Source organism: Lotus japonicus, chromosome 6 (assembly GCF_012489685.1).
Source record: "Lotus japonicus ecotype B-129 chromosome 6, LjGifu_v1.2".
Taxonomy (NCBI): Eukaryota; Viridiplantae; Streptophyta; class Magnoliopsida; order Fabales; family Fabaceae; genus Lotus; species Lotus japonicus.
Window position 1 is genome coordinate 13,141,775 of NC_080046.1, and position 70,972 is coordinate 13,212,746.

The 70,972-nt window shown below is 37.0% G+C and overlaps 8 protein-coding genes across 8 annotated transcripts; 4 read left to right on the forward strand and 4 right to left on the reverse strand.

The window, feature by feature from the left end:
- Positions 1-830: 830 nt before the first annotated feature.
- On the forward strand, positions 831-2,904 carry LOC130724931 (uncharacterized). The gene is made up of 5 exons (XM_057576198.1): positions 831-1,025; positions 1,128-1,322; positions 1,425-2,116; positions 2,247-2,458; positions 2,573-2,904. Exons 1-5 carry the CDS (start codon positions 831-833, stop codon positions 2,902-2,904), a joined length of 1,626 nt encoding a protein of 541 aa, XP_057432181.1.
- Positions 2,905-3,939: 1,035 nt separating this feature from the next.
- Positions 3,940-5,752, forward strand: LOC130724932 (uncharacterized). Its single transcript, XM_057576200.1, has 2 exons — positions 3,940-5,259; positions 5,747-5,752. The coding sequence occupies exons 1-2, from the start codon at positions 3,940-3,942 to the stop codon at positions 5,750-5,752; spliced, it is 1,326 nt and encodes a 441-aa protein (XP_057432183.1).
- A 659-nt stretch (positions 5,753-6,411) lies between these two features.
- LOC130726879 (uncharacterized) lies at positions 6,412-9,536 on the forward strand. Its single transcript, XM_057578201.1, has 5 exons — positions 6,412-8,142; positions 8,613-8,701; positions 8,769-8,858; positions 8,938-9,298; positions 9,449-9,536. Exons 1-5 carry the CDS (start codon positions 6,546-6,548, stop codon positions 9,481-9,483), a joined length of 2,172 nt encoding a protein of 723 aa, XP_057434184.1. The 5' UTR covers positions 6,412-6,545; the 3' UTR covers positions 9,484-9,536.
- Positions 9,537-10,418: 882 nt separating this feature from the next.
- LOC130724933 (uncharacterized) lies at positions 10,419-13,133 on the reverse strand. The gene has a single exon (XM_057576201.1). It carries the CDS (start codon positions 13,131-13,133, stop codon positions 10,419-10,421), a length of 2,715 nt encoding a protein of 904 aa, XP_057432184.1.
- On the reverse strand, positions 13,026-13,784 carry LOC130724717 (uncharacterized). The gene is made up of 2 exons (XM_057576008.1): positions 13,408-13,784; positions 13,026-13,198 (listed from the first exon to the last, which is right to left on the reverse strand). The coding sequence occupies exons 1-2, from the start codon at positions 13,731-13,733 to the stop codon at positions 13,192-13,194; spliced, it is 333 nt and encodes a 110-aa protein (XP_057431991.1). The 5' UTR covers positions 13,734-13,784; the 3' UTR covers positions 13,026-13,191.
- A 20,870-nt stretch (positions 13,785-34,654) lies between these two features.
- Positions 34,655-38,845, reverse strand: LOC130724934 (B3 domain-containing transcription factor VRN1-like). The gene is made up of 7 exons (XM_057576202.1): positions 38,762-38,845; positions 37,852-38,202; positions 36,680-37,121; positions 36,538-36,614; positions 36,199-36,430; positions 35,854-35,981; positions 34,655-35,767 (listed from the first exon to the last, which is right to left on the reverse strand). The coding sequence occupies exons 1-7, from the start codon at positions 38,843-38,845 to the stop codon at positions 35,516-35,518; spliced, it is 1,566 nt and encodes a 521-aa protein (XP_057432185.1). The 3' UTR covers positions 34,655-35,515.
- Positions 38,846-46,820: 7,975 nt separating this feature from the next.
- Positions 46,821-49,782, forward strand: LOC130726988 (UDP-glycosyltransferase 76F1-like). Its single transcript, XM_057578306.1, has 2 exons — positions 46,821-47,498; positions 48,468-49,782. Exons 1-2 carry the CDS (start codon positions 47,015-47,017, stop codon positions 49,364-49,366), a joined length of 1,383 nt encoding a protein of 460 aa, XP_057434289.1. The 5' UTR covers positions 46,821-47,014; the 3' UTR covers positions 49,367-49,782.
- An 859-nt stretch (positions 49,783-50,641) lies between these two features.
- LOC130726989 (uncharacterized) lies at positions 50,642-54,285 on the reverse strand. The gene is made up of 3 exons (XM_057578307.1): positions 53,708-54,285; positions 53,093-53,467; positions 50,642-51,419 (listed from the first exon to the last, which is right to left on the reverse strand). Exons 1-3 carry the CDS (start codon positions 53,999-54,001, stop codon positions 50,781-50,783), a joined length of 1,308 nt encoding a protein of 435 aa, XP_057434290.1. The 5' UTR covers positions 54,002-54,285; the 3' UTR covers positions 50,642-50,780.
- Between the last annotated feature and the right edge of the window lie 16,687 nt (positions 54,286-70,972).

Consider the following 70,972-nt stretch of genomic DNA (forward strand, 5'->3'; position numbering starts at 1 on the left):
ATTGTCTCACTTATCCTTGTTGATAGAGATCAAATTAGGGTGAGGGTGTGTGTTCAATTTGCCAAGAGAGGCAACAAAAAAGTGAGATAGAAGATAAGAGAAATCATTCCCGCACCAACTCAGTGTAGTTATAGTGGAATTGTCACTGTTGTTTCGTTCGTTATTGGATCAAACTGAAAATTGAAGAGCACGTTCACATTATAAGGCTTTTCAATTGGAATATTTGTATGATCCATGAGAAAATATGTGAGGTGCGAGAAATGAAGCTCTATAAGAAGCAATGAATTTTGTTTTTATGATTGTCTTAATTCTTTATTTTAACTTGATGGAACATAACTTCCTAAGTCCAGGTTTCAAATCCTACTGGTAACAGATCTTTCAAAAAAAAAAAGCTTGAGCTTGTTGCTTTATTTTTTGCTAATTGTTGAGCAAGATTTGTGCTCTTTGTGAGATTATCTTGTACGAGGGTACTCTTATATTGATTATAGTGGAACTTGACTGAACGAGTTGTGTCTGTGATTTTAACTTCTTACACTGATTAGGTTTACTAGTCTGACATGGGCGCACCACTTTATTTGACAATTGGGCTGACCAAAACTATGTAACAAATGGGCCGGGCAACCCATGGTTCATCCGAACTAAAACCCAAGCTATAAATAACAGGCACCACCCAAGCGGTGGGGGATCTATCATTTCACGCATTTTTACTTGTTTGTTTACTTTCGCTTGCTCTCTAAATTGGTTAGCCCTAGTCTGTAGTTCCTTACCGGAACATTGGCGCCCACCGTGGGGCCGACATAAACTTTCCTAGGCTTCATTTTTTCACTGCAATGGTGACTCGATCCGGAGCGAACGGAGAGAGGAACCACATCCCTCAGGATAATGTTCCTCCTGATGTTCTTCAGCGGATTATGGATGATCTTAATGATCTTCGTCAACACAACCAAGAGTTACAAAATCAACTCAATGATCTCAATCAGACTCAGGGGCAACGTGAGGGAGATCAAGGAATGGCTGAGACGGTGGTGAATTTCCAACCTTTCATAGAGAAAATAGCAAACAAAACCGTCCCAGACAACTTGAAGACACTTGTTCTTGATTCTTATTATGGCGATACTGATCCAAAGGACCATTTGGTGTATTTTAACACGAAGATGGTTATTGTGGGGGCTTCAGATGCATTGAAGTGCAAGATGCTTCCATCAACTTTCAAGAAGTCAGCAATGATCTGGTTTACAACTTTGCCTTCAAGATCAATTGTGAATTTCACAAAATTGTCGGCGAAGTTCTTGTCTCAGTTTTCAACTAGCCGCGCTCAGAAGGTGACTCCAGCGACATTATTCAATGTTCGTCAGGGACCGAATGAAACTTTGCAGTCTTACATGGGACGTTTCAATCAATTATCAGTTCATTTGGAGGATAAGATGCCAAAAATTTGCATCGCTGCTTTTGAATTAGGTTTGAGGCCTGGAAGTTTAAACAACAACTTAAGCAGGAAGCCGGTGGAAACAATGGCGCAATTACGTGTTAGAGTTCAAGGATTCATCAGGGAGGAGCAAAGTGACCAAGTCAAGAAGAACCGTCCAAATGCAGCGGTTACAGGGCAGCAACAGCAGTTTGAGGCGAAGAGAGGAGCGGTTACTGATCAGCGTTCAAGGGGATTGACCGAACGTGGAGACGAAGGATACAATAATCGGAACCGTTATGATAATCGATATGATAACCGTTCCAACTTTAAGCATCGTGCTCAACCGTTCGGTACTCGTGGGTATGGACATTCAATGATGTGGACTTGGAATCAAAATGATCGTGCTACACCTTTGGCGATTAACTTAACCGAAGCTTTACACACGTGTTTAGAGGCGAATGTAATTCGTTTTCCTCGACAACCAAAACAGCCAACAGGCCACGTGGATAAAACAAAATGGTGTGAGTACCATAGAATTTCAGGACACAACATTGATGACTGTTTCACTTTGCGGAAGGAGATAGAAAAATTGATAAAGGCTGGATGCATGAAACAATTAGAGGGGCGAAACAATTCTGATGAGGCGGAGACTTCAACAAAACGTAACGATGAGGGAAAGGAGATTGAGAGCGAAGGGCAGAACAAGCAGTCAGAAGGGAAAGCGAAGGGGGCGAATCCATTCCATCTTCGGCGGATTTCGTGGCGGAGGAACGGCTAATTCAGCTCGAAAGAGGTATGTCCATTCTATTAATGCTGTTTATTCTAATGATTGGGGAAGTTGGGCAATCAACCAGCCCGATATTACTTTTACTGTGCGAGATTTTGAGAGAGTTCAGCCTCACGAAGACGACCCAATTGTGGTAATGCTGAGAATTGTTGAATATGAAATTGAGAGGGTGTTGTTGGATCAAGGAAGTTCGGCGGATTTTATTTATGGTGATGCTTTTGAAAAATTGGGGCTGACCGAATCTGATCTGTTACCTTATGATGGTTCTTTAGTGGGTTTTTCGGGAGAAAAGGTATTCGTTAGAGGCTATGTGGAGTTAAAAACTGTCTTTGGAGAAGGGAAGAATGCGGAGACATTTGCTATTAAGTTTTTGGTAGTCAAATGTACTTCGCTGTACAATGTGCTCATCGGGAGGCCTTCATTAAACAGACTTGGGGCGATCATTTCCACAAGGCATTTAACAACCAAGTATCCGTTAAGCAAGGGAGGAGTTGGAGTTTTAAAGGTTGATCAAGTTGTAGCTAAAAAGTGCTATTCTGAAAGCTTTAAACAGTATGGTCATTTGGGAAAGAAAGTTGTGAAGGAAGGACATCGAGTGTATGAGGTCAATATGAATCAAGATGAAGCAAGTTTGGATCCTCGTGATGGATTTTTGGATCACAAGATGACTTCAGAAGAGGAAACTAAAGTTGTGGCGATTGGTGAGTGAAATCTGAAAGTGGGCGTAAGCTTAACAGCAAGTCAACCGGACAGGCTAACTAAACTTTTAGCTGAAAGCATGGATTTGTTTGCATGGAGTGCGAAAGATCTTCCTGGAATTGATCCGGAATTTATTTGTCATAAGTTAGCTCTAAATCCTGGGGCGAAGCCAATTGTTCAGCTCAAAAGGAAGATGGGCGAAGAGAAAGCGGAGGCTGTGAAAGTGGAAACTAACAAGTTGCTAGAGGCTGGATTTATCAGAGAAGTGAAGTATCCAACTTGGCTAGCAAATGTTGTTATGGTGAAAAAGGCTAATGGAAAGTGGACGACGTGCACTGATTATATGGATCTGAACAAGCATTGTCCGAAGGGTTCTTATCCTTTGCCAAACATTGACAAACTTGTGGATAGGGCGTCTGGATTTGGTATGCTCAGCCTCATGGATACATACTCAGGATATCATCAAATCAGAATGTATGGACCGGATGAGGAGAAAACAGCTTTCATGACGAATCAGGCGAACTACTGTTATCAGACTATGCCGTTTGGGCTCAAAAATGCAGGTGAAACTTATCAAAGGTCGATGGATAAAGTTTTTGATAAACAAGTGGGGCGAAACATGGAAATTTATGTTGATGACATGGTGGTTAAATCGGATGAAATGTTAACACAATGTTCAGATTTGAAGGAAGCTTTTGAGGAACTCAGGAAACATAATATGCGGCTTAATCCAGAAAAGTGTTCGTTTGGGATTCAAAGTGGAAAAGTTTTGGGTTTTATGATCACAAGGAGGGGAATTGAAGCAAATCCTGATAAGTGTAAATCCATCCTTGAAATGCAAAGTCTCACTTCAGTGAAAGATGTGCAGAAATTGACTGGGAGAATTGCAGCTCTAGCAAGATTTTTGCCATGTTCTGGAAACAAATCAGCTCCATTTTTCTAGTGTCTGAGAAAGAATAAGGCGTTCCAATGGACAGAAGAGTGTGAAGAGGCGTTTCAAAATTTAAAGGATTATTTGTCAAAGCCACCAATTTTATCAAAACCAATGCCAGATATTTCGCTGTCAATGTTTATTTCAATATCTGATAATGCTGTTAGCTCAGTCTTATTGCAAGAAATTAAAGATGATTTGAGGATCATATATTTTGTGAGTCATGCCCTTCAAGGAGCAGAGGTGAGATACCAAAAAATAGAAAAGGCTGCTTTAGCCTTGATTATATTCGCCAGGAAATTAAGACCTTATTTTCAAGGCTTTCCAGTTGTGGTCAAAACTGACTTACCACTTCGCCAAGTGTTGCAAAAGCCTGATTTAGCAGGAAGAATGGTTTCATGGACTGTTGAATTATCAGAGTTTGGAATTTCGTTTGAGAAAAAAGGACAAGTTAAAGCACATGCTTTGATTGATTTTGTTAATGAAATGTCTCCAGAAGAGAAAAGTGACGAACCAGGTGAGTGGAGTTTATCAGTTGATGGTTTATCCAATGTCAAGGGCAGTGGTGCTGGAGTGATTTTAGAAGGGACAGGAGGCGTAACAATTGAACAGTCACTCAAGTTTGATTTTAAAGCGAGTAACAATCAGGCAGAGTATGAGGCCATAATTGCAGGGTTGAGATTGGCGATCGAAATGGGCGTACAAAGCATCAGGATCAAAACAGATTCACAGATAGTTTCAAGACAGTTTCAGGGAGAGTATCAAGCAAAGGATGCACAGTTGGCCAAGTACTTAGTGAAGGCTCAAAATTTGATGAAGCAGGTGGGCAAAGTGCAGATTAATCATGTTCTGCGAGAGGAGAATACAAGGGCTGACATATTGTCAAAGTTAGCAAGTACCAAAAAGCCAGGGAATAAAAAATCAGTGATCCAGGAAGTTTTGAATAGCCCAAGTGTTGAAAATGATGAGATTATGACAATTCCGATGGAAATAGATCAAGATTGGATGGGCCGAATCAAATTGTGTTTGGAGGCGGAAGGAACTGACTTGCTTTTGTTTACTAAGGATCATATTCGTGAAGCAAGTCATTATACTCTTTTGGGTGACCAATTGTACAGGAGAGGAGTAGGAATTCCATTGTTGAGGTGTGTTTCCAAGGAAGAGGCTGAAAGAATTATGTTCGAAGTACATGAAGGGGTGTGTGCAAGTCATGTGGGTGGAAGATCTTTGGCAGCGAAAGTGCTAAGAGCAGGATTTTATTGGCCAACGCTAAGGTCAGATTGTATGGAATATGCTAAAAAGTGTGAAAAATGCCAGATGTATGCAGATTTACATAGAGCACCGCCGGAAGCTTTAAGTTCAATGAGTTCATCATGGCCATTTGCAATTTGGGGCGTAGATATCTTGGGACCTTTTACTCCAGCAGGGACACAAGTTAGATTCGTCTTAGTTGCAGTAGATTATTTTACTAAATGGATTGAGGCAGAGTCAATGGCGAAGATAACAGCAGAAAAAGTCAAGAAGTTTTATTGGAGAAAGTTAATTTGCAGATTTGGTGTACCGGCTTGTTTACACCAAATTTTGGTAAAACAAATAGAGAATCCAAGGATCAATCTGGGACTGGATTCGAGTCCTCTTGGGTTCTTTGGTGAAAATAAATTAAATTTAGTCACTCAAAACTAAAGAAATTTAATAACAAATTAGAAACAAAACGAATACATTCGATTTAAATGATAAAAGCAATAAATGAATTTTCTAAATCTGAATGATAATAATGAACTATAAGATGCAAAGTGTTACACGAATCCCTACTTTTTCACTCTAACTTGGCTTGTAATCATTGTGATTGATTGTAAGCACTTGAGAATTTTCGAGTAAAGATTGTGAACCCCTATTCTTTCTACAAACCTGCTATTTATAGACTTAAAAATGTAACTGACTTCTAACGGTCAATTGATAAAACCATTACAAGTGTCTTCTGAATATGTCTTCGTCCTACACGTGTCCTTTTTTGCTCCTTACGTGTCTTTCGCGAACTGTCTTCAAAACAACCGGCCTCCCGTAATGGATTCTTCACATCTCGAAAAAATACTTTCCAGCCGAAGTCACTTAGCACTTGGTAAATTTTCTTGAGTCTCCTTACTTTCGACTTCATAGGTCGAAATTATGCAACATAGGTCGAAATTATATAAAATTGTGTAGTCAACAGATGCCCCCCAAAATATCATTTATTCGATCAGAAAAATGATATTTTCGTCTCACATGATTTCGACCCAACACTAAATGACAGTTTTTTCCTTTTCCATTCCTGACAAAACAAAAGTCTCTTTTAACCTTTAGCAACTTCCACACTCCACTATCATAAATGTCTAATCATGTCAGACACGTCCTTCAAGAGAAACCAAAAGGTAGAAACTGCCATACCCCACTCAGAATTCAAACGGATTGAACTAAATTTCATTGAACAAAGTTTTGGCATCCGGTCTAATCTCAACCGCTCATCTTACTCAGACTTAAGTCTTATAAATAGGTGGAAAAACCTTCCCACTTCTACTTCATCTTCAACCTCTAGCTTTTCTCTCTGAAAAAAAAAAACCCATTTCCAAAACCTTGCAACTCCTTGATATTCCAAAGCTCTACCGGAACCATTTCGGTTTGCGCGAGCTTTCACCATCTTCATCATTGCATCATCATCATCTTCCAGTTCGCCGGCCACCATCATGACTTCCACATCCTCTTCTCAGGTTCCGTCTGCGGTTTCTCTTTTAAAACCCATTGAAGTTGAAGGGAGGACCTTTGTTCCAGAACCTCCCAATGAAGAAGAAAAGATTAAGATCTGGAATTCCCAGGTACTTATTCCCTTCTCCATTGGTGATAAGTTGCATGCATATCTAGGACCTTACCAAACTACTTTCCCAAGAAATGCATCTGCATTCTTTCCTTCACCTTTACCGGATGAGAAAATCTTGGCCTTTAGGGATTCCTACAATCTGTCCTTTTTAGGTGACCCCCCTCGAGCTTTCCGTTCTTCACCTCCAGTGAAAACGAATCCCTACATTGAATGGTTAAACAAAGTCGAGAAAGTGAAAGGAGATTTCTGGAAAACTTTAGGGATTTTTGACATAATCCAATTATCTAGGTCGAAAATTGTCTACCATCCAGCAATGTTAGCCAGTTCTTTCTTCTTTTGGGAGCGTTCGACCAATACCTTTCATACTCCTCAGGGAATGATTACCCCTACTCTCTTAGATGTAGCTGCTATTGCCGGTCTTCGACCTACAGGTTCTTCTTTTACATTCGACCGGCCTGTTAAGAAAGAAATCAAATTAGACTATAACCATCTAACTTACAAAAGCTTCATTCTGAGAAACCACGACAAGACCTCTGCAAATGTTTCCGACTCGGAACATGTAGCTTTCTTGTTGTTCTGGCTTTCTGCTTTCTTCCTTTGTTCCAAGTCTCTTCAAGTTCCTCAGAAATTTGTGCTTCTTGCTCAACTTCTGCACGAAGGTACCGACGTCTGTTTAGGTAAAGTTTTATTAGGCGAACTTTACCTTTCTTTGAGTCAAGCCATCACTTCTCTTCAGAAGCCCTCTGGAGCCGAGAAAAACATCCTTTTTGCTGGACCTCTATGGTTTCTTCAACTTTGGCTAAATGCCATATTTGAGACCAAACTCTCAACTCCAAGTCCACAAAATGTCTCGACTTCTATTGCTGCTTTTCGACTTAATTGCTTGACTCCTTCCAAAGATAAAGTCGATCCAGAAACCACTTTCCGTGAGTTTTTTACTGCTTTTATGGAAATGACCTCTTTTACTCCCGACCTTGCTCCATTTGCTGCTCCAACTACTGGTCCCAAATGGCTTGTCCGACCTTTCCCATGCGAATCTCCGGGCGAACAACTTGAAAGTATTAGCATCTGGAGGGAATTTTTCCGACCTCAAGTTCTTCCCCTTGGTTTCAAAAAATCTGAGGTGAACGTGTTGGGTTACCAGCCTCAGCTTGTGGCTAGACAATTCGGCCTATGTCAAATCGTTCCTATCCCTCTTTTCTCAAAAAAGGATGCCATTTGCAACGAAGGGTTTTGCGACAAAGATGTCGACTCTTTTTATGAAGCCCTCAACTATTATGACAAAAAGACGTCTGCTCTTCGTCTTGAACCTCTGTCTTTCGAACCATCCTTTTATTGCACTAAAGAATTTGAAGTTTGGTGGTCGACCTACTACAAGTCTATTCAGACCACCTTAGGAGTTTGTATTGGAAAGATGACTGAAGCTCTTCAATCTGTGCAGAAAAAGGCTACAAAGAAAACTCGAGGTATGCTCATCAAAGAAATCCAGTCATTTCAGAGATTCTTCAAAACTGTTTATCTTCCAGGTCGATTGAATTTAACCCTTTCGGAAGCGGCGGAAGTTTTAAAAGAAAAGGTCAAAGCCAAAGTTTTAAAAATTAAACTTTTTCCCCCTTTTGTGGATAAATATGTTTACACTCTTCGACATTATTGTCCAAAATTTCCAGCTTTTCCTACCAGTGACATGGCTTTGGCTTTACCTGTTATTTACCCAAAGTGGCTCGACCATTTTACATACAAATGTTTTATACAAAGTCTTTTACCACTTCCGAAAAGGGTTACTTCGACTAAATATTTCTTGCACAACTACCCCGGACACATTCATGTTAACTCATGTCACGTCCAAGTCCTTACACAAATTCATCAAGGTTAGATAGACTCGTCTTACTTTTGTTCTTTTTCCTTTACTCTCGCACTTATACCCCTTTTCCTTCAGCCGAACCAATACCCAAGGTTCCATGTAAGGAAGACGAAGGTTCCGACAATTCAACAGGCATTCCAGTTCAACAAAAGAACGTCCCTAAGGTATATTCGTTAATGTGTTGTTTTACCCTTTATTCAACTCCAAATCCATATCTTATATATTTTCCAGGCTCGAAAGAGAGGTTCTCAAAGCTCGACTTCGGATGCTCGAAAGAAAATAAGAATTTCGTCCGAAAAGGACGACTCAGAAAGAACTTTGGTAATCTTATCTTCTACCCTTCTCATTGCAATTTTTTTTTTTTTTTTTTTTACTCATCTTCTTTCCTTATATTTTGCAGGTAGACCCAATTCCTGAAGACGAGAACATTTCTTCCAAGACTGTCGATCCAGATGAAGCTGCACAAGACAATGCTAACTCTAAAGCCTCGGACATTAACGAAGAGAATCCACCGATCTCTTCTGCAAAGAAACGTGCCGGGGCTGAGCCGAATCAAGAGGAGCAACAAGCAGAAACTGACCAAGAAGATTCTGGCTCCTCTCAAAGCGAAAGTTCGGGAGCTTCTTCTCCGACCAAAACTCAGCAAGAACAAGTAAGTATTTTTCGTTCAACACTCTTTTCTTGGTTATCCCTTAATCCTTGTACTTACCTTTTGCATTCTTCTTCAGGAAAATTCCTCGAAACCAAAGCCCCCTCCTCAAGTAATCCATTTGTCTTCGAACTCTTCTGATTCCAGTTCTTCTGACTGCCAAAGTCTTGATGACTTTTTAAACTTTCAACCATTACGAATTCAATATCCTTCTGGTCGAATAGTTAGTTATGTTTCATCTGACAATGAGTCCTTTACGCAGGACCTTGGTGCTTCGGCCGAAAAGTCAGATACTGATGAAGACCGTCAGCCTATCCCTTCACCCATTGCCAAAGTTTCGAAGACCCAAGAAAAAGCCCTTGAGGTTTCGAGCCCTGTTGCTGGCAAGAAGTCTCCTCAGTCCATTCCTATCGAAGACTTTGACGCTCTTGCTATGGATGACCCAGTATTAGCCCTTGAGCAACTCATCAGCGGTCAAGTCTCTCTTAGCACCAGTCGAAGCCAAGAATCATCTATGCAAAACGAAGGCACAAGCACTCTGAACACTGCCACCACCATGATCAACAAGCTGCGATCTCTTACGTTCGAGCAAGATCTATTCTCTGCCCTCAACTCGAATCCTAACTTAGGCCGAGAAATTAAGCAACTTATCGCTGACCTTGGCAATGAGGACCTCACTGATCAACAAGAAAAGGGCATTCAAGAATTACAAGAGTTTCTTGACGAATCACTCTCGACCCTTGACCAAGCCAAACTTGTCGGTCAAGACTTAGCCTCCAAATTCACTGAGTGCACACAAGCAGCTGAATCATTCGACCAAGCTAAAACCGAAGTGGATTCCATCAAATTACTCGAAGAAGCTGACTCGATGCAACTGAATGAAATTTTGAAACAGATTGCCGAACTTCAACAACAGGAAAAATCCCTCAAAGCCAATCTGGCCAAGTTCAAGAAACAAAAAACCGAAGTTGTTGCCAAGGCCATTTCTCACGTGAAAGACAAGAATCGGCTTGAAGGCGAAATTTCTGAGCTTCAAAACAAGAAGGCGAAGGTTGACAAGCGACTTAAGAAACTCAAGGGTCGATATGCTCCCATGAAAGCCACTCCACCATTTTAGTCTTCTTATTTCTATTGATCATGTTTTTTTTTTTTTTTACATGGCGCCTGTGCCACTTTATTTCCCTATGTACTCTCTAATAGCGTTTTCGCCATATTTATTTTCAGCTTATGCACTACATTTCTATATCAATCTTTATCTCATGAATCGCTGGCTTAAACCTTTTTAAGTATTTTCCATTTATCGTCAATATTCGAGCAATCGTTCCAATTTCCTCAATCGAATACGCGTTGTTTGAATAACACTTAATCACTTTAAATGGCCCTTCCCATTTAGGGGCCCATTTTCCGTATGCTCGATCTTTTTTGTCCATTGGAAGGATCACTTTCCAAACTAAGTCTCCAACGCTAAATGCCTTAAACTTGACTTTTTTATTATAACTTTTAGTAATTCGTTCTTTTTGTCGAATCATAACTTCTAAAGCATTTAATCTTTCCTCGTCCAATTCAATTAACTCGTCATACATCATATTCCAATAATCATCACACGGAATCTCGAATTGCCTTTGAATTCTAACGGACTGTAAGCATATTTCGATCGGTAAAACTGACTCATGCCCGTACGTAAGTCGAAAAGGAGTTACTCCAGTGGCCTCTTTGGGCGAATTTCGATAAGCCCATAAAACTTGACTCAAAGTTTCATGCCACCTTCTCGGCTTTTGACTAATGTGTTTCTTAACCAAGTTAATTAAAACTTTATTAGCTGCTTCGACTTGTCCATTCGCCTGAGCATAATATGGCGTTGAAGTTAACAGTTTTATTCCAAAATCCTCAGCAAACTGAGCCATTTTCCTCCCAGTAAATACTGACCCTTGGTCAGTAGTTAACGTCTCAGGGATCCCATATCTAAATACTATGTGTTCTTGAATAAAACTAATAACCGTATCTTGGTCGACGCCTCTCAGCGGAATGGCCTCGACCCATTTAGTGAAGTAATCGATAGCCACTATTATATAGTCATGTTGTTTAGACGAAGAAGGATGTATTTGACCTATCAAATCCAACGCCCAACCCCTAAATGGCCAGGGTTTCACGATCGAGTGTAACTCACTTGCCGGTACATGTTGGATGCCAGCATGCTTCTGACATTCGGCGCAAGATTTGGCATATTCAATGCAATCTTTTAACATACTTGGCCAATATACTCCTTGTCGAAACAATGTCCACTTCATCTTATGGCCAGCCTGATGCGCCCCACACATACCATCATGAACGGCCTTGACTGCCCGAAACGCTTCTTCTTCACTTAGGCACTTTAGTAAAACTTCATTCACCCCTTTTTTAAACAATTCGTCATCCAAAATCAAGTAACTTAGAGCTCGATACTTTGTTCTTCGATCTATTGGTGCGTTTGGGTTTTGCAAGTATTTCACAACAGGTTTCCTCCAATCACTGTCATCCAAATTACTAATAACCAATACCTCCTGCTCGAACTCCACTTTCCTTTCTTTAAAACTAGGAATAAACTTTCTTTTGACCTTTACTAGCTCTTTAAACTTTTTCCGAGGTAGCCGGTAACCTGACGCAATTTGTGCCAATACATTCGCTTCAGCATTCTCGATCCTAGGGATATGACATAATTCGACTTCATCAAAACTTCTTAACATTTTAACTGCTTTCGAATGATATTTCATTAAATTCTCACTAACGCATTGGTATTCACCAGTTAGTTGCTTAATAACCAACTCTGAATCTCCACGAATTAAGAGCTCTCTAGCCCCCAAGTTTAGAGCCGTTTCGAGCCCAATCAATAAAGCTTCATACTCTGCCTCATTATTCGAACACTCACCTTCGATGCCCAACTTAATTTTTGTCGGGATTCCTTGGGGTGAAATTACCAAGATACCTATCCCGGTCCCCTTCTTATGCCTCGAACCATCGAAATACATTTCCCAAGGTTTCAACGTCACCACCGTCTCCTGTTCTTTCGACCCACTATGATCAACCAAAAAATCAGCTATTACTTGGCCTTTCATAGCCCTTAAATGTTGATAACTTAAAGAAAACTCAGTAAGGGCCAACGCCCACTTTCCAATTCGACTATGAAGAATGGGCTTGAACAGCATATGCTTTATTATATCATAATGGGAAATAACGGTTACATCAATAGGTTTGATATAGTACTTAAGTTTAGTACATGAAAAATACAAACATAAACACAATTTTTCTACTAAACTATATCTAGTTTCGGCATCATTAAGGATTCGGCTCAAATAATATATAGCCCTTTCGATTCCATCTTCATCATCTTGAGCCAACACACTGCCAATAGTTTCCTCTGATGCCGAAATGTAGAGTTTCATTGGTTTTCCACGAATGAGAGGAGCCATGACTGGTGCCGTTGTTAGGCTGGCTTTTATTTCCTCAAACGCCTTCTGATGTTCTTCCATCCATTGAAACTCTTGTTCTTTCTTAAGTCGAAGCAATGTGGAGAATACCTTGGTTTTCCCGCTTAGATCCATGATAAACCTTCTCAAGAAATTGACTTTGCCCAACAAAGATTGTAACTGTTTTTTATTCGACGGTGGTTGAGTATCGAAGATTGCTTTCGCCTTATTCTGGTCGATTTCAATGCCCTTCTTATGAACAATGAATCCCAGAAATTGCCCTGCAATTACACCAAAGGCACACTTGAGTGGGTTCATTTTCAAACCGTACTTTCTCATTTTTTCAAATGACAACTTAAGATGTTCGATATGAACATCCTGAGATTTTGACTTTACTACAATATCATCGATATACACTTGCATAAATTTCTCAATATATTCATGAAAGATAGTGTTCATTACCCTCTGATAAGTTGCACCGGCATTTTTAAGACCGAACGGCATCACCACCCATTCATATGTTCCTAGTGCCCCTGGACACCGAAATGCAGTCTTCGACACATCATCCTCTGCAATGTAAATTTGGTTATACCCCGAATATCCATCCAGTAAACTTAAATATTCATTTCCTGCGGCAGAATCTACCATCATTTCGGCCACAGGCATGGGATATTCATCTTTCGGCGTAGCCGAATTTAAATCTCTATAATCTATGCAAACCCTCATTTTACCATTTTTCTTAAGTACAGGAACTACATTAGCTAACCAATCGACATACCTGGCTGTTCGTATGAACTTTGCTCCAAGTAAGCGCTCCACTTCCTCTTTTATCTTTGAGAACACCTCCGGGGCGAATCTCCTTGGGGCTTGCTTCACTGGTTTCCTACCAGGCCGAATTGGTAACTTCAACTCCACTAACTCCCGGCTTAAACCCGGCATTTCGTCATAATCCCATGCGAAGCAATCTTTGTATTCCTGCAACAAACTAACAATCCGATTCTTAAAACCCGAATCGATCAACGAACTTACATACGTCGGCCTTTTCTTAGTCCCATCTCCTAAATCAACCTCCTCCAAAGGATCCTGAGCCTGCATTTTTAACATGGGATCTAAAGATTGCTCGAATCCAAGGGGTTCATCATCATATATACAATCAAGAACCGGTTTTGATCTGTCTTCATTAAAATGATCCAAATCTAGGCACTCCTCCGGTTTGCAAATTTCTTCATATTCGGCTTCCTTTGCCGTTCCTATATATTGTTCGGCCTCCAAGGCCGTCTTTATTCTCATCTCGGCCGCATAGGCCGATATTCGAGCTACGCTCGACTCAATCATCTAATTCAACGATTTGCCACTCTCCAGTGGCATTCTGAGCACGAAAGTTTTTATTCCAAAGAAATCCGTACTCCGGATGAAGATTCATCGCATAACTAGTGGAACCTTCCATGTGTTCTTTTCCTTCTGATTCATACGGAGCGATGTTTGCCATCCGCTTCTCGAAATTCTTTCGGTCAACAAACTCCACTTCAGCTTTGTAGTAACTCTGGTCAGCATCAACATTTTCGACCACCCCATCTGGCCTCCAAATTGACAGCTTTTGATGAAGGGAGGACGGCACAGCTCCCACCCCATGAATCCATTCTCGTCCTAGCAACAGATTGTAGTTTGCTTTCGATGGCACTACCACGAACAGAGTAGGTCGAGAAACAGTACCAATTGTGGTGTCCACCAATAACATTCCCAAAGACTTAGAAGTTTTTCCCTCGTAATCAGTCAACATCATGTTATGAGGTTGCAAATCCTCGACAGATTTCCCAATCTTCTTAAGCAGAAACTTTGGCATCAAATTTATGGCGGCTCCGCCATCAACCAAGACTTTATTGACGCCTACTCCTTCAATGCGGGCCCACACAAAAAGCGGTTTCAAATGCTTCTTCATCTCCATATCTGGTTTCTTGAAAACAGCACAATCATCTTCGATTCCTCCTTTAGTCATCACATAATAGCACAGTGGATTGTCATCATCCTCCTCGACGTAGTAATCCTCTTCATCATCAGTGATTTCAGTTTTCACATCGAACTCTTCTGGAAGGATCGAGACTAAGCTGCACATGGACTCAAACTCAGACTCCAACATTTCAAAGTTGTCCTTCATTTCGACATCTTCAGACTGTTCCTCTTTCCCTTTTGCCTGGTTAGTAGTCACCCAATTCCCAGCATTCTTCATACTCTGCTTAATCACCTGAATAGGAACCATAGGAGCCCCACCACTTTGGCCCAAAAGTTGGTACTTGACTGGCCTCTCAGAACTGGATTGGCCTGCCTCGAAGGCTTTCTCCCTCTGGTGACGCCTCCATTGAGTTTTTGTCATTGGGTTTCGACCTAGATACGGCCTTGGGACATAGGTATAATTCTTATGATTTCGAGAATTATCCATATAGGCAGACCCACTTCCCAATTCGACCACCTTAACCTTAGGGTGAGGCGCCTGACTCCTTGCCATCCACTTGTTGAACGGAACTCGACTTGGTGGCATATAAGTTCGACCACGCCCTCTTCCGAACCCAAAAGATCCCCTTCCCCTTATGAAGGGAGAATCAGCTCGTCCTCTGGACCCAAAACTAGGAGGCCTTTCCGGTATTACTGCGCGGCGTTTCTTGATTTCAGCATCTTCTATAGCTTGAGCAGCCACCTTGTCAAACACGACACTGCACCTTGGGCACAACATCACTTCAGAGTAAGACTTTTGGCAACGCTGCAGGAATTCCAACAGGCTTTCCTCCGACCGAGGGTAAACCACCTTCTTAGCGGTTTCGACATCTTCTTCCACGGAAGGAGCATCCATTCCCTCTTCAGACAATTCGACCTTCTCCATCCCTGGAGTAGGCCCCACAGCTTCGATATCATCTCCTCCAGTAGCAACCTGATTCAAATCAGACAACTCAACCATCATTATCCCGGCTGGCTCGACGTAATTGGCGTTGCCAATTTGCATTGGGTCAGAATCAATCTTCATAGCAGCCTTATCCTTTTCCTCGAACTTGAGCCGTCCTTCTTTGATTGCAGTTTGCACCAGATCCCTGAAACGTACACAATTATTAGTCCAGTGACTGAATACATTATGAAACTTGCAAAACTTTTTTCCTTTCCTTTGGTCGAAAGGTACTTCTTTTTTATCAGGAGATACTTTAATTTGACCATCTTTTAACAGAATATCATAAATCGCGTCGCATTTAGTAACATCGAAATTATACGCTTTCACAGGAAATTTACCAACACCTTTGTTTGTTTCCGCATTTTTAGATTCATAGGGTTTTAACATCCTACAAACATAAGGAGGTCCTGATACCAATTCGGCCACATCAACCTCCTGCTGTTCGATATCATCACAGTTGCCTGGATAAGAGTCATAATCGACTTCATATTCGCAACTTTCGACGAACGCAACTTTACCCTTCTTGGGAACTCTATTAAATTTTTCTTTTTCGAGCTTCAAATTTTCAATCTGTCTGACCCTGTCAGCCAATTGAGCCATGTCCCTAAGATGTTGGGTATCTATCTTCTTACGAATTGAGTAGTCTAGGCCGCCAGCCGCCATTTCGACTAACTCATGTTCTGGGACCTGAGTGAAGCACTTCGACTTCATTTGTCTGAACCTATTCAAGTAATCATCTATGGTTTCTTTGAATTTTCTTTTCACGCTGGCCAATTCCTTCAGACTGACTTTCGACTCACCCCTGAAGAACTGTTCGTGAAAAACTCTCTCTAACTGAGCCCAATTATGGATTGAATTAGGCAACAAAGTAGTAAACCAAGTAAAAGCATTTTTAGTCAAAGAGCTCGGAAAATATTTCATCTTCAGGTTCTCATTATTTGCTATATCCCCTGCTTCTATTTGGTACGTAGCGATATGTTCGACTGTCGACTCTCCAGTATCCCCCGAGAACTTGGTGAACTTAGGAACTTTCCATCCTCTAGGCAATTCTGTTTGCAGGACGAATTCGGAGAAAGCCGAAGCAAAATGGGGTCGATTTGCATAACCCACATTGAATCCATGTTGGTTCAATAACTGTTCGACTATGCCTGCTATATTTTGATGCCCCCCAACGTTATTTTGTCTAACTCTCTCGACTACCCTATCTGCATCCATATTTCGATTTATTAAGATAGGATTTTCAATGTTCAGAGGCATTTGGCCACCAAGGTTATCCAATTGATTTCGACCTTGCACTACCGCCACTTCGGCATTTGCTTGAAGCGGAACATTCTGAGGAACCGCATTTATTTCGACGGCATTATTCGCCGCTACCCCCACAGGATTCGCCACCTCGTTTCGAGGGACTCCAAAAGCGTCAGCAATTCAACCCATTTGTCTCGTCAACTGCTGATACGACTCATTTGTGTTTTGGATTAAAGGATTAAACACAGTTCCTATTTGTTGGGCCAACATATTCACCATTTCGTGGTTACTATCATCCATTTGTTGCCTCAATACGTTAACAGAGGTATTTGTCAACGAAGTCCCTAAATGGTTGACACTCGCCCCTGCCATCCCCTGAGGATAAATATTATTTCGACCCCCGACGTTGGAGGCCGAAGCCTGGTGTTGATTCCTCGGGGATCCGACTGACATTACGTTATCTGAATATATGGCAGGAAATGTCCCTACTCCAGCCATTAACCCTGGAGGCATCCCAAATGGCGGATTCACCGGCATGTTCACCGGTTGAGGGCGAGATGCCCCAGCAACCATTTGTGATACGACTGGAGTCGTCGGAGAGGGCACTGTAGCCGCTTGCGTCACCACAGGTATAACATTTTCGGCCACATTGGTCGTTGTTGCCTGTGCCGTTCCAGAGTTCAAGGCATTTCCCTCAACATTCACTCCAGCACCGGGATTTCCGGTTTGATTTGCCGAAGGTCCAGTATTCGCGGGAGGGGAATTACCACTTCTCGATCTACCATTCGCCATACTTACTAGTCTTCCACTTCTTAAACGCATAAACGTGGGTTAAGTAAGTTTGAATGATAACCGAATTCAACAACTATTTTCACAAAGAGGTCCCACTGGGCGTGCCAATTTGTTTACACCAAATTTTGGTAAAACAAATAGAGAATCCAAGGATCAATCTGGGACTGGATTCGAGTCCTCTTGGGTTCTTTGGTGAAAATAAATTAAATTTAGTCACTCAAAACTAAAGAGATTTAATAACAAATTAGAAACAAAACGAATACATTCGATTTAAATGATAAAAGCAATAAATGAATTTTCTAAATCTGAATGATAATAATAAACTATAAGATGCAAAGTGTTACACGAATCCCTACTTTTTCACTCTAACTTGGCTTGTAATCATTGTGATTGATTGTAAGCACTTGAGAATTTTCGAGTAAAGATTGTGAACCCCTATTCTTTCTACAAACCTGCTATTTATAGACTTAAAAATGTAACTGACTTCTAACGGTCAATTGATAAAACCATTACAAGTGTCTTCTGAATATGTCTTCGTCCTACACGTGTCCTTTTTTGCTCCTTACGTGTCTTTCGCGAACTGTCTTCAAAACAACCGGCCTCCCGTAATGGATTCTTCACATCTCGAAAAAATACTTTCCAGCCGAAGTCACTTAGCACTTGGTAAATTTTCTTGAGTCTCCTTACTTTCGACTTCATAGGTCGAAATTATGCAACATAGGTCGAAATTATATAAAATTGTGTAGTCAACACGGCTACAATTATTTCAGACAATGGAACGCAATTTACCAGCAGGAGTGTGAAGAATTTTTGTGCAGAAATGAGTATTGAGATGCGTTTTGCTTCAGTGGAGCATCCACAATCAAATGGGCAGGTAGAGTCTGCGAATAAGGTGATTTTGAATGGAATTAAGAAACGTCTAGGCGAGGCAAAATGATTATGGGCTGACGAGTTGATCATAGTTATCTGGGCGTATAATACAACACCACAGTCTACAACTGGGGAGACACCTTTCAAGTTAACTTATGGAGTTGATGCAATGATTCTAGTGGAAGTGCAAGATGTGACGTTTAGGGTGGCAACTTATAATGAAGAGCAGAATGATATGAATAGACTTGTTGATTTGAATTTGGCTGATGAGACTCGTGCAGAAGTTCGTTTGAGGCAAGCGGTGGTAAAGAAAAGATCAGAAAGGCGTTATAACTCAAGGGTGGTTCCAAGGCAGATGAAAGTGGGCGATCTAGTGCTGAGAAGAAAGAAAAGAGGATCGGATGATTCAAAGCTGTCACTAAATTGGGAAGTACCTTACATAATTCGAAGAGAATTGGGTCAAGGGGCGTATCATTTGGAAGAATTGTCTGGGCGAAGGGTACCGAGAGCTTGGAATGCACAACATCTCCGTTACTATTATAGTTGATGTGCAAGATGTTTTTTCAGTTCGCGTAATATTTGTACAGTTTGTTTCAGTTTAGGTGTGTTGAAGACTACGTTTATTCTCCATTTTGTTTAAGACTACGTTTGTGTATGTAAGACTAAGTATGATGTGCTCTTTTCTCTACCTGAAAAGGAGAGTTTTTAACGAGGCATCACGTATTAATGAATAACAGGTATGCACTATTCTCTCTACCCCAGGCAGGAGAGTTTTTAACGAGGCATAACCTTTCAAAAATGTTCAAGTGTCCAACATTTTATTTGTTTCCGTATAGGAAAATATATCAACTTAGGTCTATCAATTGGGCGACGCCAGACAATTGAGAAAGAGTAAGTCTCTTAAAACTAGAACATTTGGTCACGAATTCATAAGCACAGCCTTAAATTGGATTTAAGCTTGTCCAAATTAAGCACAAGTCTCCACGCGAGCAAATAGTGAAATCAAATAATGTGACTTTGATTCAATGAACAACTAAATCAAAAGATGAAATTTTTTGATTAAGTTATATATGCAAAATCCTTGTGAGTCCAAGAATAGTTGATCAATATAAATTTCTCCAAAATCTTTGAGATTTTCCTAAACAAAGACGGAATGATTCTGAAGGAAAGGTTAGTAAATGGAATTTTCATTAAGTTATATTTTTGAGCTTTGATATCTGAGGCCATATTTTTCAGTTTTGATAATTGCATAAAACAATGTGTTAGTTGGATTATAAGTCATATTTAAATTCTTTAGTTGGGCGAGGGAATAATGTTAGTATTATGGCTACGGTGATTGAGTACAAAATATATTAGAAGATAAGAAATCCTTGGGTAGAAATGAGTGGAGCATACAAAGAAGATCTTTGATGAGCAAAAGACTTAGACATTTATATAACACTGAAAGGAAATTCATTGCATTGAAAGGAAAGTCATTACATGGTTGAAATAAAAAGCATGAAAGCAAAAGGGACTGGAAGTCTTTAACAGAATGCAAGAAAAGGGAAAAGATACAAGATTTGGAATTTAATTATTTTCTCCTTCTCCTTCTTTGTTGTTGACATTTTCCCCTTTGTTTTTTCTTCCTTCTTCTTCTTCATCATCTTCTTCTTCTTCTTCTTCTTCTCCTTCTCCATCCGCGTTATCCGGGCTAATCAATTTGTCATCCACAATACGGGCGTAGGGATTTGAGCCCTCAAAGTTGATAGCCAGGTCAGGATTGAGAAAGGAGATTCGCTTTATCGCTTTGGCGAAGCCAGCTTCAAACTGATCTAAGACAGAGCATTTCAATTCGGCAACTTCTGTTTTCAGCTTAGAATTTTCTTCAAGAACTTGGTTTTGCATAGCAGTCATTTGGGTCATGTCAGTCTTCATCTTTTCATTTTCTTCAGTTAATGCTTGGAAAGAAGCATTATTTTCTTCAGCGGTTTTCTTCAAAGTAGAAATTTCCAAAGCCAGGTCAGCGGCTTTCTTCTCATTAGCCTTGTTGGATTTATCCAACAGTTTCAGTGTTGCTTTCATCTTGCCAATTTCTTTTTCTTTCTCTTCAATGAGCTTGGCGCTAGCAAGGCCGTCAAATCCAGCGGACTCAAGATCAATCATCTTGGAGATAGCAGCAATCTCCAAACATTTGGTCATCATGGCTTGACAAGCCTCTTTTAGACCAATCTTCCTCATCTTCTCACGATCCGCCTCAAAAACCAAGTTTGTCTCCACCAGAGAGTTGAAATCAATTTTGGAGTCCCATAGTGAAGTCACTTCGTCAGAAGTTAACTCCTCGAACTCCTTCAGCAAATTTTTCCAGCAAGGGGGCGAAGCACTTGACGAACAACCTTTGTTCGCCTCAACAACGTCTCCTTTGTTCATGAATTTTTCCAGAGAAGTTTGATTTGAAGCTTTACTTTTAATGGATGCAGGCTCTTCATTCTTCTTCTTCTTTTTAGTGGGGTGACTGGTCTCAGTACCCGAGTGACTGGTGTCCTGATCCACGAGAGATTTTGCTGGATTTCTCTTTTCCTGAGCAGCCTGTTGCTCACGACGGAAACGAAGGATATCTTCTTCAGATAGGCGAGTCATTTTTCCTGCAACAAGAAAACGATATTAGAATACAGTGGAAAATTTTATACGGTATGTGAAGGTGGAAATGCAAGTCAGGATGCCTTACCAATGTATGCACCCACTTCATTTTTAGAAAGAGCAACCATAAAATCCTTAAGATTTAACCCTAGACCGGACAGAAGTCGACAATCTACTAGCTCTTCTTGAGTTAGGGCATCATCGAGAATTTTGATGATAACTTCATACTGGTTCGTCCAGTAGAATGGAAATCGAGGACTTCCATCATCAAAGTAGAATATGTCTTTGCAAGGTTCAGATTCACGAAGTTTGAAAAATTTCCCTTTAAAGTGTTTATAGTGGCTTTTGAATAGAGTGAATAGTCCTAGACCCCGAGCAGTAGCGAGTGAAACATATTCGCCCCTAACGTTTCGCCTGCAGGTTTCAAAGAAGTAGAAAAATTTATTGCTGGTAGGTTCAATATGCAGGGTATGACATAGAATTTCAAAGGCTTTTAGGTAAGCCCAAGCATTACCATGAAGTTGGGTAGGAGCTACATTTAGGAGAGTTAGGACGGAGCAAGTAAAGTCAGAAAAGGGTAGGGTGTATTTCAAATTAGAGAACAAAATTTCAAAGAGGTAAGTAAAGTTTCGCCCTTGACCATCCATTTTTCCAAAGCAACATGGTTCGTCAGGGGAGCAGGGTAGTATGTCCAGGTGGGCATCTAAGCCATCTTTTCGAAAATTATATTTAGTGACTAGATTTACAACAGCCTTAGGGGTGCAAATTTTTGAAAATTGTTTTTTGATTTTACTAGCGACCCATAGAGAGTCTGCAGTAGTTTGAACATTAAGTGCGTAAGTTTCCCTACGAGTACGTTTGACAGCCATTTTCAGAAGGAATCCTGAAAGTAAAATTTCAGAAGTGTGAGATGAAGGAAGAAGTTGGGTTTAAGTTTTTGGGTCTAAAATGCAAAAGGTTCATACAAAGTTTATGGGTTGTGAAAAGTTTACGTTTTTGGGTCTAAAATGCAAAAGGTTCATACAAAGTTTCTGGGTTGTGAAAAGTTTACGTTTTTGGGTCTAAAATGCAAAAGATTCATACAAAGTTTCTGGGTTGTGAAAAGTTTAGGTTTCTGGGTTTAGAATGCAAAATGTTCATACAAAGTTTAGTGCAAGATTTGAAATGCTAAAGTTACAGAGGGAGAAAGGAGAGGAGGTTTACCTTAGAGAGATGGAGACTTGAACGATTTCTGGGAATGTTGATGCTGAATGCAAGAGGGGAGTATTGAGCGTTAAGTGAAATTGGTGAGGAAGCAGCAGGAAGTTTGAACCTTTTTAGTCTATGGTGAAAAGAGGGAGTATGGGTAAGAAGAAAGTAAAAGTGGTGGACTTTATATAGAGAAAGAGTCGAAGGTGAAAGGGTGAGATAAATGGTGAACAGACGCGTGTCTTCACGCGTGTACCTAAGCTGCATAATCTGACGGTTGGCTTGAAAGGACACGTCGGTCTGAGAAATTTGAATTTTAAAGGACATGCTAGTCTGGAAGGTAGGACGTTTCAAAGATGGGTTAAGTTTTCACAGGTTTGAAGGGATACGCTGGTCCAAGAAGTGAAGACTTTAGGAAAGAGTGTGACTTTTTGTGTGTGAATTTAATTGTAATTTTAATTACATTTATTTTCTTTTTGATGGTCGTGTTAGTGATACTTAAAGTGCCTAATAACACTGTAGCACCAAGTTCCCAAATGAATAATGTTACTCACACACCTCTCTTTTGAGGTGTGTGAGGTGGAATGATGAGAGAGATAGGAAGAAAAGAAAAAGTAAGGGAGAGAAAGTATGAGATGTGATAGATGGTAAGAGGAGAGAGATAGAAACAAAAAGAGGTGGAAATGAAGTGTTTTAAAAATGAGGTGTGTATATATCATTACTCGTTCCCAAATATATGCATGGTATCTTGTTGATGTATTTATGACAAGTGAAGTAATGATGACTTGGAAACTTGTCACGGTAAGGGCAAATGAAGTGACAGTTGAGGGGACTTGTCAGCCTGGTTCACACGCAAAGAAAAAGAGATAAGAGAAAAAGTTGGATTAATGTGATTATTATTTGCCTTTTGTTTAAATTTCTAGACATTGGAGTCTGTGCGCCCATTTTATTTGCATTATACGCGATTTAATAATTGCGGGCTTGCTAAAGACACTTTCGTCTTATTCTAAGTCTTAGTGTCTTGTGGTCTGACATGGGCGCACCGCTTTATTTGACAATTGGGCTGACCAAAACTATGTAACAAATGGGTCGGGCAACCCATGGTTCATCCGAAATAAAACCCAAGCTATAAATAACAGGCATCACCTAAGCGGTGGGGGATCTATCATTTCACGCATTTTTACTTATTTGTTTACTTTCGCTTGCTTTCTAAATTGGTTAGCCCTAGTCTGTAGTTCCATACCGGAACATTTACCACATTAAAATCTTGATGGCTCTATGTATTTGTGATATTTAGTTCTATTAGTTGTCAATAGTATTTGTTATATTATTCCTCACAGATTCAGATTCTAACAAATATGAGAAAATTATTATCCATTATATTGCTCTATTTGAGTTGAGAATGTTATTGTGTGGTTATTTCTCCAAAAGAAGAGGCAGACACTCTGTCAGTGGACTATAGCGCATACAAATAAAAATAGGGCTTTGTATTTACATTTTAAGTTGCTCAAAAACACAATCTGAAGACATAAGTGATACAAAATGGTCAAAAAAGCATATTCAAATTGCATGCTTTGGAAGGTGAGTTGAAAGAAATACAAACACAACGTTGTTGATATAGTAAAGAACTAAAGATTAACAGGGGAATGAGATACTGCTAGATTATGGGTCGTGTCTGATATGATATGGTGAACCGTACGATCCAGCTTCATTCATTTGGTTTATACAATATTACAATGTGTGCAAAACAGATCACGTAACCTCTAACCCTGACTCACGTGTGGCTATATTGGAGATTGATAAACGATAACGCCAAATTCATTTTATCTATCTCCTTCATACAGATATGTTTCTCCATGGGCCCGTGATTTTGATCGTTAGATGTTGATTGGGATTTTCATAAAATTGATTTTGAAAAAATTCCCATTAAAAGGATTAACTCTTTGAAAACTAATATTAAAAAATGTTACTATTAAAATTAAGTTTTAGCAAAAAAAAAAGGTTTTTAATTAGTTTGAATGATAAATCAACATTCTTTCAAAAAAAAATGATAAATCAACATTATTTGTGAAAAGCAAATATGTATGTTTTAAATATGGACTTTGTAGTCCAGACAAAAAACTTTAATAACCAAAAAAAAGTATATTTCTATAAAAAAAAGTATATTTCTATAAAAGCTATTTCTCTTGGAACTAATTCTAACCACCAAATAAATGATTTACAAAGGAAATTTTTTATCCAAACAATAATAACATTGTAAAAGCCATTTTTTTTACATCAGAAACGTAATTTTGGAGGGTGAGAAATCCTAACCAAATAACCTAAGGATTTATCTGGTTTGAAAAAAAATGTGACTTTTTTTTGGTACATCGGAAAGACAAATTGTACCCGTAAAGAATCAATCTTTGGACCTCTCCCCTACCCAACTCATATGTCCCCAGCTACTACCACTTGAGCTATCATACGGGGACAATGTTACTTTATTTTTGAAAACAACACATTGCTTTGTTTTTTTTATGTTTATATTTTATACAAATAAGGAGGGATCCACTTACTCATGCTTTAATAAAAGTTATCTACTTAATAACTTTTGAGATTAATTTCTATGCACTGACAGTGTAAATAAGTTTTACACCATTATTCAATCACATCCCTCCATTTTTTTAGCTCACAATTAATTTTGAATTTAATAAAATCTAAAATAAAAAATGGAAGGTTGTGATTGAATGATGGTGTAAAACTTTTTTCACCGTCGGTGCATAAAAATTATTCTCATAACTTTTTATAAAAACCATTGAATTACAAGTTTCAAGTGTATAAAATTTCATAATTATTGGATACGTCATCTTAGTTTGATAGATAATATGATTTAAAATATAAATAAATATGACTATAACACCACATACGTACAAATTTATTTCTGATTTAACTCAAATTTGGTATATAATTGTTTACAGAGGTTTTTGGTAAACAAATACTCTAAGTTCTTTAAGTTTTTAAACTGGAAAATCTAGTCGATTGCAAGTTCTTTAATAAAAACACTATCAGAAATGAAACAAACAAACTTAAAAGTAAGAAATTGTTGACAATTTTGATTAAACGGATTGTTTGAAACAAAAGTACAGAAACACAAAAGCTAATAACTGAGAAACAAACTTCAAATTATCTAAATTGGACATACAAAAGAGTGATTACAAAACGGAGACACAAACATAAAAACATTGTTGGTTCAAACAAACACATACTCAGTGGTATACATCAAGGGCTCATTGAGTCTCAGTGATTCAGACATTTTAGAGCACACATAAGTGTTTTTCTGATTGTGAATTTGTGAACCCCTTCAACCTATGTCATTCTCCTATTTATAAGTCGCTCCTTTAACTGCCACCTTCCAGAAGCTGCCCACGTTCTGATCATGGTCTCGTTGGTTTGCTATGCGGTTACCACGTTCTCCATGCTCCATGTCCTTGGTCGGTTTATGTTACTGATGACCGTTGGTCGAAATCTGGCTGACCCTCTTGACAGGTTTGCTTGTCGATAAACTGCTCTCCATTGACGAAATTGACTTTCATACTAGTCGAAATCTGACTCCTGTCGACAACATGGTGATTTCACACTTGACCATTTTTCTTGTTCTTTGCCCTTTTTCCCGACTTGGCTCGTCAACACCATCATTCCCTTCACTTTTGCTTATGGCGAATTTTCAGGCCAACAATAATATTGCATAATTTCATAGTTAGTTTTGCTAAATTTATACCTTATAAAATATTATTAAGCGGAGTCCTAAATTACTCATGGAGTAAATGGATTCTCATTCTATAAAATGTATAAGAAGATAATATGATGATGAAATGGAAATAAATTAAAAATTGATTCGAAAAATTAAAATATATATTTTATTATACTTATTAATAAAGTTAAAGATCAATATAAAATTAATACTTATTTTACATTGTTTGAATTCATATATCTTATAAGAGTGTTAATGATCAAATTAGTCTCTGAGTTTGTAAGTGGGTTTGATTTTAGTCCTTCTGAATTGTCGATTCGAAATCCAACAGCATCGTCCTCATAGCCTCGGCGAGCCTCGCCTGTGAAACGGTGGCCTGCGACCTGATCGCGGAGGTTGAATCCGACGAGAAGATGGACTCAATTTGTTGCCACATATAGTCACAAACCTTTATTTGGGAGATGTATTTAATCCTTTCAAGGCACAGTTTGTGGCTAAATGTCTCTCTCGTTCAGATCTTAAGAATAGATGAAGAACACGAGATGGTAGCGTTGGCGGTGGACTGGTGGCTGATTGGGAAGAAGTGAGAGGAAGAGGAGAAGGGAACAGGAAAAGGAAAAGGGTAAAGACAGGGGAAAAACCAAAATTGCCCTCTAGTCCACCGGTGGACTAAAATACAATTAGCTCCCCCTAGTGGGCACCTATAACATTATAGGGATTAGAATTGATGTGAAAAATATAGGTGGACTCTTAAATGACTAGAAGGATTACAATTTATAAAATTGATGTGAAAAAGTCTACATAACCACCGTCAAATGACTAGAAGGATTGAAATCAATATACTCTAAGAAAAGAATACCCTGGCTGGACAAGTGTCACTTTCTCCTAATTTTGCTTATTATAAATTTTTTCTTTTCTTTGGTGTTCCCCCTCCAATTTTCAGCTTCTTATTTTGCTTACAAAATTTCCTTTTCTTTTACGTTCCCGCTCCAATTTTCATGGTTTGCTCCAAATTAGTTGCTTTTGAGTTTTGAATCTTTTCAAATTCAAATTCAAATTATTGACATGAAAGTAGCCTAAAATTGGCAGACCCTTCTCTCTCTTGGTTCTCTACACAGGTTTCTTTCTCTCTGTTTGTTGGTGTTTCTTTCTTCCCAAACCCTCCTTTCTTTTTCTATTTCCCTTTGTCTTTTGCTACAATCTGGCTCACACTCTCCTCCCTCTTCCACTAACCCATCATCCTTCTCCAATCACACATCATTTATCTCTTTCCTTCTGTTTTACACCCATGGGTTCGAGTGCGTCATTTCTTTTTCAAAGTAAATGTTTTCTTTCATAAATTTCTTTGTTTTTAATTTTATTTTTATTTTTAATTTTGCTGGAGGATTTTCGTTCAGATTTTATTTTGGTTTTGGGTCTTCCTTTGTTTTTTATGTTCATTTTCATTACTATGTTTGAGCTTGATTTTTTTTAAAGGGTTTCTACTTTTGGATTCTGCTATGGCCATGTGTTATTTTCTACATCAAATTGTTTACCTTGTGCTCAAATTGGATCTTTTATTTGTTTGTTATGATCTTATGATCCTAATTTATACCATTTTAAACTTAAATTGCAGGGTTTGTTGCAACAACAGGTAAGAACAATTTGTGAGTTTAGTGACTTAATTTGATGGTTTCCTTGGTTTCAGGATAATGACGAAGATGCACATCTTCTTAGTCCTAAAGCTTTGTTCCCCTATCTCCATCTGGTATCTCCATCTGGTACTGGACAGACGGATTTGCATATGAGGTAGCCAGATCATGTAAGGTACACTTCATGTCTTTGTAACCTTGATGGATATTGCTTTGAAGTGTCTACTCATTACTCAATCTCATTAGAAATTCTGTTGTTTCAAAGCTTTTGGTTTCTAAATCGCTTTGTATTTCTCTGATGTTGTCTTTGTTCATATAAATTTGTCTGACCTTCTTTTCATTATTTTAGTGAATACAATCTTAATATGTGTTGTTGTTTGTTTCAGGAAGAGTCGTACGTTCTTCTGAAATCATACTTTCTATTCAATATGAGAAAAATTGAGTCTTTTAAGATGATTAGCATGGTCTTGGTGAGTGCATGAGTAGAATCTAATTGTGGTGAGTACTCCTAATGACCACAAGCTATTTGAGTAGGTGTGTAAGTTTCTTATGAAAGTTCTGTTATAGTTGCATTTTTGCCTATTTGTATCAAGGTTGCTTCCTTAAGTTGAGGTGTTATTATCTTTTTTGTTGCTTAATTATGGTGAAGTGTTTTTCCTGTTACCATTTTTCTTTAAATTTCTTCCCGTTCATGATTATTTGTTCTTAAACTAGATGAAGAAACACAAGCTGTTACAAGAGCTTTAGTTTGTAAGTAAGCTCCTTGGTTTTCTTTGATATCTTTTTTCTATTATTGTTATCTCAATTCTTTTTATCAACCAAATAGTTATATTTTGTAAGCCCCCTAATGATATAAACACCAGCTTAGGAACATTTTATACTTAATGCCTCTTTGAGTTATAACTTGCTATTGTCAGCTCTTTTTCAAGCTTCAGTTTGTATTCTAATTCTGAAAATTGATATGCTTGCCCCTATCACACCTAGAAAAGTCACTGATTTTAATCCCTTGATTATAGAAAGGTCCGGTGAAACTCCTTGCTGTGCTTTGATTATGCAGACTACACATTGTAATTCTATTTATTGGACTTAATTCCCCTTTATTGTATGACCTATTAAGTTCAAGAGAAACCCAAAGAAAGTGTAGGTGTTGGTGAAAAATTAGAGCCTTTGCAATTTATATTACCCATGAATTGAAATTCTTAAGGACTTGATTCACATGCTTTGCAAAATCATGAACAATGGATTTTTTTCTTATTATTTTTCTGAACATCCAAACAAAAGAATTTCTTACACCTTTAGATTTACTTGAGTTGAGCTTTAAGACTATAACACTTTCAACTTACATTACATTACAATGATAGTAAAGCAAACTAGCAGCTTGTGCTCTGTATACAAAGTGAGTACATTTTTCGCTCATCATTAACCAATTTTTTTTGGACTTGAAGCAGAACTTGCAATACATCACTTGCTTTGTTTCCTCCATATTTACTTGCAGGCAAAATGGTTTAGCCACCATATACCTGAACCTTTAGCAGTGATACAAGGAATGTTGAAGATAATGAAATTTCTAATTTTTATGTAAGATAACACAACAAGAACTGCTTGCTGCAGAGATAGAGATGGGTAGTAAGTCAAGACGAGAGGCGATAACTAAGAAAATGCTTATCCTCTAATTGTAGTCTTTTGTACATGGGGTGCCTGATATATAATTTAGAATGAGATTTTCAATGTATTGTTTTTGCTGTAATGGAATGTGTTTTTGGAATTGTAAAATGTTGTACTACAGATCTAAATTGAAATGAATTGGAATTTACTTGAATGTTTGTCTCCTAAAAGAATTACACTTTGATTTGTTGTTATTCAATTTTTTTTTCCTGTAAAAATTGTTTGATGGTCTGTTTAGCACATAAATCAAAGCCTGAGCTACATATTTTGTGGATTGATTTGTCATTGAATGTTGTGGGGGGTCCTTGCTGATGGTCGGTGCAAGGGGAATCACTATAAATAAATTAATAAATTAATTTAATTTTTAATGAAAAAGAGTCTATTATTTTCCTTTTAATATGAATGTGTTTTTTTTTCATCATATAATAGTGCTTTAAATTTGATTTTATTTGTAGTACTACACATGGATTCAAATTTTATACGACTAAATTTATATGAAACTTTATTAATGTATAAAGCACAGGGAAAATTATTTTTTATATTGTTTAGAAATGAGAATTTTACTTAAACTATATGTGAGTGTATTGATACATTATTCAGCTGGGAAAATATCTATGTTATCTAAATAGTAAATTTTGAGTCCCTTTGATAGTTTAAGTGGTAAGAGGTGGGTGACATATGGATTGGGGATGAGAAGGTCCATGGATCAATCCTTGGCGGGTGCAATATAACTTTCCGATGTATAAAAAAATAGTAAATTTTGAATGAAATTCAAATAAAGTTCGTAGCAAATGAAATTTGATAGTTGAAAATTTATATTTTCATCTACATGACTGTAAAAATTAAGAAAATATTCCAATGAGAATTTTTTTTTTTTGAAAACTGAATAACATATTATTAAAAAGCCTTCAAAAATAGGCAAGCATCAAGGTACATGTTCAAGACACCTACAAAAAAAAACCCCACCCAATGACCACATGGGACTTTGAGATAAGGCCTCATTAAAACCTTACTAGGGGAGGTCCAGGGATCGATTCTTGGCGGGTGCAATTTATCTTTCCGATGTATCAAAAAAAGTTTACATTAACTGAAGTATAAAATTATTTTTCATTGTTTAAATAAATAATTTCATTAGTCACTGGGGAAAATTTCTATGCTCACAAAAATATAGATTTTAAATTTTTACATAAAAAATTAAATATTAATTATTTTTTCAATGTTTAAATAAATCATTACATTAGTCATTAATCGACGGGGAAAATGTCTTTGCTATCTATATTTATAATTTTTATAGAGATTAGTGATATATCTTTATTTATACATAATTAATTTACATTAAATTGAAGAATAAACTTAATGTTCAATGTTTACATTAATAATCTCATTATAATTTATTTTAACTAATAAATTACTTTTCAATATTTAAATAAATAATTTCATTAATAAACGGGGAAAAATTTATGCTAACTAAAATAACAACTTATTTAAATTCTTACACAATAAATTTTTATATAGATATTAGTTATATCTTCATTTATACATAATTAATTTACATTAAGTTTAAAAATAAATTTATTTTTGAATGTTTAAATAAATAATTTCAATCATCATCGGGGCAAACTTCTATGCTAACAACAATAATTATTATTTTTTGAAATTCTTCCTTAAAAAATTCTGATATTATATAGAGATTAATAATGAAAAGAAACTCGAAAAAATATTGACACGTCATAAATTTCTCATAAACTTTTTTTTTTGAACTTAATCCAACTTTTACAACAACTTATATTAGAAATAAACTCAAATATCAATGTATTTTTTAAGACACATGTTTATATATATACACATGTTTTAAATTGATTTATCTCTAATTTAATTTATGTTTAATTATAAATAATTAAAAAATATTGTTAAGTAAAATCGATCGCGGTCGACCGACCGCGACCCGTGCAGTTGCACGGGTAACTTACTAGTATTATTTAAAAATTTATAGGGACTAAAATAGATGTGAAAACGTCTATGAGACCACCTTCAAATGACTAGAATGACTGAAATATGATTTAAAAAATTTATAGAGATTAAAATTGATGTGAAAAAATCAAGGTGACCACTCTGTAATGATTAGATTCGCCACTAGACCGTTAACTGATTAAAATTAACTACGAGACCGTAAAAGACTTACTTTTAGTGAAAGAAAAATATATAAATAATATTTTAATTTTTTTTCAGGCCTCAATTTTATTCCTAGACCTAGTAAAAGACTTCAAACAATACAATTATATACACACATTTCTTTTTCTATACACGCATATTATCATAGTAAACAAATGACTAGTTTCCAATTCTTGTGCGTTGGCCCATACAAGTTGAAGAAGCTCTCCATTTGGCTTTCCTTCTGAGTGAAGAGCCCCCATTCAAAGAAACAAATCAATCAAAGCTATCTGTATCTTATCACTCTATTATACCAATATGGCATTGGCTTTGCTAGCAAGATACCAAGCAAAGCCTGCAAAATAATTTAAAGTAACATGCTAGTCAACATGTGGAGGGTCACAGTGTTGTTATGAGTAGTAGTTGCCGTGTCATCATGGGTTACAATTTTTTTCAATTCTCTTTTTAACATTCTGGTTTCGATTTGATGGATATAGGGCCAAACCTACTTATTTTCTGGCCCATTTCTAGCCGGCAATCACGTTACTCATGAGATAAATGGGTCCATTCTTCATTGAGATTTGATTCTAGCTTGCTGCATTGATTTACTATTTTAACAATTTTTTCTCAGTGTTATATTCCAATCATGAAAGTTATATCTTCATTTTCGCCTACTTTTCCTTATTTATCAATCATCGTGGATAAAATCCGGAAAGAAAAACCCGTCGTGCAAGGCACGGGTGAAACACACTAGTATTCATAATAAAAATAATTAGTTAAAAAAAAAATTCATTTTTATAACTAGGATTGGAGTTGCATATTTGAGTGAGTAACAAATAAAATTGGTATAAATATTATAAAATGGGTAAAAATTAAGAAGTGTATTGTTTTTAGTAAATTAGAAATGGTTAAAAACAATTAAGGAGTGAATAAAATGGGTAAAAATTAAGGATTTTCTTATGGTTCGTTAGCTTTTCTTTTTGTTGTTTTGTTAAAATGGACAACTTTTTTTATGTTTCGGAAAAACAACAAAACAAAACAAAGAAAAGCTAAGGAACCGCGAGATAATCCTTCAACAAGAGGTTCTCGAGCTCAATAGAAAGCGAGTCAAAATTTTACAGCTAGACGTAGGTGAATGAGCCCCTCTTGGCAAGCCAATCTGCAACATCATTCCCTCCCGATGAATCCAAGCAAGACTAACCCTCCAACTTCCGCGAAGGATGTCTCTAATGTCTTGAAGAATCCGTCGTTCCATATGGAATCTCAAGCCCTCACCATCCTCAGGAACTGATGCTAGCTCAGCACAATCTATCTCACAAAGCACCTACCTGAAACCGCGACTCCATGCACCCTAACGCAGTGCCAAAGCTTCTGCTAAGAATGGGTTACCCCCACTGGAATAACTCATGAAGCCCCACCAAACAAGTTCAATTTATGTCACGAATCAAACCACCACCTCCCATACAAGCCTCTCGCTCACCATCCGAGTTTAACTTCACAAAGCTCGTGGCGGTGGTGTCCAACGGTGGCTCAGCCTGTTCGTACCATCACTGTCCCTCAACGGCGGGATGAATCGCATAAAATCATCATGATTGTGACAAAGAGCCTTTTCCAGCTAACTCTATAGATGAACAAGCCGAACTGCACAAGAACAACTCTCTTGAATTACTCATGGGAGCGCAAATTACATATATAAAATTATGAAATAAAGGAAATAATATAACGATATTCCAACTTTCCAAACAATAGTCTTTCAATCCTCTTCTCTTGTCTCTCTCGAAGCTCTCGCTGCCTCTATATATAAGGCTCAAAAGCTACAAAAAGACATCATAAACTGAAACAAAAACTAGTTGGTAAAAGAAAACTGCCACTAATTGAAACCAATTTTAATTAATACATAATGCAAACTGAAGAGTACAGATTAGCAACGTTAAACTCATCAAACATATATAAGGGAATTGTTATTAGAACCCTCCTCATATATTCCTATGTAAAGTCCAAAATAGATATGGCAAGAACAGATAATCCGGACCACCCATGTGAGGCCCCCGTGAGTAGACTTCATTGAACTTATTGAAACTTTTTAAGGCTTGATCGACCTTGTAGCGTCCTCAAAACTTAGGGTCATTGTTTCTTGTATTCAAGGGTTCAAGGGGATCACCACACGTGATTCTTAGCTTAATTTCTTGGGGTGTGTATAATTCAATTGATGATGAGTTCAAGGGTACTTCACCCTATTGGATTCATATCAATGTTCGTGCCTAAACTGGCATTGCATGAGAGGCAACCTTGGCTTTCAAGTTTCAAGCCACGATTAAAAGCAGCATCTATAAATCATCATGAAACAGAAAACGGAAAACAAGGCTTTACCAGTCACTCAGCTCATAGCAGCACTGTGTCTGGTTTTGGTCACTAAAAATCAAGTTCCTCATATACTAAATAGTAACACATAGCGATGATAGGTGTAAAGTTTCAGTTTCATTCTAATATTGATCAACTCCTGAATCCCAACCTAAGAGCTTAAAATATCTGATGTCTCATTTTATACCAACACAACTTTCTACAATTAGTACAATAGCACACCAACAAGGTTAAAAATCACCCCTACACAATGTTTGACTGCAAAAAGAACATAATGATCCCACTAACAAAGTGCACTTGGATACTAATTAAGAAACATAATTATTCCCTGAAAAGTCTAACATTCATAATAAGCAATTTGGAGTCTCCGGAAGAAATATGCCTCCAACAATAATCAAAAGAGCTGGCACTGCAGCAAGGCCTAGAGATAGCCTCCACCTCCTTGATTTAATCTTCTATGTACCATAATTGATAATGGTTTCTGTGGAAATCCCAAATTTGATGATGTTTGCTGCTTGAAACATCATGTTCAGAAACAGTCTTCAAAAAAATCACTAGGAGTAGTTAGTAATCTCTCAACCTTAAGGTATAACTGTATTATCTTCTAACTCATACTCAAACATACTCTATTGGACCATTGACCGTTTCCATCACATCACTACTTTTTTTCCTATAAAGTTTTATTGACTTACGTTAACACTCACAAAGTGTTGGCACTCACTTTCAAAGTGTCTTTGATACTCTTGGTTTAATTTAAACAGGAAACACAGTAGGTAGCTCCTTTTATATATGAACCAAATGTTTACAATTTACACTAAAGAAGCTTGTATTTGCTAAGAATTTATCAAAGTTTGTAGAAAACTTCTACTACATGATTTCCAAATCGAATGCCAACACGAAGCATAATCCGACCTATGACAAGCATTCTAAGTTCAGCGAATGCCACATTCAGAGCTGATCGAATGAGAAAGCTAATACCATCAACTAGCAATGTATTAAGAAGATGCCACCAGGGGTGCAATCAAACCAGCAATGCATGAAGAAGAGGTAAATGCTGCTAGGACCTGGTTGATGAACTGGAAGTAACTCCTCTTGTTAACCATTACACATGTGTTAGAGAAGTTAATTTTCTGATAAACTACTGTAAAGATTATATTTAATTACAAAACATTTTTCTTTTTCTAGAATATCCTCACACTAGATAGAAAGATTAATCTTCTGAACAATGGATAAGAAAGGAAGAATCGGAGTCTCTCACGTCTCCTCTATAAATCCATCAGCCATTCAGATAGCTGTCTGAACATAACATGTCTTGTACCCGAATTTGATTCTGGACATTTTCCATCAGTTACAGAACAAAGTTGGATGATAACAAGAATAGGATAACACAATTAGATTTAGAAGAACAGAACCAAATAGCTTATGGGATGCAGTTCAATGTGAGGTTATCATCTTACCATAACAGCTAGGCATTAGAGATTTTATAGATAAAAACTGGCATGACCAGGTAATTTTAGTGTACTACTGAGATGATATTTTGGAATTGCATCTTAGAGTCAGGGAAGGGGGATTTAAACACTTCAGATTAGAAAATAAACAAGAGGTAGAATGGAAAGTTTCATTCTGCAAAGAAGGATACACTTTCATACAGGACTAACTAGTATTTGGGACACAAAACATCATTGACCAAGAGCTCCAAATATCAGTGACCTTTGAAGATATGAACTTCAAGCACTGGATTTTCCTCGTCCTTGTTGATGAGCTCAAACACACAAACATCTCCACCTACAAGTTTACTTTCTTTTGCAAATATTATCCAACCTTTAGACAACTTTCCTAAACCAAATTCTGGATAATATATAAACTCCACAGGCCACAATTTTTCTTCAATCTTTAAATTTATGATTTGCTTCTTCTCATTCAAGTACTCTCTGATGAAGGAAATGGGTACAGGCTGCACAAATAATGAGAGATATGAGAAATAATGTGATGGGGGAAAAAAGATAGAGAAAAAGAGTTTTGCAGCTTAATAATCCTTACCGGTCTGTACGCAGGTTTAATGACCGGATTTAAACTGACAGTGAAAGAGGGATTCTTTGGGGTGTATTTCCTAGCTTCCCTCTGAGCAGCATTTGTGAAGTGTGGGCCCAGGCTACTTGGCACCCCACCTGTGGTATATATGGTAACAGAACCATTCAGCTCAGGGATGCACAATTTTGAAAAATCCATATTTGCATTATTACTTGAATAAACTTTACCATTTCAAAGGGAGGAGTAATAAGACAATAATTACTGATTGCAAGGGAGAAAATCACAACCATCGATTACTATGAAGATCAAATCAAATACTACAATAAAACTGAGATAAAGACAAAGTTAGATTACCTTGTGCAACTGGAAAGATCAATACTTTCAATGAAAGGGGTTCCCTTTTGGTCAGCTCAAAAACACAAATATCCCCCACTTTCAAATTGTTATCTGTAGCAAATTTCTTCCACCCACCACCTAACTTGAAGAAACTATAATAAACCTTCCAAGTTCTCCCATCCAACCTCTCAAGGCGGATATCCCCTTTTTTCATCTTTAAATGTGTTCTAGCAAAGTGTAATGGGATACGCTGGATTTATAATTTTTACAAGTTAGAAAATCTAGTATTTCAGCTCAAGGAAAAAAAAGATAACACAACTATCTTAACAGATAAAAGTGAAACAATCAAAAGCTCACCAAGGAATATCTATCAATACTGTAAGGTTGCAGCTCAACCACGAAGGTGGCACGTTCAGTGCTTCCTCCTACATCATCTAAAACATTGAACAAAAAGGTTATGTTATGAAAACATGGCCAAAAAATCTAAGCTTGATATTACCTTCAACTTGGACTTTTTTCCGCTTTCTCAATTCAGGGCTTTTTCCAACATCTTTGCTTTTACCGGTTCTCAATTTCTTGCGTGGTTGAGAAAGTGACATTGGTGATTTTGGTTTAGTCTTCTTGGGCGGCGGTATCTCATCACCAATCTGATCAGGGTTGTGCTCTTCACCTTGATTCTCATTTGAAGGATATTCTATTTCAAGGGTACTCTTATCAAATATGTGTACCCTAAAATGAGAAGCATCCTTGAATTCAAACAATACCAAGTGCTCATGATCAAGGGAGTAATATTTCACAAACTCTTTCCAACCCTTTTGGAACCAAAAATATGAATCATGTTTGCTCCAGTGTATCTCCCAACTAGTGTTATCTGGGGCCTTGAGAAATACTGGGTTTGACATGCCACCACTGTATTTCTTCATGAAACCATTTGGAAGAATCTGCATAGAACTGTATGTTAGCTTGCATCATGAATAAACTCAAAAAGAAAGAAAAAAAAACCTTAAAATTTCTTTTTTTTTTTGCAAACAAATTATAAATGGCCCACAACAAGACAGTTATACAGTTATAAGTTTAGGAAGGAACAAACTTGGTAGAGATAATGGCACACACAACCATGCTACATTTGTCTGTGACAGAAAGTACTCAAAATAAATTGCTAGATATAAGTATCTGAATGATGGTGTCCCCATGAAACAAAAGAGCAGTTCATGAACATAAAGGCAAGGCAGTGGTTGGAATCATGATCATCCAGAACTTTCTATACTATGGCTTGCTCATACGACACAGGTCGATTCATACTGGATACACATATTCCTGCTGGCAGATATGCAAATTCCTGTTGCATTATCTTTTTTTAAATAATGATACTAAGGATTTCCTGCTATTTCCTAATCACTCCAAATAAATTAAAGGAAGGAAATTTATAATGAAATTAGGGTCACTTCTTATATAGTGATCACTGAGATAGATAGACTAATCGGGGAGAGCAATTATGTTGCAAAAAGACACATCAAATCAAGAAGAAAAAAACTAATTTGGGATGTGTATACTCCTCAACTACTTATCATGTGCAGTGTCTGTGACATTAGTATCTATTTCACAGTAAAAATTTCAAAGAAGAAAGAAAATGCACAAAAAGAAAGAGGAGATGAAGAGAAGAATGCTTACAAGCTCTCCAGCTTCAAGACATGGTAGTGTGATGATCCTAAAGAAACGGGTTGCTGAGTTCGGAATTTGCTTGTTACTAAGTGGAAGGTATTTTATTTCAAGGGCGTTCTTGTCAAATATACGCACCTCAAACTTAGAAGGTCCCTTGAATTCAAATAAAACCAAGTGCCAAACCATGTGCCCTTGATCAAGTGAGTAATGTTTCACAAATTCCTCCCAAACATTTTGTAACCAAATATCTGAATCTTGTTTACTCCAGTTTATCTCCCAACTGATATTATCCAGAGGCTTGAGAAATACTGGATTTGACATATCACCACTGTATTTCCTAGTGAAAGCATTTGGAAGTTTCTGCACAAAACAACTTACTATAAGCATGCATATTATTGAAATTCACAAGCATAACATAAACTTCAAATTTCATTTTTTAAGATCAATGATAGTAATGATGTCCTCATGTTTCCTAATCACTCCAAATATATTTTAAAATCAGGGCCACTTCTTATATAATGATCACTGAGGCACTTCTTATGAAACGATACATTAAGTCAAGAAGATCCTCGTCCCAAAATTCAAAACCAGAAAACAACACAGTGAGCTACACCCTGAATTTCTAACACCAAATTTCATCTCCAAATCTCACAAAAACATTTTCAAGACAAAAGTTGAGTTCTTTCTGAGCTAGAAATTATAACAGACACCTTCAATTCAACAATCGGAAGATTCAGAAAAAATGGTGTACTCAAACTACACCCCAACCTACTACTCATCCCTGCACAACTCAATCACCTCACTCTGAAAGACCCTTCTCCCTTTCAGCTTCAAGAAAGGATCTTTGCTCTCAACAGAGAAATTAGAAAATTGCACATAAACAAACAAAGGAAGAGGAGATCAAGAAAAGAACACTTACAAGATTTCCACCTTCAATACTTGTTGTGGTGATGATCATAAAGAATTGGATTGGAGAGTGCTTATCTTGCTTGTTGGATGCCATGGATGTTGGGACTATAGAACTAGAAGCTCTCTCTCTTTCAGTCTCAGATAAGGATTGCAACCAAGAGAATCAGACGGGTAAGACTTGAGATGGGAACACTACACTCTTTCAATGAAATATTGTCTGGTTTGAAATCTTTCAATGACAGTTACTTTGCAAATGCAGCTAGCTAGCTGTGATCAGAAACATGAAAACATGAAGAGGATTTTGGATGAGACAGAATCAACTTTGTTACATTTAGTCATTCACATAATCAAGAGTCATTTTCATGTAACCAGAGAGAGGACTAATAATGTTCAGAAATGTTTGCATGAAGATGTCAAAAAGGTTGGAGTTGCATGAAAGTGGCAAAAAAAGGAGAAATTGAAAGAAAGTAACTTCAAACGAAGAGCATAAAGAGAGTAATTTTTTTGTTACAATAAGGAGAGTAATTGCAAAAAAACACTTTCCTTGTCTCAAACATAATATAAAATTTTTTTTAGTAATTAACTACACATGTATTATGTATGTACAAACGTACTTACATTGTAACAAAAAAAAAGAGATTTATAGACACATCAAACTTTGTGGCGGTTATAGACGCCACAAACGTAATTTAATGTTTATTTCAAGTTGTCCACAAAATTCAATAACTTCAAACAAAATCATTTTACCCCAAAAAACAAAATTTAAATTTATAATTTATAGCTCACAAATGAAAGAAACGGTATTTTTAAGAGAGGTTTCTGAAAGAAATATTGATCTTGATTTTTTGGAAATGGTTTTTTTTTTGTATTTTATGAAATTTTTGGATGTTTTTGGGTTTTGAAAATAAATGAAAGCAGATTTTTTTTGAATTTGTATGGTTGAGATGAGATTAAAACATGTATTTGTAACAAAAAAGGAGGAAACTAACTAAAAATATTAATAAGATATAATAAACGGATAAATGAGGACAAATAAATACATGTCTTTCTCTGTTACAAACAAACACAAAACTGAATCCAATTGATAACATTATCACCAAACAAAAATCAATCTATATATATATTATATATATTAGTAAAGCTCACTTGAGCTAAGTATTAAGTATAAATACACATATGGTAATTAAAAAAAGTATAAATACACATATGTATTAAACCATAAAAGCTCACATACCTTTATATTAAATACATTAAAAAATAAAAAATTTAATAAACTAAAAACTGAAAAAATTGTATTGTAAAAACCTATTCAACTACTTATATTAAATAACAACATTCATAGACTTAAAATTGACTTGAGCTTTGCATTTGACAAATTTAAAAAATCAAAATAAAAAGCAAAATAAGATTTATTAATAAATAATTTAGATAAAATACTTTTAAAATAAAAAAATTTCTATCAATATATATCTATCTATATTGTACTTGGGGCTCTTATTTCCCAAAGTAATTATTAGTAAAGCTCACTTGAGCTAAGTATTAAGTACAAATATATGTGAGAACTTACATACATTAGTAAAAAAATTGGTGTTTTAATGGAATAGCTTAGTGAGTGAATGAACGGGTAGTGAAAACTTGTGCACTAATGATTTCAGTTTTAAACTTAATAAATATCAAATGTATAAGCAAAAGAGTAACATCCATGCCAAAAGTGTAACAGACCACAAAGTTATATCTGCAAATGGTTTTAGCACAGTACCTTAAATTAAAATCAAATTTAATGTTAATTTTAAATTAATATCAATTTAGTCCAAGAAAAAAAAAACTATTAACAATAAAGCATACTTCCGCCAAAATTAATCTTGATATGCAATGGTCTTAGTTTGCTGTCCAATTTTGTACACGAATATATGTCTATTTTTCTTAAACTCACAAACTCTTAGAATTCCTTAACATAGTAACTCCGAAGAAAAACTAACATTAAATTAAAAATAGGAGCATGATGGCAATACCAGTGTCAAAAACTGAATAAAATTGTTAATGTCAGGAGGCTATTCAACTATCTACATTAAATAAATAAAAAATGAAATGTATTATATTGAACCATGCATCTATTATATCTCTATATAAACAAACCAGTGAAATCACTCACAACTCAAATTATTCATATTTCTTAGACTTCAGCTGCTGGTGAGAAAAAATGACAATTGTCTCTAACTACTTCAACAAGTATGTCATTTTTAATTATTTTAGTTAATTTCAAAATTGCTTTTTTAAATTACTCATTCTTATTTCTTTATTGCAGGAGAAAGATCATCAACAATAACAAGAAACACACATTACTTAGTGATATATCCCCGTTGCAGATGATTGGAAAATAAAACTGTGAGTTTCACATATATGGTAATTTACTAAATAATTCTTCTCATTCAATTGAAATCATACAAATATATCATCATTTCTATATTTATATGACACAAATCAGTAACAAAGTGTGAGCCACATAAATTTATATATGCACTAGAAAGATAAGTGTAAAATGTAGTACTCATTATATTCTTGATAAGAAATAGGAATCTTTCACTCCTCAATATTGTCATATTATGGAAAAAAAAATAGCAACTTAATCATTCAAAGGGAACAAATGACGTCCATCCTGCAGTTAGATAGAATCTATTTTTATGTTCGTGAAAGTGATTTTAAAAGAACTTCTATGCCACCAGCAATGGTAAACAACCACATCAATCTTGATAAAAAAAAATTAGCACAACTGATAACATCATTGCAACGACTAAATCAATATTAGAAAAAAAAAAGTAGACTACCACGTTCATTTCAATACTAATCTAATTAAGTAATTAAATTTCTTTTATATAAAAAAAAACTACTCTCATTTCAATCTCAATAGAAATCTACCTATTTTTTCTTCCGATGAAGCAAAAAAAAAAATCTACCTTTTTGATCTTTTTTTCCCTTATTAGAGAAAGAAAGTGTGAGAATATCATAACTCAATTATATTTAATTATACATATATTCTAAATATTCTTCTAAATAATAGCTTTCTTACCTTTCTGCAAATTTAAATATTACAATTAAAAAATACAAATTAAAAACGGACCCGTGCAACGCACGGGTTTAATTTCTAGTTTAAATAGTATAAGATATTCACCTACACATAAAAATAACATCATCCAAAAAAGGCCCCTCCAAAAAATTCTAATTACAATATTGTAAACTAAATACTAAACAAAAACTGAAAATAACACAAATAATTACAAAAATTAGGGGATGGCTATTAGTGCATTCTTGAACAGTTCCAGAACTTGTGAAGGGAAAAAAATTGTAATTTGCATCAGGAATGATGTGGGAAAAAAAAATTATCCACAAAAATAACTTAAACTAAAAAAGATATATATATATATATATATATATATATATATATATATATATATATATATATATATATATATACTCACCCATATCAGTTTTTTAGATGTTTCCTTCCATCCCTTTCAATTCCATCTTCTGAATGTCATATACTCATATACCAGCCAATATTCTGTTCACAAGGCCCACAAAAATCTTGGTTACCAGAGTGGAAAAAGCACTTGACTGTGTCAAATAGAGAAAATAGGAAGATGAAGTTCTAGAGAGAAAGAGGAGATTGGTTACCTGCAGAGTGGAGGAGGAGTAGTGCTTCTTGTCTCGAGGCTTTGCTTTTGTTCAGAGAAGGTACTAACTAGACGCGTTTAGTTTGGAGAGTTTGTGTGCTCTTCTTAGTCCTACACGGTCTTTGCCTGCTGTGCAAATCTGGCCTTTCCCTGCTTTTTCTCTTTTAAGAAGAGCCAATATTAATATAATGAAAGCTTCCTTGTCTCTTGTTGCAGGAGAGATAAGTCTGCATTGAACTACTATTATGAATGTTGTCAAAATGAAATTCAAGTCTCTTTCATGAATGCACGTAACTGCAACAAAACAGGGTTCCATCCCTCTCATTTTCCTCTTCCATGCTCTCTTCTTTTGCTTTGGCTTTCCCACCTTTCTTACACATCTGCAACTTGCTCTATTTAGTTCGTATCACCCATCACGTGATATAGCACCTCTTTTACTTTTGCAGCTCGTTGACTCATTTTTACTTTTGCCATTTTTTTATTTTTTTTGTTTGTTTAAAGGAGGTAATAATAATAATAATAGGTGTTTGATGTGGTACATTACTTCAGGTCAAGGTATGATACCCTAAATGAGTTAGCATAGTAATAAAATCTCATGTATTACATGAGTCAGCAATTATATTTTCTCAATAATATACCTTCAGATTAATGACGTCGATTAGATAGGTGTTAAGTCTCTCCCTTGATTGAAATCATGTCGCTCAGACTCAATGTTAGGGTCGAGATTCACTGCAACCTCTGCAAGGTCGTGATGGACGTCAACAAATATTGTCGGGGACAGTTGAGCTGCCCAATGAATGAGAGTACTATTGGGACTAGAATTATAACATTGAGAATTATAAATTCCTTTACAACATGTCATTAGTGATTAGTCTATTAAATCACCTAATGTGGGTTAGTGGGTATCACACCAAAAAAAAATGTGGGTACCATAGAATTAATAATAATAATAATAATAATAATAATAATAATAATAATAATAATAATGGAAAACGAAATATATATATATATATATATATATATTCACATGAACTAAAACTAAAAATGAGTAAGGTAAAAAAAAATAAGACAAATAAAATTGGGTGCTGAAAATATTATATGTGAATAGTATAAGTGTAGGTATATGAAGTCACCACCAATTTATTTACGGAAATTGAAACCCTCAAAATGATTAAAAAATATATAGGTGGTCATTAAAGTTCTGAATCTAAGAGAGGGATAGCACCCGCACGAGGCAGGGACGAGAGTGCCTTCTCGCTCTCCATCCCCACATTTTTCTTTAATCCCCGCCCCCATTCCTCGTGGTAAAGGTGAATTTTGATCTCATCCCTGTTCCCTATCTCCCCACATATCCCAACAGGGATCCCGAATATATATATCATTAAAATTTTAAATTAAATATGTAAAATACATAAATTAATTTAATAAATACAAGTTTTTTTATGGACGAATGTTAGTTGTTAATCATGTGATAATGCAACTAAATCAATATATAACAAAGTTCAAATAAAATTAAATGAAATTCATGAAGTTTACAAAATAAAAAATATAAAACATAAAGTATTAAATTCAACTAATCTAAAATTGGAAGTGTAAAACTCAAAATATTTTCTCGAGCATTATAACTCAAAATATTCTCTTGAGCATGGATCATGGATGGTTTGAAGATTACTTTTTGTAGTCATCTTGAAAAAATGGTTTGAAGCTTACATTGCATGTTGCTAGAGGTCATGGATGCTAAGACTTTGTGCTCTCTCACCCTCTCTCCCAAATTAATCCTGTGCTGTGTTTGGTGACCAAATTAAATGAATCAAATAATAAAAGTAATTTTAAATTTTTATGTTAATTCACTTAGTTGCTTATTTTTCTTGCACAAGTAATAAACATGTATACAAAAAGATAAATTCAATTTAAAAAAGTACGTACGCGCGTACTCTTGTACAGTTTGCCATCATTTAGTAGGAGCTGAAGTTTCTTTTCTTGGATTGATCCTTTTTGATATTTTCATGCAACTCCAACATGTTACCCACACCTCTTCACAACAAAGTAATTGCTGTGCTTTTTTTACACATTAATGTCAAGCATCAAGTTTCCTCGTTGCTAAGAAAATCTTGATCGGAAGATATGCTTTTTTCATATCTTGACAAAAACTACACTTGACCAACAACATTTAATATTTCTTTTCATTAGTTCCCATGAATTCAATTTTTTAGATAGTGACAGATCTCTCTTAATTAAGCACATGAGGGTCACATAATTTTATGTAGGATAAATGCATATCTCACATATAAACTTATCTTATCTTAGAGCATCTCAAATGGTAGGATCTTATTTTAGGACTTAACTCACTTTTTGTGGGTCCAGACTGCCACATAGGATTTAAGACACTCATAAGGTCCCCATACACATTTTACTCCAGTGGTTGAGATCTTATTTTACTTTTAACTTGACCCACAGTACTTAATATATTTATATTATTTATTTCTCACCCTATTTTTCATTTTGGTTCTGGTATTGAAGGAGAGAGAAAAAAATATTATTTAATTTAAGATCTCAGATTTGAGAGTACCTGAGCTAAGACACGGATCTTAACTTTTGCTAAGATCTCATGACATGTAAGATAACTCCAATGGTGAGATTTAATAAGATATGGATCTTATTTTAAGATCTCAAAATAAGGACTCCATTGGAGATGCTCTTATACTCTCTCCGTTCCTGTTTATAAGAACCAAATAGAAAGTGCACTTGGTCTTTTTTATAAGAACTAACTTGAAGTTTGTGGAGAATTAATTATTTTTGGACAAAAATGCCCTTATTTAATTGAATTTCTCTCTCTTTTCACTTGCTATAGCATTAATGATGCATAAAAATTAAGAATAATGGGTGGAGGGTAACTTTGGAAAGTTGATATAAATTGAGAACAAATTTAATGCAATTATCTAGATTAACTAAATTTCTTAAAGGGTGTGAAGTGGTTGCTTGGTTCTTATATTAAGAAACGGAGGGAATCAAGAAATAGACACTTCTATAAATGTTACTCCCTTATGTTTTGCCTTTCTTGATTTTTTTTCTCTCATACTATTATTAGTAGGTCGACGACATCATATTTTATTATAATGATTTTTTAGTAATTTTGAAATCTAACTTTTACCTCATGAATTAAATCCATTCTGGAAATGTTTTATTTTCTACTTCAACCGAAATGTTATGAATTAGGAGATGAGCTATGCTAGAGCAAAGTTGGCCGGAGGGAGGCGGTGGCCGGAAAGGAGGCTCCAGGATGTTTGATCAAGTACTTGGGAGGCAAAGAATGATGAGTTTCAAATAATTCATTACGATCTTATTCGGTTTTTGTCAATGGTCTGGCGGATGGGGTGACACGAGCAATGGTGGGATCAATCTTTGCGAAGGTTGGAGGATTGCGTAGTGTTTTTGTTCAGAGGAGGTGGAGGATGGGTAGACGGTTGAGATTCGGTTTCGTATGCTACAACTCGAATCAAGAGGCAGATCGAGCAATTCAAATGTTCAATGGTTTAAAATTGAAAAGAGCTTATCTGGTGGTTAAGAAGGCAATGTATCAACACTCAAAGGTGAAGGCAAACTCAGTTCCTATGAATGTCCTTGATAGCAAGAAATTCATAATGCGTGGAAAGTTTGGAGGCCAAAGATAGTTAAGCCAGATATGGATCGCGTTCCTATTGATTTATTGACTCCATCTCTCATTTTGTCTTTCCTATTTCTATCTTCCCTATCTATCATATGCACATCATATAATTCATTTCCTCTCTTCTCTTGCAATTCCTATATTTATCTTTATATGGCTTAAATTGTATCACGAAAGTATCCCATTGCCGATCGTCCTCCCAAAGTTTTGAGATCACATTAAAAAAATAAAAAGACATTTCTCAACAATTCACTATAAGTGAGATATTGAACCTTGTACCAAATGCTAATAAACTCCTAATTGGTGTACCGGAGTTTGTTGGTGTTCTTAGGCACCGTTTGGACACACAGCTTAATTAAGCACTTATTCATAAGTTATTTTAAAATATTTATTAAAATAAATTGAAAATAAGCTATATATAAGCATAAGCTCTTTTTCATAAGCTACGCTATCCTGAGTAGCTTATAAAAATAAGCTCAAAACAGATTAAGTTGTTTGCATAAGCTCTTTCAAACACCAACATAAGAGCTTTTGCTATCAAATAAGCTCTTCCAAACAGGTCTTGATCCAAACATGTTTTGAGACATGGAGATCCACGTTTAAGGCTTTGATCCAATTTTGGAACTCAGATCCACATTTTGGATCCGCAACCAAACACACACTAACTTGAATTGGAGTTTATTTTTTCTTCTTGTTTTTCATGCCTTCCGAGTCCAAATTATCACATTTCTTTCTTTCCTATTGGAGGTTTGATGGAAATTTGGTGCAAGTTAACATCAGCACATCAGACAAAAACCATCTCGTCCTACACATTCTTTGAAGAAATCAATTGTTGTATTGTTCTTTGTTAAACCCCTCCCTATCCTCTGTAATTTTCATTACAGAAAAAAAAATCCAAATTTTCCTCTGACATAACATAGCAGCATCAATGGAGGAAAAACATGAAGGGAAAGGACACAGGTTAATCCTGATGCCAACACCATTCCAAGGTCACATAACACCCTTACTCCAACTCGCTCAAATCCTCCACACAAAGGCTGGTTTCTCCATCACCATCATCCACACCATCTTCAACTCCCCTGACCCATCTTCTTATCCTCACTTCACCTTCCACCCCATCGCCGACGGCTTATCGGAAACCGAAACCGCCACGCTCGATGCGCTGCACCTCACCGACCTCATCAACATCAGATGCAGACACCCTTTGAAGGATTGCTTGGCTACGTTGTTGTCCCAGGTTGATCAAGACCCTGTTGCTTGCTTCATTGTTGATGCTGCGCTTTATTGCACGCAAGGTGTTTGTGATGAGGTTCAGCTTCCTCGTCTTGTGCTTAGGACTGGTGGAGCTTCCTCTTTTCTTGTCTTTGCCTCTTTCCCTCAATTGAGAGAAAAGGGGTACCTCCCCATTCAAGGTGGGTGGCTTCTTCAACATTCATAATCAATTAATCTTACATACCCTTTTCCTCAAACATGATTAGTTCCATGTTCCATATTGATATGGTATCTGTCTCTGTTTCTCATTAGAGAATTTCCATCTCTGTTGATGTTTTTATTGGGTTTAGGCTATGATAGTTAGGGTAAATAGCTTATGGAAATATGAGCTTACTTATTCATAAGTTAGTTTGAGAAACTTATGGAAATAAGCTTGAAATAGGTCATATATAAGCATAAATTCGTACTCCTAAGCTAATTTGAATAACTTATGAAGATAAGCTCAAAACAACTTATAGATAGCCCGCAAGTTATTTACATAAGCTCTCACAAACACTTGCGTAAGCGCTTATGCTATAAAATAAGCTCAAATAATCTATTCCAAACAGGGTCTTAGTTTTTTCCAAGGGATAGATTAGAAGGGTAAATTTTGGAATTATAACAACTAATTGGAAAATTAATGGTTGTGTTAATCACAATCTTAGTGTTATCCTTGTGCTTTATCTTCTGAGATGCACTCGTCAGTTTAGATTGGGAAACAACACCAGAATGCTATGTCTGAGGGGATGGATTTTCCTGTGAAGAAGGAAAGGGACCTTTTTATCAGTAAAGCAATAGACTATTATAATTTTTAATCTTTTTTATTATTTTTTTCCAAATACTATATATTTATTTCAATTCAAAAATAGAAACATTTCCTACTATCCTTTCCCCCTCACAAAGCTTGGGCATAAACATTTTTTGCAGGGTTGGATTCTCTCACAATTTAAAATTGTTCTGTTTTGTTTGCTTTGTTTACTCTACTCATGTAGTTCTGCTCTCTTGTTTTTGTGATAAAACATGTAATTTTGCTTTTATGATTTATTTATTTTTCAATGTGCAATTGGAAGCAAAATGCACTTGATATGGGAGGGCCTAAGATTTCATATTTACTTCTGTTGAAAATCTAGAATCTCGATTGGAGGAACCTGTGGTTGATCTTCCTCCGCTCAAAGTGAAAGACCTTCCAGAGTTTCATTCACTCCATCCTGAGTTATTTTATGAATTTGTCTGTCGCGTTATTGAAGAATGCAAAAAATCTTCCGGGGTTATTTGGAACACCTTTGAAGAGTTGGAATCATCTGCACTGGCAAAACTGGGCCAAGAATTTTTGATACCAATATACCCTATAGGCCCTTTTCACAAATACTTTCTTGCAGGCTCAAATTCCACTAGCTTGTTGACCCCAGACAAAAGCTGCATCTCTTGGTTAGATACACAAGAACATAAAAGTGTTGTTTATGTGAGTTTTGGGAGCATTGTAGCGATAAGCGAAGGTGAGTTCTTGGAGATAGCTTGGGGGCTAGCCAACAGCAAGCAACCATTTCTTTGGGTGGTTCGACCGGGAATAATCCGCGGCTCGGAATGGCTTGAACCATTGCCAAGTGGGTTCCTAGAGAATTCGGGGGGAAGAGGCTGCATTGTGAAATGGGCTCCCCAAGAACAAGTGCTGAAGCACCCCGCAATCGGAGCATTTTGGACTCATTGTGGTTGGAACTCGACTTTGGAGAGCGTGTGTGAAGGGGTTCCAATGATTTGTAGTCCATGTTTTGGAGACCAGAAGGTAAATGCCAAGTATGTGAGTGATGTTTGGAAGGTTGGGGTGCAATTACAGAATAAGCCCGGGAGAGGAGAGATTGAGAAGACCATTAGCAAACTAATGCTTGGGGATGAAGCAAACGAGATTAGAGGGAATATCTTGAAGTTGAAAGAAAAGGCAAATGTTTGCTTGAGTGAAGGTGGTTCCTCTTACTGTTTCCTTGATCGCTTGGTTAGTGAAATATTGTCGCTGAAATCTTCTGCATCTTGAGCTCATTGATGCTAATTCAGAACTCTGTTTACATTCAACCACATGCAATTGGTTGGAGGAAGTAGGAGTAGCCATATTATTATAATTGGATCGCAAATATAATAATGTGGGGAACTGGGACAGTCCCTCCAACATATAACTTTCCCATGGTTCGAAATTGTGTCATCACCTGTTCGAGGATCTAGTGTGTCTATCACTAGATCAACACTTTGTTTGTAAATGCAGATATAGCATGTGAATATTGGCAACCATTGCTCTTTCCTTGTATACAGTTCAATGATGAGTGTTTCTTCACTTTTCTCAATTCACATGTATTGTACTCTTACTCTCTATTTGCATATATTCTGTTGAGCTTTATTTTGTAATATATACTTGAGTTTAATTTTGTAATGTATACTGTTAATATTCTCTTAGCATGTTTGGATCTGTTTATTTTTTGTAGAATCATTTCTGTCATTCGAAAGCTGCTCAATGAAGTTTTTCTTTAGAATTGCTTTTGGCTTTAGAATCAATTATTGAAGGATTTCTAAACATGCTACCTGTAAGATATGATGTGTGTTTGCTTCAGTTGAGACGTAAGTACTGAGGCAGTATAAGTGAAAGCAGAAATCCCTCGCAGGATTTTCTTTAATCTAAGACCACTTGTTTAATTAAGAGGTTTGAATCTCTTACCAACACATGCATTTATGTACCACTTGTTTGAAGAAGGATAGGGAAAAATTGAAAGCTAAAATTTTCCTGCATTTATTATTTCACTATATGTGAATGTCTTAGGTTGTATACCAGTTGTTTGTTGATTTGAAAGCTAAACTCATCATGCTTTCATTATTTCCCTCAACCAGAACAATAATTATGTACGGAATAAAAGAACAAAATAACAGTCCTATGGTACCAATTCTTGTAGCATCAAATAGATTCAAGTTGACAAGAAACATCCAGTAAAATTGTTCGCTTGACTGCTTTTTGTTTGAACCATTTCTGCAGTTGGCTTTAAAGACACATAATTCAGGAATAGTAATTTTTCTTGGTGAATATGTTTCATTGAAGATCCCATATGTTAAGGACTGGAAAACTTATAGGTAGATATAATAACGTTTCCAGGAATAGCAAATTGAACTTGATTTTAGACATGTGATCATAGCCGCGAAACTCATTTAAGAAGCAGTTGCAGCCAGAAATCAGATTGTTGGAAGCACTCTGAAACTTATTTACATTGACATCATAGATGAATGTAGCCCTTTGACTTTTCAGTATACTTCTGATGTCTAAGTTAAATTATGACCAAAAAAAGTATCCATTGAGTACTGAAAGTTGTTCTGTCTTGTACTTTGCAGCTAGGAATCATGTTAATATTATAGCTCAACTACAAACCTGATGGTGTATTTACAAAAATGATGCAGCCCAAAGTTTTATTTTACAAATCTTCATCACTCTCACTAGTACCTGAATCATCCAAGTTCACTGCTGCAACTTTGGAAGCACTAATCCTAAAAGAAGCAGAACGAATCTTGTAAGGTAACTTAGCATTATTGGTTTCAACCACCACCCCATTATCACACCCTTCTTTCTCTTGCTCCCTCTTCAAATCACTCGGAGGCAAGAAACAATCAATAGACAACCCTTTAACATTAAAATCGACTTCCTCAATTTCCCAAACCTCTTCCATTCGCGTCCTCGAATGCGTCTCAGGGCCCTCACCGAACCGGAACAACGACACCCTCGTCTTCCCAGAATGGGCTACCTGAATGCCATCCACGGTTCTGTAGTCTTGTATTAAGGATTCCATGTTGGTTTCCCAGTATATAGAATCAGTCTCGGAGGACTTGAGTTTGAGCAAGTGGGAGTCTTCTAGCTGAATCAATAGACCTGTTCTCTGGCTGAAATAGCCCCACACCGTGTGGCGAACGATCTCGACGTTGCTGTTGCTTCTTGCCCGCAGTGATGATGGCTCTGCTTCGAGTTTTAGGATGAAACAGTCTTCCTTGTTCACTGTTTTCTCTCCTATGCAGGTTGAGCTGCTGAATAGATTAGCTGTGGACCTTGGATCAAGACCCTGTTAAAAATATGAGAATTTAAGGCATTAGTCTTAAATTCATCATCAAATTGTGAATTATGCTGTTGAATTTTGTTGAAGTTGCTTAAGTTAGAAACAAAGAGTTCATTTTGTGAGCAAAAACAGTGACCAACATCTCAACGTGAGTGCTCGCATTAAGCGGTAAACAATTGATTGCAAAATGTGATCAATTTCCACGGCGAGAATCGAACTAAGAAGGAAACAAAACAGGACCAACACACATTTAGCTTACTGTTTTGATTGAGGCCCAAATGAAGATCAATTTTTATCTTTATCCACCAAGAAGAAAATGCCAAACTCAGTTACCTCAAGACTCAAGACTCAAGAGGGTGGGGACAAAAGAATGTAACAGCTTTAAAATGGGATAGAACAGGTTGTCTCGCGGAGGAAAGTTTAAGATATTGTTGACTTATGTTAATGGAACTTCTAAATTGGAAAACAATTCTTTTTTTGAGACTTTAAACTTTAGGAACAAATTTCTCCGCATTTATCTCTTAGATTGTTGACTTCTATTAAAAATAATACATCAGTTCAGGTGGGGCTAAGGAGGCAAATTTCAATGGAAAAGCAAAAGGTAAGAAAATTAGCTTTTATATATGGTTAGCTAATTCCTTTAGAAAACAAAAACTTTGTTAGTTGGACTTCTTTTCTTTCTTGTTGGTATGTTTTGGTTTGGTAAGCTCACCAGGGACCCCATCCTACCCCACTTTTCTTCTCATGCTATTGGGAGCTAGACTATATGAAAAGTTAAAGATAAAGGAGATTGAAGTGAAAAAACAGCACATGAGAAAACCTGAAAACTAAGAAATAGAAGAAAACAAAATGCAGCAATAGCTTGTTTAGAAATTTCTTTATAATTGATTCCATAGCCAAGATGAACTTGGGAAAATGTTATATTAGTAGCTTTTATGTATCATAATTGATTCTGAAGAAAATTAAGTAATCCAAACATGGTGTGCAATAGGAGCCACAAATAAGGATAGGCGCGTGATCTTCATGACTTTCCAAGCCGCTTTTCTACATGTTTAGAAATTATTCAAAAATTAATTATAAAGTCAAAATTTATTTTGGAAAAAAAAGAAGTTCATTCATATTAACTATCTCAGCAATTTCTTGCTAGTGCAGTGGTTATGTCCTTTACGAGGATATGAAGAAACTTGAGAGAGTTTACGATTGGGGAGGAGAATCTTAATCTCGAACAGTTAGGTTGACATTCTACTTTATTTTTGTGTGTTTCCTTTTTCAACTCCCAAACAACCATGAAAATAAAATGAAAAAGAAAACACACGGTTGAGAGTTGAGACTTTAGACTTTAGACTTTAGACTTTAGAGGGCCCTTTGGCCTATTCATATTGGTCAGAGGAACCCACTTCCCCAACCTTTAAACATAGTAAGAGAGGCAATTCATACAATTGCCATTGAAATCAGTGAAATATGTCATCAAGTAGAATCATTCATTTTTCACCCCACACATATGCTCATATCATAATTAAGCATGCTACTTTGTGTTCTCTTCAAACAATCGCACATCATCAATTTTACTGCGATCATGATTAAGCATGCTCCTAGCTCCTTCATGTCCCATACAAACAAACAATCTACCCCTTTAAACAAAAGAAAAAGCAAAATTGTTGGAATAACCTTTAACATACCTGTAAGAAACGCCTAAGAGGTCTTGGTGGCCCACGAGAAGCATGAGAATGATGCCATGGTGTTTGTCTCCAAGCCACTTTGCCATCACTTCCAGCACTGATCTTGTACCCAGAAACCACAAGCTCTAAGCACCATAACTCTGGCCTCTTCTGCCACACAACAAAACCCCCAACCTCTCCTTTGGTCTGCAAATTCTTCACCTTCATCATCTTTTTATTACTACTCTTCACCCCACCTTCCCCTGCTCCTGAAAACTCTGAAGTCACCATCTTCACCTGCCCCATCGCATACATGCTTTCAATGGAATTCAAAGCCCGTTCTCCTCCCACCGCTGCCACATACTGTTTCAGTATATATTTCGCCATTGAAACCTCCTAAAACATCATTCACAACACACAAAAATCAAAAGGGTATTTTGTTTTCATTGCAAAGATCAAATTATTTTCCAAAACAGAGAAAAAAGAGAGCATTGTTTCAAAAGGGTATTTTGTTTTCATTGCAAAGATCAATTAAAACAGAGAAGAACAGGACATTGTTTCAAAAGGGTAATTTTCTTTCCATCGAAAACAGAGAAAGAAGAACAGAGCATTGTTTTAGCAAATAGTACTACTGACAATGTGTTGGTCTTTAATGCTGCGTGTGATGGGTTGGTTGTCAGGGTTGATAGGTGAAGGAATTAATGGCGCTCCTACAACACCAAGTAAGAGCTGAATCTCTGTGTTCCTTCCTCCTAAAACTGTTGTCATGGATGATCTAGATTCAGCAGCGTGTGGATTCATCCACAACTTCATATTCTGCCAAGCTCTAATGGTTCCACTTTTGTGGATGAGAATCTCCTCAGGGATAGGAACCTCAAGCACCGTTTCAAGCCCATCCTCACGGTCAAGATTGGGACAGAGCTTCTTCATTGAAAAAACAAGAGAATTTAGAAAGTGTGTGTACTTAGATTCTGGACCCAAGTGAAGGACAACAATAAGGGATATATGAGAAAATAACAAGAGGGTCAAGTTGGAGCGTTGTTGGATAGAAAGATAGTAATGGTAGGAACAAGAACAAAAGCAAGTTGCAATGCAAGTATGAGTTGAGTAGAATTGAAATTTGAGTATGAAACTTTGGGAAAAGATTGTGCCAACCAAATTATGTGTGGGACCTGCCCTTATAACGTGGTCCGCTATGTCTATGTCGTGTTTGCACGCCTCTATTATTCACACTACACACTAACTTAATAGGGGACTTAACCTAACTTGTACTTCCATTCTAATATTATTTTAGAGTTTATAATATATGTATCATCCACATAGACAATTCTATTTAAGTTAGGTATAACTTTTATAGGCGTTGTATCCTCTTCATACCAAGTATTTTACGTAGTTGTATTTACAAAAACTCAAATTTGATACCTCTGTTTAAATTTGAATAATCTTGTGCTAGTTGATCTACTCGTTTGTTTAATATTATCCACTTTAGTTTAATTGTTGTTGAAAGTGACTTGTCTATGTAGTTTCATGTTAATCCGTTTTTTTATTTTTCTTTTCCCCAAAGGGAACATGTTGAGTTAGCCTTCCGTTTTTGAAGTGCTTCAAAGTTACCCTCTAATGTCACATTTTAGATGTACTATCATTGTCTGTGTGGTGAAAGAAGTAAAAGTCCCCACTAAGTTTGGTGCTTTGTTAGTCTTTCACATCAACGTTTCTACTTGCCCTAATTGTTCATGTTTTCGGTTCAATTTGTGTCTCCAAAAAAGAGAGTCAAATCTGCTATCACTTCTGTTGAGTAACGGAGGGAACATTAACAATCTGAGTAAAAAGGAAAGTTTTGAGTGAATCACCATTTTGGTCCATGAGAAAGAAGGCCCCGGTCATAATAGTCCCTAGGAATCATTAATGGCTAAAAAAATCCCTGTAAGTCTTAACGTCGGTCATAGTAGTCCCTATTTAAGGTGGGTCGTTAGTCCCTGGGACGGAAAATGCCTATGTGTCACGTTATGTGCCACGTGGGTTTCAATTTGGTCCCCGATATTATCAATTTAGTCCCTGACAGGTTTTTTTGGTAAATTTAATTGAAGTTAAAAAAATAAAAATAGAAAATTCTAATTAAATTTAATTATAATTATGAATTAAAATAATTTAACCACAATCTTGTTTTTTCAATATTCATTATAGTAAAAAAAAAAACCACATCCTTTTTAATATTTATATCTTCAACGTTTTTTCATCATCTTCATCTTCCCACAACAACAAACCCAGAATATTAATTTTATTCACATTCATCATCATCATTCTTTTATCATCTTCATCTCCAACAACCACAAAAACCCAGAAAAATAAATTACTCACCCTCTCACTCACTCAAAACTCAAAAAAATTTACCTAGCCTCCACCGATTCACTCAAAAAACAGAGCATGAGGAATAAGAAACCGGGTAAAGAAACAGAGAAACAGAGCATGAGGAAAAAGGAAAGAAAACAAAGGGGATAAACAATGAAAATGCCACCTCCACCTAATACAACAAAAATTCAGATCTTTCTTCTTGAGCATGTAACCGTGACAGGACCACGGAGCCCCATCACCCTTCTTTCCGCGCCGTCATCAACCTCTCCAACGCTCGCCGTCATCAACCACCAACGCATCTTCTCCGGCGATGAAAAACTCAGATCTGAGAGAACGGAACCCAAATTGGAGACCTTGTGACAGTGGAGAGATGATGTTTCATCCGCAATGGCTGCTGCAGCCGTCCTTGCGGCTGTTGGAGAGCCTTGGGTTAGAGTTTTGGTGATTATCTCGTTCATGGCCTTGGCTATTTATCAGTATTCCAAAACCCTTTCAGCGGGGAAAGAAGTTGAAGAAGTTGGTACACAGGAGAGGAGGCTTCCAATTCCACTTCTTCTTGTTGCTTTAGCTATTGGCTTACGAGTTGCTGCTAAGTGGGCTGGGTATAGGCACTTGACATGGGATTTTGGAGATTCAGAGGATTTGGGGATTTTGATATGGTTCTAGGGTTCACTGATTTTGGAATTTTAAACCCAATTCGAAGGGACTAAAATGATCGATTTAACCCTCTTATAACTTTGTCCTACGTGGCTGAGTCTATGTGTCACTTAACGTTGGTTCCATCCCAGGGACTAACGGCCCAAAGTGGTTAAGGACTACTATGACCGACGGAGACAAACTCAGGGATTTTTTTCACCATTAATGATTTCTAGGGACTAATATGACCGACGCTGACTTTCTCAGGGACCAAAATGGCGATTCACTCGGAAAGTTTTTAGGTGATGAGAACCTTCTCTATAGCCTTCAACTTACTCAGTCAGTCAGTCGAAATACTTATTGAGAATTAAATCATTTAATGAAGAATTATGGAAGTATCTCAATTTCAAAAGTCTGCTGGAGGATAGTAAAGTGTGCCATTCAAATTAATTAAAAGAATATTATGAGGTTGAAACTTGATAAATTTTATGGAACTATTAAATTTCTGAAGAAAAAAAAACACTAAAATTACTACAAAGTTAACCTTATATTACCACTTCTCAAGCACCACCATCAATATCATGTGCTCTTCGGCAAGAACCGCCCTTTAACGGCGGTCGTTGTGAGTCTCAGTAGTCACGATACAAACAACCTTGCCACAACTTCATAGCCACCATCATGTCGCACCATAACTCCATCACCCAACCTCGACCTCATCCAACCAAAACCTAGCGAGCCCCTACCTTCAGGCCAATCACTGTGACAACAAACAAACCCAAGCTCATTAACACGCCATACTTCCTATATAGCCGACTTTGAAGAAACATTGTCGTGCCTCAAAGCTTTTGTCACATCTCTTTCATGAGTCGTGCCTGAAGTCATCACTTTTAGAGTCATCGCGCCGTGCAACCTCTCTCTCTCTCTCCCTCTCATGTTCTATCTATTTCATTTTCCCTCTAGAGGTTTTTTCTCTCATATTTAGAAAAAGGGACGTGTTTGGGCTCGCAGCCGGTGACATACACGACATTCTAGTGGTGCAATGTGTTGGCGAGAGAGGGTTGAAAGAGGTATGGTGGTGGTTATGGAGTTGGCAGTGTCGTCAAAGGTGGCACTACAAAAAAACACTAATTATTGACAGCCAAAAATCCTCAGTAATGTAGCTTAATGGACGACCCGTATATATTGGCCTTGTCTGAAAATATTACTGAGAGATTCTAAAAAGTCGTCGCTAATTAACCGAAGGCTTTGAATGTTACTAATTTACCGAAAGCTTTGTTCATTGCTATGTTAACGACACATGTAGTCGTCGATAATATAATGATGGACAAAGCTGGTGTAAATTAACGACAGTCATGGATATCGGTAATAAACTAGATTGGACGGAAAAAAATCTCTTCATTGATAATTAAGGATGGCCAAACTTTGCGCGGCCCAACCTGACCTTTGACCCGTCATATGCCAAATTTTAATATACTCACATTCATTCTCTTCTTAATTTGAATCCACATTGTAAAGCAAATACAATAAAAGGCAAACAAGATTCAAACCACAAGACCCAAATTATTCTAGTGATTGGCCAAAACAACATTCCAATAACCAAAGAATTCCTCAATGTAATCGAAGGCAATGCTTTTTCAGTCGTAGCAGACTGCTAGCAGTGTATGGCATTGCCTACACCCAAAATGTTGTAGTGTTTTAAAAATTATTTCTAAATTATATGTTTTCAAATACGTAAAACTAAACTAGAAACTCTAATAGGCCAGGTATGAGGGGTTAAATCCTCTCACACAAATTCTTTAATTATAAGTGACTATTTAGAATGAGTTTGATACTTTGGTTAACAAGTAAACAACCAGCATCGGGGGAAAGAAAGAAAATCGAAACAACCTAATTAAAGAGGGTAAGAAAAAATTAATTAAGGGGATAATCCACACGTCAAATACCTTATACAATGACATACACTTCTTTTATAAGTATTACAGCCTCCCCTAGAGAACAAGAAAATTAACTAAAAAACTAGATAAGATCATGCTTATCCATGTGACACACTACATTTTAACCAAAAGAAAATGATATACACACAAACATGAACATGCATGTGTGTCCCATTCCAAATTCCACATAAGATAGGTAGCTAGGCGAATGAATGCAACTAACATTCTGATTGTAAATTGGATTGATGAAGATTAACACCCACGGCCACGGATGGTAGGAACAAATGAATCTATCCATGTCTCCAAAATTTGGCAGGGGCATAACCATGTGAGCTGTGCCCTGATCCCTTCAATCCACAAAATCATTTAAGTGGTCCATACGCGAACCGACACGTGTCCGGTTTAGCGGACGAGGATGTGCTAACCGACAACTTAAGATGGTGTCGTTTCCAATCATGCCATGCACGTTCTCATCAAATTCATTATTGCCGACGCATATATATAACAATTTCTTGTCATTGGGATAATTCTTATTATTTTTTCAGGTGCACTGCATACAACTGAAAAAAATTTGTAGTATTTGTTAAGCATAATGGTTTCTTTAAATATATTATTTCTCTTAAGGTTGTCTTGCTCTGCCTTCTGTGAAATCTCCATAGATTTACATAATATGCTCAGCACACGTAGCAAATTATATGCGCCCACCCAAACACGAATAATACCTTGTGCTAGTACTTGTTTTTTCTTGGAATAAATTATGATCTTGAATGCATATTCTTATCCATTATACACATTTATCGCTGTGGTACTCAAAGTAATTGAGAATATTGCAATGTGACTTCAAAAGGAAAAGAAGACATGAGTAGTTCATGATGTTAAGCAAGATCAAGTAGGATTAGAAATTGATAATTACGTTAAGACAATATTAAAACTTTTGTGGGGGAAATAGTGAAAATTGAATTGAAAATAAATGTATGAAATAATTTAGCATGACTATTTAATTTAAATAAAAAATTGATATTAAGTATATCCTAAAAAATTAAAATGATAACAAAATTTGAATTTATATTAAAAATAATAGTCGCAATTATAAAATAAAAATATGTTAAAGATGAATTTCAAAACAAACTTAAAATTTAAAATTTAAGAAGTATTTAAATTTAAATAATTAATTTCACTTAATATGGAGTCAACCACGGTCTTCCTTGTTTACATCCTTGTATTTGGATGTTATAGAGTAGTTTTTTGCCTGTCTTTTATTTTCCTACTGTAACAAAAAAACATACTCTTATAAGTGAGAGAAAAGAGAGAGAGTAAACTTTTTTTTTACTAATGCTCACGATGCTAAATTATATTATCTAATGTTGATTCTAGATAAAAATTTATATGTAAAATCAATTCAAACAATTTAGGAGGTACGTTGAGTAAATGTTCAAACTGATGTATAATTGTAATCATGTCTACACAAAGATTCAATGCATTATGAGAATCTTGATGAGTAATAAAATGTCACGTGGTCAGCATAGATGTTGATAAATTTGAAGCCGGCGTAACACCCACAAGACAAGCGCCAAATCCGCCAATTAGTGACTAATTGTTAATGATATGATTCTTTTTCGGTGACATTAATCATATATAGGATCCTAATTGCTCACTTCTTCACCCTCAAGTTAACTACCCTTTTTGTCGTACTAAGCCTATATTTAACTTCATTTAACCGACTGTGTTTAATTTCCGTTAAGCTTGTCTAAAATAAATTAGTTAGGGTGCATTCTTAACCCTTCCTGTATCAGGCATCTAGGTTATTTTATCCTAAAATTAATCTTTAGTATAGGAAAAATTGTTTCAAGTTTATCATTATTTCATCACCATTCCCTTTATTATTTAGTAAGACATTAATTACTCTTATTTTATTTGAAACATTACACTAATATCCTTTGAGATTTATCATTTGTGCATTGATTTCTTTTAAAATTTATTATTATAACACTCAATACTCACTATTGTTCTAAATAATATGTGAAGAAAAGGAGATTAATGTATTTTGTAAAAATAGATGGAAGATTAATATTATAATGCGAAACTTCAAGAAAACTGAGTGAAATTTTCCCTTACAAGCAGGGTGACCATCACAGACAAATCTTCTAGCCAATACTACCTTTGTTCCTATATAATTATCCAGAGAGAAGAAAAACACAAATTAAGGAATGCAATTAATTTTGTTAATTTTCATGAAAATATTATTTATTTTATTATTTCACCCTTTAGAATACATTTTATATTTTCTCATTTATTGTTCCTGCAATGACATTTCTTGGAAAAACATCATTTAATGCTTTTTTAAAACTCTAAGTTGATTATACAGGAACAATTTTTTTTTTTTGCAATAAGGAACGAAGTTAGTAGTATAATATTTTACAATCTTACCTAGTTTAATATTTTACATATTCATAATGAATCTTGTGAGTTTTGTGCTTGACACAAAAAACTTTGGTTCTAATGTATAATTTTTTGGGAGAGCTTATTGTTACGCTTCAAGGTCAAATTCCTCCGGGACTTACACGTTTAGAAACTTTTAGAATGTTTGTTTTTGAGGTAAATATATTTTTATCCCATTTTTTATATTATTTGTGTAGTTTATTTACTTTAGTATTTGTAATCTCATACAAATATTTACTTAGGTTAATATTATCATAAGTATTTTTTAATATTAAATGAATATTTTTTAGTCATGATTATTAAATAATTATATATATATATTTTTTTTATTTATCATAAAAATCCTAAAACCCAAAATATGGAAAAACCCATAAACTACAAAAATAAATTTAAAAATATTATGATGTTCTTTTAATCTCTAGAACTATGTCAGATTTGAGCCCTTCAATAGAGGTACGTAGGAATGGGAACCCCAAAAATACATATCATTAAATTGTTAGAACCACGTAGCCTTAATATTTATTCACAAAAAAAATACGTAGGTCGGGAGTTAACTCACGTCAGACATTCAAAAATAAAAACCTTCTTCAAAGTTATCTCATAAATCAAGTTAATCAAGATAAAAAAAAAACCTAAAAATATAATAAACTAAAAAATATCAAGTCTCTTTTTATTTAGAATTGGATGGTTTTAAGCTCTCCTTTACACTAGGGGATACGTAGGAGTGGCCGGGTATCAACAATCATCAAGCTAAATTTGTAAATAATTCTTTTTTTAGTTAATTAAATTAAAACAAAAAATTTCAAATTATAAAAAATCTTTTCTTTTGAGTAAAACTAGTATTTAGAAAGCTAGCATATTTTGCATAATTAGTTAGGGGTAACTGTTTCTATAAAATGACGTTGTAGGTGCAAGTATCTTCCCTATGCGCAATAGACTTCCGAATCTAGATTTGGTTTCAAAATTCACATTTATGGGGGTTTTCATGTTTCCTATGTAAAAAAAATAGTGATGACTCCACTAATTCTCCTTTTTTTTTTCTATGTGTCGCCCACCACAACCTCAGTTGTGACAATATAAATTGAGTTTAATTTTGATGCACCGACGGTGTAAAGTTTTTTTACACCGTCAACCAATCAGATTTCAAGGATGTGACATGTCATTAAAGAAATTAAATGAAAAGAGAGATTTTCTCACATTTTTAAAATCTGATTGGTTGACAGTGTAAAAAAACTTTACACCGTCGGTGCATCAAACTTTTTCTCATATAAATTTAAAGATAACTCTTAGCCAGTAAAGAAACACCCATAGATCATAATCTCTCTAAGGATGGACAACGATCAATTTCTGGTGGGCAAAACTATTAATACCATCCCCTAGCCTAACGCTACCTCCCTGTTTTCATAAAGGCTTAATTGCAACTTTGGTCCCCCACATTAACCAGAACCATGATTTTGGTCCCCCACTAAATTTAATTACATGGATGGTCCCCCACGTTAACTCATGTGTGCAACGTTGGTACTCGGTCCAATTTCCGTTAAAAATTGAACGGGGATTGGAAAAAAACCCAGATTTTAATCATGTTCATCTTCTCCTCTCATGAACTTCATCGTTCTCAACGGCTGGAAGTTGTTTGCCGCTCTCTCTTGTTCTCCCTCGTTCTCTCTTAGTCTCCCACTTCAAAGCTAAATCTCAACCAACCAAACAAATCTCTGTTTTGCCTCAACACTGATAGGGATATATTTGATTTCAGATTTCGTTCATGTTGAAGATTTAGGGTTTCAGAAATTGGGGAAGTGGGAAAGAAGAAGATGAAGGAGGAGGAAGAAGTTGTGTTGTGTTTGTAGTGGGAGGTGCGGTGGAAGAAGAAAAGAGAGGGGTTTGAGAAGAGAGTTGTGGGAATGGTGTTGGAGATGGTGGGCATCTGGAGATGGAGATGGAGATGAAGAGTGGAGAGAGAATCAGAGAACTCAACGCATCTTTTAATTTGTTTGATTCTTTTCTATAAGTTTTTTTCTCCCTTGGGCATGTCCATTCTTTGTGGTTCATTTTTTGTTAACTGTAACATTGAAATTCCTATGTTCTTAGTGAGATACTGAGATGTTATTGCTAATTCAAAACAAAGATCGCATCCTCGCTCGTTTGTTTGTCTTCTGGCTTTTAATTTCATTCTTAATTCAACTGTACTTGTGCTTGCATATGTTTGGTCCTAGGATTGTTTGTGTGAAAAGATTGATTTTGGGTGTGTGTTGAAGAGATTCATTTTGTTTGAGAATTGATGATTTTTGGGATTTTTTCATAACTCATGGAGACGATGATGAAGTTCATGAAAGGAGGAGATGAACATGATTAACTTCTGGGTTTTTTTCCAGTCACCGTTCAATTTTTAACGGAAATTGGACGGAGGACCAACGTTGCACACATGAGTTAACGTGGGGGACCATTCATGTAATTAAATTTAGTGGGGGACCAAAATCGTGGATCTGGTAAATGTGGGGGACCAAAATTACAATTAAACCTTTCATAAAATACCCTTTAACGTTTCACACACCGTAATTTAAATTGCAGTATGTATATTGTCAAATGTGGTATGTAAAAAATACATTCCGCATTTTAAAATGTAGTAACATAAAAGAAGAAATAAAAGGGGAAGAACATGGAGAATAAGTTGATGTTGAAGAAGAAAATGAATATGAGTGAGAAGGTGATTGGTGAATGTGTGAGACACTGAAAGAGAACAATGAGGAATGTGAGGAGATAGTAAAGACTAAAGAGGGTGTTGAAGTTATAAGTATTTTTGGGGTTTCAAAAATGGGGAATGTGTGTGGATGATATTTTTGAAGCAAACTAAAGCAATCCAAACGATTCAGTCCAGATTGGACCCGGGTTTGGTTTCTTTTAGCCGAACTCGTTTTCTACACGTTTTCTTGGGCCTCATTTTTAAAAGGGCCATTTTGGGTTATTATACAGCAATGGACTTTGTATATTTTTTGCACCACTTAAATTTAAATTGCAACTAGAGCAAACACTTGTTTTGACAAAAAAACTAACATAATCGGTGGCTCTCTTTGGTAATAGCATGACACTGTGTTGCACCTTGTGTTGTGATTGTCTCACTGTTTATCATTTTTCTACGGCGATTTCCTAAAACTACTATTAAGCCACATCTCTCTAAACTTAAATAATGAATCTTCTTTTCCTTTTTTCCTCCGTCTCTGAGAGAAATAACGTACACTCAATCAAGATAGGATTATGATCCGAGCGCGAACAAGGGAGGTGCACCACAGTAGTCCTCGACCAAAAATCACGCCAAGAGAAATAGGCAGAGCATAATCGTCACATATCTCCTCAGTCGAACCAGGGTTCTAATTTATGTCTAGTGCGTGTGTCTGTGTGTTTGTTGATGTTCAAGTGCATTTCAGACTTGCTTCATGGATATGGCATTTGAGTTGGACTGCATCCGAGACTAATCATGAGACTTGTATTTCGAATTAACCTTTAAAAATTATCATTTGAATTAATGATGTAGGTTTGCACTTTAGACTATCCTTCAAGATTTACTCTTCGAACTAACCCTTAAGGCAAGTCACTTTGGATGGTCTCAATAGTCAATTTTGAGATGACTGAAGAATTCTCATTCGAATTGAAACCTTTGAAGGTTTTCTTCTATTTTATTCACCTATATTAAACTTTAATCACCACATAACATATGTTGAAAATGTATTAACAGTTGTTCAGACTCTAATCATCAGTACACCCATATAGTGGCAGATATTCTTCGTTTGAAGCTTGCTCATGGTGCCATCATCTTTCAGCATACCCCTCGTGAAACGAACTCACTAGTCGATTATCTGGCTAAAATTGGTATGAACTTCCAGTATGGGGTTCACTGGTTTGATAATCCTTGTGGAGAATGTCACGCTTTCCTGTTGAAAGATTGTGGCTCTAGTGTTAGCTCGTTTGCTCCCGGTTAGCCTTGTGCTTGGGGTTTAATTCCCTCCTTTGTAACAAAAAAAAAATTAGTTATCAAAAAATTTAAACTATCAAAGTAAAGAAGCGTGAATGTTTATATTATATTTCTAGCCTATATAAGCACCTAAATGCTAAAATTAAAAATGTATTTGACAATATAAATATCAATTGATATTAGTTGATGAACAACGATAGAGTAATATTAGCTTGGTTGAAGTCAAGAAAAGAATTGTATGCATAAGTTAGAATGTAAGCGTGTGATTTCGGTGAAACTGAGAAGTTGTTCATCATTTTCTTCTAGGAATATACACCTGGATTCAACAGAATATACATGTATATCAGACAGAGTCAAATTCTTCATTTTGTTGTGCGGACGCACCGACACAAAAAAACAAGCAAAGAAAATTATTATAGGATATTAAACCCATGATAGCTTTGTTTGTTTCTCTTTTATTTTTATCATTACATGTTCTTTTTTTTTTATTTCTTATTGTCTACAACTCTCAGCTCATATTTATAAGAGTATGAACAAGATGTAATCCACAGAATATACTGAGAGATGAGCCAACTACCGTTTAGGAAAAGGTCACTTGTTTCTGTCAGCAGTTAGCAGTTAGCACTTAGCACAGCAAATCACACTTAAGCCAGCTCTTGATGCAAATACTGTCCAAATCATCACCAAAATATTAGACCAACTGTTTACACGGATTTTTGGTAAACAAATATCCTCTTAGTTCGACTAAAGGAAGTTTAGATTCGGGGTCCTTTTGGGAAAACGCTTTGCCAAAGTGTAGTGTGTGAACGAGTGTATTCTCGACAACAATAAACAACTCAAACGAAACTGGACTTTATTGAATATGAGTCGATTACAAAACAGTCAAGCAAACTAAAATAGCATGAAAGCAAATTTCGACAAAACAAGCTACACACAAGAACTGGAAATCAACAAACTGAAATGCAGGGAAACTAAAGCGTTGGTTCTGCAACATACTCCTCCATCATCACGTTCTGCTCTCGAAGTCTCATTGATGCGGACGTTTAGAGCTTTTGGTGAATTTTCAGAGTTTTTAGTTGGGAACCTCTTCTTCTGCTGCTGCTTCCTCTATTTATATTGTTCTTTCTGCCCATGTTCTTGGCGGTTTTCCTTGGATGCACGATGGCTTCGTGGGTTTTGAATTTTGGCGCCATACCCCACGTTTAGCCGATGGTCTTCGCGCACGTGACTCTATTGCCACGTGGATGGTTCTGAGTCGTGGGCAACCGTTGCTATTCGTGGCATCGTGGGTGTACGCACGTGCTTGTAGTTGCTTGTTATTCGGTAACTGCCTCTTCCATTAAGATGATCGAGATTTCTTCATCTTCTGAGTGTGTCGAGTTATGGCTTTTACTAACTTGTCTTTGAGGGACATCGTGTGCTGAGTTGCCGGCTTCGCCCAACCCTTTCTGTCGAGAAACCACTTTTGCACCATGGTGTCGAGAATTGTAGTACTTGTAATTTTGGCTTAACAATTGCCCCCCAAAAATGTTGGTTGTCGACTGCTTTAGCTCAAAGACACCAAGCATTTTTTTTTATATCGCAGCCGTTCGATTCCAACGATTCAAATGCTTTGTGCTCTCGACCATTCGATCTTCAAGTCCAATCGGCAGCCATAACGTATGATGACTTCTCCACTAGCTGACAGTTATAGCCTTTTTAGGGCCATGATTTCACCTATGCCAAAAAGCTGAGAGGTGACATGAATTAACTAATAAAATAATCGCTTGGACCCCAAATTTTTATAAATTGCTGCTCAATGCGGCTTGGGTTCCGTTTTCCCTTCCGTTTATAAATACCCTTTTGGTATTCCTTGTTCAAGCTTTACTCTTTCCTCCAACCTGCAACTTCTTCTTCCAGACTTCATCACTTCATCTTCTTCCGTCTTCTCTGAAATACTTACTGCGTCTTTCAATGGCTTCCAATCCTGAGCAAACCATTCCGTTGGCCACTGAGCTTAAGCTGGATGAGTCCAAGCGCGTGCCAATCCCAGAGCCTCCCAACGAAGCAGAGAAGAGAGCTATCTGGAAATCCCAGGTACTCATTCCTTTCTCTGTTAATGGTACTTTACGCGCCATTTTGGGCCCTTTGAAAGTAGTGAAGCATGATAGGCCCAATAGTCTCCCTGAAGAACATGAATCATTTCACCCTAGCGTTAGGGGAGAGGAGCTCATTTTGGCATTTCAACCCTCTTACCGTATGCCATTTCTTTCTGACCCAAAACGAGCCTTTCGTTCAGCCCCTCCTAACCCTTCTGCTAACGACAAGGCCTACCTGAAATGGTTAGATAGGGTTGAGGGAGATAAGAGACAACACTGGAAGGATGTAGGGATTCTCGACTTGATTCAGCTGTCGAGATCTCCAATCTCGTATAACCCTGCTATGCTGCTGAGTGCACTTTATTTCTGGGAGAGGTCCACTAATTGCCTTCATGTTCCCTTTGGTATGATCACCCCCACCCTCTTGGATGTTGCTGCTATCACCGGGTTGTGGCCCATTGGTGATGATTATCACTCTGCACCTGCTCCTGTTAAACCCATCTCGATCCCTACTGACAACGTTTCTTTTAGTCGATTCATTAAGGACCATTATGTCGAGAGTGGTGAGGTGTCTGATGCTGAACATGTCGCTTTCTTGCTGTATTGGCTGTCTGCTTATGTCTTTTGCACCAAATCTTTGCGCATACCTGCCAAGCTTTTGCCTTTAGCCAATCTGCTTCACGAGGGTCGACAACTTGCTATGGCTAGGCTCGTCCTTGGCAACCTGTATCAAATGCTGAATGAAGCTGTCGAGGATATCCGGAATACTAAGACCGTCTCTCTGAATGCGGCTGGACCACTTTGGCTGTTTCAACTTTGGTTGAATGCAGTCTTCGAATCTCTTCTGCCGGTACAAGATAATCCTCTAACTGTTTCTAACACCAGGATCGATGCCCATAGGCTCGAGACCCTGACCCCTGCTTATGATGCGTCGAGTTTCGAAGCTGATTTCAGGAAGTACTTTACCATGTTTCTCGAGCTGAAGCACTACCGTTCCAGTTTCTCTCCTTACAGCAAGGCTATTCGTGGCCCTTTCTGCCTGAGGAATTCTTATCCTAATGCCTCTGATTCTGCGTTGCCCAAGGAGCACCACATCATACTTTGGAGGACCCTCTTATCTCCTAGGGTTTTAACTGTGGGCTTTGCTAGCAGTGACTACACTCTATGTGGCTACAACCCTCAATTGGTTTCTCGACAGTTTGGGCTTAGCCAAGTTCTACCCAACACTTTATTTGACAAGAGTCTAGTCCTGTACCCCGGAACTATTAAGAGGGCTTCTGTTTTCGACACGACTGTTCAGTTTTATAACAAGAGACTCCTCAACCTGAGCCCCTTCACTTACGCTCCTTCATATTATGCCACTAATGCTTTCAAAGCCTGGTGGTCTGAGTATTGGGCTCAAATTTCGAAGCCCCTCGTCGATTGTCTGCAATGCATGACAGATGCTTTTCTTTTGCAGAAGCAGGATCCGAAGAAGACCAAAGGTATGCACCTGGCAGAAATTCGATCTTTTCAAGAGTTCTTTGGTGTGGTATATTACCCAACTCTTCGCCTTCGAGATACAGTTGCGAAAGCGGCCCAAGTATTAAGGCAAAAATGGGAACTTAAAGCCAAGAAATCCAAGTTAGTGGTTCCTCCTGGTGAGGAAGGTCTATCTTTTGTTATTCGAAAAACTGGCTTGGATTTCCTTGGATTATGGGCTGACGTATTTTTCGACAGAGTCGAAAACGGAAACCTAAGCCTGTTGCTTCGGCCAGTCAGAAGAGGGCCAAGGGGGTTGGTGTTTCCACCCCTAGTGGGGCTTCTAAGTTGGCATCTGATGCTCAAACAGAAGTCGATGACAAAGAGGGTGGTGGCGGCGCCGCCATTCAGGTATGTTCTCCATTCTCGAGGGTACCTTGTGACATTTTTAACCCGTGGTTTCCTAATCTGAGTCATCTCTTGTTTGTTTTGTTTCCTTTAGACTGATGTTCATGAGCACTCTACTTCCAATCCTCCATCCCGTGAGAATTCCCCAGCTCCCATTCCTGCAAAATCCAAAACTGAAGGTGTCGAGAAACCTCCCAAGGCCGCATCCTCAGCTAAAAAGACCTCCACATCTGAGGGAAGGAGGAAGGTCAGGAGCAAATCTCGTCATAAGTCTCCTCGCCGTTCCAGAAGCTCCACCAACTCGAGCCCTTCTAAGGACTCTGCTTGCCAGGTATCTTTATACTTTTCATGTTTTGTTGACTCCTCTAATATGCGTTTTACTTTATCGAAAGGGCATTAAAGAGGTTTTTCTTGCAGGAAACTCAGGGTGCAACTTCTCCCATCCGCGAAACAGAGCCTCTTCCAGGCAAGGATGACAGCCCTATGCCTCCTCCAAAATCGACTGCCACTGTGCAACATTCGCCTCAAACCAAGGGTGGCTCTTCATCTCATGTGTCTAGTGAAAAGCTCGACACTTTATTTGAGGAGGACCCGCTGGCAGCTTTGGATAGCTTCCTCGATGGCACCTTGGAATGGGACTCTCCACCCCGTCAAGCTGATGCCACTGCTGAGACTGCTCAATCTAGTGGGGTAGCCAATTCTCAGCAGATCGAGGAGAGTATGGGTCGGCTGAAGGCTATTGTCTTCGCCAATGGGTTTCTCGATCAGATCCAAGCTGATCCTCAAGCGAGCCATGCTGCTAAGGAATTGCTTGTCTTCCTTCTTGGCCAAAAACTCGATTCTCAACAGGCTGCTGCTTTGGCTAACCTTCAATCTTTTTTAGTGGATGCTTCAGCCACCTTTCATCAAGTCAAGGACGTTGGTCAAGCTGTCAGGCTGTGAAGAAGGGTCTCGATGCCAAGATTGCCACATTTGCTGATTGTTTGAACTCTTTTAAAACCCTGCTGTAGGACTCTTTTTTTTTTATTAATATGTAATGATGACACTATTCTAACCATGGCTATGCCAATTGCGTGTAATATTTCGACAATGGTTTTGGCACCTAAGCCATATAATTTGACGTTTAATTTGCCAAGTCTTTTCAGTTTCCACTACGCATTTATTTTGACGGCTATTCATTTACTGTTGCATCGTTCAAACTTCCTTGCACCCCCTCACATAGTCGTCGCTTTGTTTCTGGGGAATGAACCAATTTATTGCAATCTTATACCACGTTTTCTTGATTCAATGCAAGTCTTTGTTCATTAAAAGCCAAAGCTATTCACGATGGTGGTGGTAATCTGCATGGCCTATAACCATAAGATGAAGAGTTGGCAACTGATTGGCATTAATTAATGCATTCCTTGGTTGTTACCCTATAAATAGAGCGTTTTTGGTTACTTCTTTTCAGTAACTTCTCCAAACTCTCCCTTGTTTCTTTTCCAGAACTCTTTTCCTGCTTTCATAAATCCCTTCAACCATGGCTAGCCGTCGTGTTCTCAACCAGATCCGGAACTTGGCTTTTGACCAAGACTTATTCTGGGAGTTGCACTCTTTCCTTCCTTTGGCTGAAGAGCTTACGGGGCTCATTAACCAACTTCTTTCGAGGAATATTATTGCCTCGGTAAGAATTCCTCTTCAGGAGTTCTTGAGCCTCCTGCATGAAGTTGTACCTCTATATGAAGAACACCGGGAGCTTACTGCTCGAGTGTTCTTTGCTGAACACCAGATTGACGAGAAGATGGAGGAATTTGAAGAGTTGAAGGCTGCTCTTAGCCAGGCGGACCCCGAGGGGAGTGTGGGAGCTCTGAAAACCTTGGTGGACAAGCTTTCTTCTACTGCCCGTGAAGAGCTGGATATTCGACAGGAGAAATCGCGACTGGAATCCCAACAAGAGGATGTCTTGAGGCGCATAGAGCCTCTTAGGGCCAGATACAATAGTTGTAGGGCCAACCCTCCCTTTTAAAATTCCTTTGCCATAGTTGTAATGCTCTATTCTACTCAATAAAACATTCGCGTTTGGCAATTTATTTTCTTTTACTTCCTTATTCGATGTTTATCTCATGCAATGTTGGCTTATACGTTTTTAAATATTTGCCATTTATCGTCATTTGTCGATTACCTCCTAATTCCTTAATCGAATAAGCGTTGTTTAAAAGTACTTTCTCGACTGTAAAAGGGCCTTCCCAGTTTGGGGCCCACTTTCCATAACGTTTATCTTTTTTATCAATTGGTAAGACGACCTTCCATACGTAATCACCAAGCATAAAAGACTTAGCTCTAACCTTTTTGTTATAAGCTTTAGCAATGCGATCCTTTTGCCTGGTTAAGGTATCCAACACCAATAGTCTTTCTTCGTCGAGATTGACTAATTCGTCAAGCATCATACTCCAATAATCTTCACTTGGAATTTCCTCTTGCCTTTGAATTCTACACGATTGTAAATATACTTCTGCTGGTAATACCGCTTCTTGACCATATGCTAGTCGAAAAGGCGTTGCTCCGGTAGATTCCTTAGGTGAATTCCTGTAAGCCCAAAGCACTTGGCCTAACGTTTGATGCCAGTTTTTAGGTTTTCGACCAACAT

Excerpts from the sequence above, each read along its gene's own strand:
- LOC130724931 (XM_057576198.1), top strand. The coding sequence starts at position 831 with ATGGTGACTCGATCCGGAGCGAACGGAGAGAGGAACCACATCCCTCAG. Across the intron at positions 1,026-1,127 it reads AAGGAATGGCTGAGACGGTG|GACCATTTGGTGTATTTTAA; the intron begins GTGAATTTCCAA and ends ACTGATCCAAAG. Across the intron at positions 1,323-1,424 it reads CAACTAGCCGCGCTCAGAAG|ATGCCAAAAATTTGCATCGC; the intron begins GTGACTCCAGCG and ends TTGGAGGATAAG.
- LOC130724932 (XM_057576200.1), top strand. The coding sequence starts at position 3,940 with ATGCCAGATATTTCGCTGTCAATGTTTATTTCAATATCTGATAATGCT.
- LOC130726879 (XM_057578201.1), top strand. The coding sequence starts at position 6,546 with ATGACTTCCACATCCTCTTCTCAGGTTCCGTCTGCGGTTTCTCTTTTA. Across the intron at positions 8,702-8,768 it reads AACAAAAGAACGTCCCTAAG|GCTCGAAAGAGAGGTTCTCA; the intron begins GTATATTCGTTA and ends TATATTTTCCAG. Across the intron at positions 8,859-8,937 it reads ACGACTCAGAAAGAACTTTG|GTAGACCCAATTCCTGAAGA; the intron begins GTAATCTTATCT and ends TATATTTTGCAG.
- LOC130724933 (XM_057576201.1), bottom strand. The coding sequence starts at position 13,133 with ATGCCGTTCGGTCTTAAAAATGCCGGTGCAACTTATCAGAGGGTAATG.
- LOC130724717 (XM_057576008.1), bottom strand. The coding sequence starts at position 13,733 with ATGTTAAAAATGCAGGCTCAGGATCCTTTGGAGGAGGTTGATTTAGGA.
- LOC130724934 (XM_057576202.1), bottom strand. The coding sequence starts at position 38,845 with ATGGCATCCAACAAGCAAGATAAGCACTCTCCAATCCAATTCTTTATG. Across the intron at positions 38,203-38,761 it reads GTATTGAAGGTGGAAATCTT|AAACTTCCAAATGCTTTCAC; the intron begins GTAAGTGTTCTT and ends TGTTTTGTGCAG. Across the intron at positions 35,982-36,198 it reads GATCTTTCCAGTTGCACAAG|GTGGGGTGCCAAGTAGCCTG; the intron begins GTAATCTAACTT and ends TATATACCACAG.
- LOC130726988 (XM_057578306.1), top strand. The coding sequence starts at position 47,015 with ATGGAGGAAAAACATGAAGGGAAAGGACACAGGTTAATCCTGATGCCA. Across the intron at positions 47,499-48,467 it reads GGGGTACCTCCCCATTCAAG|AATCTCGATTGGAGGAACCT; the intron begins GTGGGTGGCTTC and ends TTGAAAATCTAG.
- LOC130726989 (XM_057578307.1), bottom strand. The coding sequence starts at position 54,001 with ATGAAGAAGCTCTGTCCCAATCTTGACCGTGAGGATGGGCTTGAAACG. Across the intron at positions 53,468-53,707 it reads GCATTAAAGACCAACACATT|GAGGTTTCAATGGCGAAATA; the intron begins GTCAGTAGTACT and ends ATGATGTTTTAG. Across the intron at positions 51,420-53,092 it reads CTCTTAGGCGTTTCTTACAG|GGTCTTGATCCAAGGTCCAC; the intron begins GTATGTTAAAGG and ends TATTTTTAACAG.